Source organism: Manihot esculenta, chromosome 12 (genome assembly GCF_001659605.2).
Source record: "Manihot esculenta cultivar AM560-2 chromosome 12, M.esculenta_v8, whole genome shotgun sequence".
Lineage (NCBI taxonomy): Eukaryota > Viridiplantae > Streptophyta > Magnoliopsida > Malpighiales > Euphorbiaceae > Manihot > Manihot esculenta.
Window position 1 is genome coordinate 18,395,379 of NC_035172.2, and position 66,477 is coordinate 18,461,855.

Genomic DNA, 66,477 nt, shown 5'->3' on the forward strand with positions numbered 1-66,477 from the left:
GATTTGAAGAAAATATGAAGATCACCCAAGGAAGAGCATGGTCTCACCTCTGTCTGTGAAAATGGAAGAAATCTTATCCATTCACCAACCTATGGCCTTTTATAGGTGGCTGGCCAGACCACCTTCGACGGCCTAACGTGATTTCAAACTCATGCATGTTCGGCGGCCGAACCTGGCATTTCTTCCTTGGTGCTTTTCTTTCAAAAACTCATTTCCTTTACACGTAAAACCATTAAAACATGCTAAAACTCATTAGAAAACATCACTAGTACCCTTCTAGAGAATTCCAACATCCGAGATTCCGCCGAACGGCAGGAATTCCGATGCCGAACTCTAGCCGGGTATTACACTCTGGGTCCTCATGCTGTTTCTGAGCCACCTGCTCTAGAGACACGGGTGTCACTCTCATCTGGGCTATCAAAGCACCTGTACCAGACAACTCCAACTGCAAACCTTCATTAATAAGCTTTTGGAACTCTCTCACCACCGGTCTCCTCTCTGATGTGATATGGGATAGACTGCCAAGTGATTTCCGGCTTAAGGCGTTTGCCACAACGTTCGCCTTACCCGGATGGTACTGAATCTTGCAATCATAGTCACTAAGCAGTTCTACCCATCTTCTCTGCCTCAAGTTCAACTCTCTCTGATTCAGGATGTACTGCAGGCTTTTATGATCTGTGAAGATCTCACATTTAACCCCATAAAGGTAATGCCTCCACATCTTGAGTGCAAAGATTACAACTGCCATCTCTAGGTCATATGTAGGATAATTCAACTCATGCTTCTTCAGCTGTCTAGAAGCATAAGCAATTACCCTTTCATTTTGCATCAACACACAACATAGTCCCTCACGGGACGCATCACAAAACACTGTGAAGTCTTCATTGCTGGTAGGCAGAGCTAATACTGGTGCTGACGTTAACCTCTTCTTTAGCTCTTCAAAACTCTCTTCACACTGGTCAGTCCACATAAACTTCTGATTCTTTCTAGTCAATCTGGTCATAGGAGCTGCAATCTTAGAGAAGTCTTGAACGAACCTCCTGTAGTAACCTGCCAAGCCCAAGAAGCTCTTGATCTCTGTCACTGTAGTGGGTCTAGGCCAGTTAGCTACAGCTTCCACCTTCTTGGGGTCCACTTCTATTCCATTTTCTCACATAACATGCCCTAAGAATGAGATGCTCCTCAACCAGAATTCACACTTGGAGAACTTGGCATACAAGCCATGCTCTCTCAGGGTCTGCAGAACTATCCTCAGATGATGGGCATGCTCCTCTGCATTCCTGGAATACACTAAGATATCATCAATGAAGACAATAACAAAGTGATCCAGGTATTGACTAAACACTCTGTTCATGAGATCCATAAATGCTGCAGGGGCATTGGTTAACCCGAACGGCATCACAAGGAACTCATAGTGCCCATATCTGGTCCTGAACGCCGTCTTTGGCACATCTTCTTCTCTTATTCTCAGCTGATGGTACCCGGATCTCAGATCTATCTTGGAGAAACAACCTGCTCCTGCTAGCTGGTCGAATAGATCGTCGATCCTGGGCAATGGATACTTATTCTTGGTAGTGACTTTGTTCAACTGCCTGTAGTCGATACAAAGTCTAAGGGATCCATCCTTCTTTTTCACAAACAGTACTGGAGCACCCCAAGGTGAGGTACTCGGTCGGATGAAGCCCTTATCTACCAGCTCTTGCAACTATTCTTTTAGCTCCTTTAACTCAGCTGGTTCCATCCTGTAAGGAGGGATAGAGATCGGTCTGGTTCTCAGCATCAATTCTATTTCAAACTCTATCTCCCTAGCAGGTGGTAGTCCTGGAAGCTCGTCTGGGAAAACAACTAAAAACTCCCTGACCACGGGCACTGAGGCGGGCTCTCTAACATGACTATCCAGCTCTCTCACATGAGCTAGAAAACCCTGACAACCCCTCCTGTAGGGCTGATATCAGACCTCTAGGCGTACCCCTCCTGTTTCCTCTGAAGACAACCTCTGTCCCATCCTGATCTCTAAACTTGACTACCTTGTCTCTGCAGTCCAAGGTAGCACCATGAGCGAATAGCCAATCCATCCCTAGAATGACGTCAAAATCTGTCAAATCTAGAACCACAAGGTCGGCTGGAAGGCATCTACTCTCCACAAGTACTGGACTAAACTGACAGACTGACTCTGCCACTGACGGGTCACACTTGGGTCCGCTGACCCATAGGGGACACTCTAACCCAGAGACCATCAAACCCAACCTCTCAACGGCTCTCGGAGCAACAAAAGAATGAGATGCACCAGAGTCCATTAAGACATACACATCTGAACAACCAATGATGAGATTACCTGACACCACGGTGTTTGATGCATTAGTCTCCTGCTGTGTCATAGTGAAGATCCGCGCTGGAGCTGATGGACCTTCACCCCTGAAACCCGCTGAAGAAGAGGCTGCCCCTCTCCCTCTGTCTCTGCCACTGGCCTGAGTCGCGGCTGGAGCTACTGGCTGAGCCACACTACCAGAAGCTGTCTGCTGGGACTGTGCCATATAAGCTGCTCTAGGATACTCCCGTGCCATGTGTCCCTCCTGCCCACATCTGAAGCAGGCTGTCGTCCCATACCGACTTACTCCTTTGTGCGGCTTCCCACACCTCATACAAACTGCACTATCTGCACCTAAGCTCGAGCCACTTCCTAATCCCAGACCTGACTTGATCTTATTCCAGAACTTGTTCTTCTTTGACTTCTTGGTGGTATTTGCCCACTTTTTACTGCCTGAAGCTGCTGCACTCAAAGAAGAAGGGTCGAACTTTCCCCCACCTAGGGTCTTGAAACCCAAAGATTGTGCCACAGACTGTTGAACTTTTCCTTCGATTATTGCGCTAGCCTCCATCCTCCGGGCCATATCCACTATGGCATGGAAACTCTCCCTTTCTGCTGATTGGATCAAAGAGGAATACCTGGAATGAAGCCTCATAATATACCTCCTAGCCTTCTTCTGGTCTGTGTCAAAAGTTTGCCCTACAAATGGCAACAGTTCCAAGAACTTATCTGTGTACTCATCTACACTCATATGCTCCGACTGCCTCAACTGTTCAAACTCGATCATCTTCAACTCCCTTGAGCTATCAGGAAAAGCCCATCCTACAAACTCATTAGCAAACTCTTCCCATAATAGACTATCCAACCTCGGGTTCACATAGTTTTTAAACCACTCTCAAGCCTTCTTGCACTTCAGTGTGAACCCAGCCATCTGAATGGCTCTACTGTCATCTGCTCCTAACTCATCTGTTATCATCTTGACCGTCCTGAGGTACTCAAACAGATCATCACCTGTTTCATACTTGGGAGCATCCAACTTCAAGTAGTCTGTCATCTTGACCTTGCTCCCTCCAGATGAGCTAGGTTTAGGTGTTTGGACTTCTGGGACTATAGGTTCTGCTGGTGGTGGAGGAGGTGCAACATCCCCTGGGTTAGGGTTTGCTGTACCTGGATAGAAAGATGGGGGTGGGTACATAGGGTACTGTGGGTATGGTGGATAGAAAGGTGGGTATGGCATGTGTAACGACCCGAAAATCGGACCGCTACCGGCGCTAGGATCCGGGTCGGCTTAAGGCCACCAAGACCCATAGCAAGCCTGACATACAACCTGAAAACCTGTTTAATCCCATACATGATCACAACATACATAAAAATTTAAAACTTTTCTTTCACTCATAAGCCAAGCTCAACCTGTGCATGCACTGAACATACTCATAATCATAATCATGACCCCTCTGTGGGATCTCATCAATGCCCCAAAGGCGATACATCATAAGATGAGTTGGCTTACATAAACATCATACAAAGATTTAAGATCATGTATCAAAAGGGGTACCTCATACATAAAGTCAAGCACAATCTCTAATCCTCAATATCATTACATGACTGAAACTGTACTTTTACATAACATTAATACATTTATCATGTCCACACTATCTATTACATATACCAGACTTCATTACTCTTGTAAACCTCCTGGTCTACCCTGTACCTGCAATTCTGGGGAAATTGGGAGAGGGGTGAGCTACTAGAGCCCAGTGAGCAGAATAATAAAACATTTAAAACATATGATAACATGGAATGCATCACATCACAGCTAATCACATCAAGGATGAACTTGTCACCAATAGCCCTCTACATGGTCCAACTGTGCCAGAACGTAGAATGGGTCCTGGTCTTTCCCTTACATATCATAACATAACAGTGTCCAACTGTGCCAGAACGTAGAATGGGTCCTGGTCTTTCCCTTACATAGTGCCAGCGAACGTAGAATGGGTCCCACTGGTCTTACATTCCGTACCGTACACATCACATCATCATATCATAGATCGAGGGTTATGGATCATCCAACATTCATCCACATCAACATTTAAAATATGCAATGCAACATATTCGTGAGTTCTAATGCAAGCAACCTAATACATCACATGGCATTCATGATGCATGAACATGCTCAAAACTATACGATTAATTTGCTTAAAAACATAAAGGGTTATTCCACTCACCTCTGGATAGCTCTGACCAGACACTGGGACAACAGACTCACTGCTGGGGTCCTCGGTTCCTCGGGTCCGAACCTACACAGGTGGACTCAAATGAGGGACCAAACATACATGAACATAACTCTAAACTATTCCCCAAAAACCCCCTAAAACATCATAGAATAATCATAGAAAAACATGCAAGAAAGGGCTGGACAGGGCACTTTCGGCGGCAGGTTCGGCGGCCGAAAGTCCCTCCAGAGCCGAAAGTCAGGCAGGTTCGGCGGCACCTTCGACGGCCGAAACTCCCAGACAGAGGCGAAACTCATGCATGTTCGGCGGCACTTTCGGCGGCCGAAAGTCCCAGACAGAGACGAAAGTCTCCTTTCGGGGGCAAGCTTCGGCAGTCGAAGGCTGCCTCCACAAGCACGTTCGGCGGCCGAAAGTTCCTTCGGCTGCCGAACCTGGTTTCTCCCAGAATGGCAGAAACTCAGCTCCCCTAAGCATTTATGCCTACAATCTCAACCAAACATGCAAAAACCTATTCTACAACACTCATACACAAGCATACAAGTTCCTAGGGGCATCAAACCAACAAAAACCCCATCTATAACACATCCAACATACATTTGCAAGCCACATTGTTCAAAATCACATCAAAAAACCATAAGCTCATCATAAGCTACACATGCATTTTCTACCCCATGAACTTGCATAAAACTTGCTTAAAACATAAAGAAAGCTAGAGATCGACTCTTACCTCTTGAAGATCGAGGGTGGAGGCGATCTAACTTGGAGTTGGAAGAGATTTGAGTTCTTGAACCTGAAAGCTCCAAAACTTGCCCAAAACTCGGAAATCTTCAAAACAAGATGAAAACTAGTGAAAAACTTGAAAGATCTGAAGGAAAAGACTCAAGATCGGTGAGGGGTGGCGGAGAACTCACCTTGGCTGGAAATGGGGAAAAAAGCTCGCCCGTTTTCGGCTAAGGGACCCTTTTATAGTGGCTGGCCAGGCCACGTTCGGGGGCCGAACGTGCCTCCGCATGCATGCCATGTTCGGCGGCCGAACTTGAGGTTCGGCGGCCGAACCTGGACTTTCCTCACTTATGCTTTTGGGGGCCTTAAGGCGCTCCCGAAGGCATGCATGTTCGGCGGCCGAACTTGAGGTTCGGCGGCCGAACCTGAGTTTTCCTCCAAGGTTGTTTTTATGCAAAAACTCATTTCCATTTTACTTAAAACCATGAAATACCTTAAAACATTTTATGAAAACATGATTCTACCCTACTAGAGGCTTCCGACATCCGAGATTCCACCGGACGGTAGGAATTCCGATACCGGAGTCTAGCCGGGTATTACAGCATGTAAGAAGGATAAGGGTTAAAACTGGGATAATCCGATGTACCTCCCATCGAATACCCTCGATTCTGTGAAAAGGGTGGGTATTGGGGTGGTTGAACAAACCCAGAGGCCTGAGTGCCTCCTTGAGACTCTCCCATACCCTCTTCAGACATGCTCACACCAAGACTGTCATCCCTCCTCTGATCCACATCCATGTCATCCCCCACATCATCTGACACTCCTCCCTGAACTGTTCCTCTTCTACTCACATCAAAAGACCTTCTAGGGTCCCTTGACACTCTCTCCCTACTAGACCTGTAGGACATTGCCCTAGGCAAAGCAGGGGGGCGGGCATCCGTGCCCTCACTTTCCGGTGGGACTCCAGTCAATCGTGCAAATCAACGAGTTCCTCTCATCTTGCTTACTGAAAAACAGCACACATCACATAAAACATTAGCATCAAATGGTTCATGTGGAAACACATGAACCCGCATCACATACATCATATACATAGCATATCATCAATGCACATGCATAAAATCATGACATTTCACATCATTATATAAGACAGGACTCTATATCTTATCCTAGTGGACATGATTTTCCTATTGTGCTTGCCCTTCTATAACCTCTATGAGCCCGACACACTTTAGGTCTGACCATATGAACCTAGGGCTCTGATACCAATCTGTAACGACTCGGAAATCGGACCACTACCGGCGTTAGGATCCAGATCGACTTAAGGTCGTCGGGACCCGTAGCAAGCCTGACATACATCCCGTATACCTGATAAATCCCATACATGATCATACATTTGCATAAAAATTTTAAACTTTTTCTTTCATTCACCAAGCTTAACCTGCATACTCATACTCATGAACATAAACCCCACACTGGAGCCCTCATCAAATGCTCCAATGGGTAACATAGCATCTATTAAACTTGGTTTACATAACATCATAAAACATTACATAGATCATGAACAAAAGGGATTTACTATAACTCTAGGGTCAAGCACAATTCTAATCCTCATAAACATAACTGAACAATATCTTACATCACAATATTACAATACATTGTCTTTCATGTCCACTTCTCACTATTACATAAAACATGACTCCTTTACTCTTGCTGATTTCCTGGTCTAACTTGTACCTACAAACCTAGGGGTTAAGAGAAAGGGGTGAGCTACTAGAGCCCAGTGAGCAGAATAGTAAAACATTACATTAAAATTCATGCTTTCATGAAATGCATCACATCACAAACAAATCACCTTAAGGATGAACTTGTCACCAATAGCCCTCTACATATCCAATAGTGCCAGGACGTAGAATGGGTCTCTGGTCTTTCCCTTACATAACATATCATAACATTCCAATGTGCCAGGGATGTAGAATGGGTCTTCCTGGACTTTCTCTTACATTGTGCCAGAGACGTAGAATGGGTCTTCCTGGACTTTCATACCGTATCATCATCATATCATATCATTCCATACGAGCGCTTAATGGATCATCCAATGTTCATCCACATCAACATCATATTATGCAATGCAACATATTCGTGAATTCTAATGCAAACAACCTAATATATCTTATGGCATTCGTGATGCATGAACATGCTCAAAATTTCATTATTTACTTTGCAACATAAAGAGTCATTCTACTCACCTCAGGCTAGCTCTGAAAAGACTCTGAAGCAGCTATCTCACTGCTGGGGTCCTCGGTTCCTCGGGTCCGAACCTACACAGGTGGACTCAAATGAGGGACCAAACATACATAAACTTGACTCTAAATATCTCCCCAAAAACCCCCTAAAACACCTTAAAACAATCATAGAAAACATGCAAAGGAAGGCTGAACAGGTGATGCACCTTCGGCAGCACCTTCGGCGGCCGAAAGTGCCTTCCAGATCCGAAACTCATGCATGTTCGGCGGCAGGTTCGGCTGCCGAAACTCCCATCCAGAGCCGAAAGTCCAACTTTCAGAGGCAGGATTCGGCAGCCAAAACATGCCACCACAGGTAGATTCGGTGGCCGAACATGGCTTTGGCTGCCAAACCTGAGTTCTTCCAGAAATGGCAAAACTCAGCCTTCTATGCATAAATGCCTCCCAACTTTCCAAACTCACATCCAACACTTCCAAAACATGTATACACACATACATAAGCATATAGGGGTCTCAAACTATCCTAAACCCCAACAACAACACAAAGCATATACACATACAACATACATTATCCATAAACTCAACATTAACCCTAATAACAATCAACTAACCTAAACATGCATTTCTACTCCATAACCCCTTATAAAACTTGTTTAAAATATGGAATAAGCTAAAGATCTACCCTTACCTCTTGAAGATCGAGAGAGGAGGTGACCTAAACTTGGAGAAATGGAGGAAGAAAGCTCCAGGGTCTCCAAGCTTCAAATCTTGATCTTAGCTCCAAAAATCTTCAAAACCAAGTTAAATAACTCATAAAAATATGAGAGACTTGAAGGAAGAATACAAGATCGACAAGGGAGGAAGGAGACTCACCTTGGCCGGAAATGGGGAGAGAAAACTCGCCCATTTCAGACAAGGGACCCCTTTATAGGTGGCTGGCCAGGCCACTTTCGGGGGCTTAACGTGCCTCCGCATGCATCCCATGTTCGGCGGCCGAACATGAGGTTCGGCGGCCGAACCTGGGCCCTTCCTTCATTCTCTTTCTTTCTTTTCTTTAAAACTTTGATTCAATTCCTTTCTTCATAAAAACCATAAAATACATGAAAACATTTTATAAAAACATGATTTTACCCTTCTAGAGGGTTCTGACATCCGAGATTCTACCGGACGGTAGGAATTCCGATACTGGAGTCTAGCCTGGTATTACAGTTTTAGATCAATTAAATCAATCTCAAACCCCCTCCCCCCATTTTACTTTTAGTTTAGTTGGTTTCAGTTTTATCTCGTTTCAATTTATTTCGCTTTCAGTTTATTTTACTTTCAGTTTATTCTGCTTTCAGTTTATTTTGCTTTCAGTTTGTTCCGCTTTCAGTTTATTTTGCTTTCAGTTTATTTCGCTTTCAGTTTGTTTCGCTTTCAATTTATTTCGATTTCAGTTTATTTTACTTTCAGTTTGTTTCGCTTTCAGTTTATTTCGCTGAGTTTATTTTGCTTTTCGTTTATTTCGCTTTCAGATTACTTCTCCTTCAGTTTATTTTTGGTTCAGTTAATTCTCTTGGTCTTGATAAGGAAAATAGGTAAGTTTTCAATTCCCTGTGGATTCGATCCTTTCACCACTATCTACAGTTGTAAAATTGTTGATAACCAGAAATGTTATTTTTGACCGGCTTCGACAACCGCGAGTCAAAAATTAGCGCCGTTGCTGGGGAATCGATTTAACTTATTTGTTTTTCTTTCATGACCAGATCCGCACTCAAGAACATTTTTCCTTAAGATCCAAAAATAAAAATTAAAAAAAAAAATTTGAAGCGCACAGTCAAAAAGCCTGCCATCGCAGAATTGATCATGGATGAGGTAAGCACATATACTCTCTCTTCTCAACTTTCTGAACTAACCTCTGCTATAACAAATTTCTTCACAGGTCGAGCTCAACAATTTCAGCCACCAAGGCTATGCAGGATCTGTGCATATGTGGGACACCCAACTGATTAATGTCCTACACTTTATGAGTATGACCAACCAGTGCATGTATTTGGAGGATTCAATAGTCAGCCTAGACATACATTTGGAGGATTCTATGAACAGCCAAGACAAGATCCCTACCATGACACATACAATCTAGGTTGGGGAGACTATTCAGACTTCAGTTATGCAGGGGCTAATGACTACCAGGACTATCAAGGATATCAAGCCCAAGAAGCACCTCCAAGTTCCAATATGCACTTTGAAGAAATGGTAGAGACATTGGCAATTTCTGTGCAAAGTCTCCAACAATAGATAGGACAAATGGCCACCTCATTAAATGCAATCATGTTAAGAAGAGAGGAAAAGCTTCAAGATGATGAGATAAATGATGAAAGCTCATAAGTACAAGAACAAGCTGCTGAAGAGAAATAACCAGAATACTGTTTGTCCAAACAAACCAGTCAAATAGAACTTGTTGATAGTTTAGATATCATTGATTGTTTGAGCAAAGATGTTTTTGATATAAATCAAGATGATATTCTGAACAATGATCTTTGCAGGGAAGAGAGCCAGGAAGAACCAGAACTGAAGGACACTGTCTATTGCATCCAACAGGTGGACTGCAACCATGCGCAGAACAAGGGAGAGCCAATCTCACCTCTTCAAATTAGCCTTGTGCAGACAGAGGGAAATCCAATCGAACCACCTCAGCTTGGATCGCAGGACAGTCCTACAACACTTCCAGTCGCACCTCTTCAGCTTCCATCACATGAAACTCCTTCCAGCCTTCCATTGCAGACCAATCTTGCGCAGAAAAAGGCACCTGAAAGCCTTTCAGGCGCGTCCTTTCAGCCTCAATCGCAGATCAGTCCTCTTCAGCTCCCCTTTCAGTCAGATCTTGCACAGAAGGAGCAAACTGAAACCAATTCAGCCATAGATCCAACGCAAACAGCCCATGCTCATAAGGAACAAATGGTATTCCAAGCACCTAAACCAAAGGACCATACGGATCAATGCCTTCCCAAACCTCCGGATAAGGTAGAGTTTGTTTTGCCTGAATTTAGTACTAAATTGCAGCTAGCTATGGAGAAATATGAATTGAAGTTGGAAGTGCTAAAAAATGCAAACATAAGAGCTAAAGACACACCTCATCTGAAAGAGGAGAAGCTAATCATGTTACTTCATAAGTACATGGAAAAAATAGGATGGGTAATGACCATATCAAAAGGAGTGCTACACTTTCTACTCAATTTAGTTGTGACTCTTTTTCCTTCCCCAATTACTTGAGCCTTGATCAAGTGGATCGCACCATGCACAACACACCCAAGGGAGTACTCAGTTTTCTTTTGCATTTTAATATTTCCTATACATTGAGGACAATGCATGATTTAGGTGTGGGGGTGCATATCTCTGAATCTTTTCCTTTCAGCCTTTCAGTTTTTGCAAAATTTTTTCTTTTTTTCCTTTCAGTTTTTTACGATTTTTCTTTCCTTTTCTTTCAGTTTATGCGATTTCTTTCAGTTTTTCTTTCATTTGTTTTAGTTTATGCTTTCAATAACACACACAACCACAATCTTCTTCTTTTTTATTTGCTCTACTCAAACTTATGAACTATGTTGGATGAGCTTTTCTTTCCATAACCCCATTGATGTGATGACTCTTTAAACTTATGTTGAATCAATTGCAGTGAGTTATATTCATGTTTGAGAATTGCCTTTTGAATTGAATCTTTGAGCTTGCCATGGTAAAAAATGTATTGATGACACTCATTAGAGAGAATGAATTGAAATTTGTGTGAATGAACTTAACATGACTTGTTTTAGCAATTAGTGTTGATTTGCCCAATGCATTGATTAAAGAAATTCAACAAAGGCCTAGACTTCATGAGCACAAATTGAAAACTGTTCCAATGGTTGAAAGACTATGAACAGAGCTAGTAGCCACTTGGACAGGTGACCAACTGAGTAACTGGGGGTGGGTATTACCAATATGTACCTTCACGTCAAAAGGTTGGTGACTTTTTCAAGCAAAACTTAAGTGCAAAAGGCTGAATATAATACTTCAAGGTAAAGGCAAATCACTCTAAAAGCTAGAAAAAGTCTTAACTGAACAGAACATGCGCATGTATAATCTCTCTCTTGAGTAAAATAAATCCTAGCCATGGTAAGTAAAGGGAAACAAGGAAAGAAGGTGAGTAATCTTCATACATATATTCTTCACTGCAATGATTCAAAATAGGTGTCTTGAGTAAGAGCTTAAGTGGAAATAAGATCAAGTAGCAAATAAAGCTTGTTTGACTAAGTTTATTTGCTTGAGGACAAGCAAAAGGCTAGGTGTGGGGGTATTTGATAGAGCATATTTTAGTCCATTTTATCATTATGTTATTGATGTTTATTTGCATCTTTTCTGCCTAATTTTGTGGTTTTTATCATGTTTTGCAGATATTAGATGTAAAAGGACAATCTGGAGAAAATGCTCTTAAAACTGCCAAAAAGTGCCAAATATGGAAAGTGCCAAAAAAGGAAAGTTTTTAAATAAGGAAAGTTTTCAAATAAGGAAAGTTTTCAGAAAAGGAAAGTGCAGAAGCAAAAGCAAATAAGGAAAGCTCAGTTAGAAGATTATTTGAAATTCAAAATGCAAACCTTTCTTTCCTTGTTCAAAAATGTGCACACACTGCAACAGTCATATCTTCCTATTTAGGCAGCAAGATCTCATGGAGACACACTTGCCTCTTCTACATTCAGCATTCAAAATTCAAACGAAGGCTCCACCTAAAAAGGAAAGACTGGACATATATCTTTCCTCTTCTGCAGAGCATCCGCGCATGCCCCACCTTCCCTCTGAAGAGCATCCGTGCGCGCCTCTTACCTTCTGAAGAGCTTGCAACACAATTCTTTCCTTTTCAGACACAACTTGGGCAGCAAGCACCTCTTGGGCAGCAAGGGCAGCATGTAAGGACCTAGGGCAACACTTTCAACTATAAAATGACACATAAGGATCCTCCCCACAACTTTTCCACTCTCCCTTAGACACACCTACGGGATTGCAAATGACACCATCTCTTTTTCTTCCTTTCTTTATTTTTTGGTTTTTGATTTAGCCATGAGTGGCTGAAACCTTTTTTTCTAGTTGAAGATTGGTTGAAACTTTGGTTGTTTTATGGATTGTGAGATCTGAACATAAGTTGTTCATCTTTTGGTTATTCAATATTTGTGCAATTTCATGCTTGATTCCATTATTGCTTTGTTATTTTGATCAATGTGGCCAATTGATTATTGATTGCAAGGTAATATATTGTTAGTTTGAATGATTTTAAGTCCGTAATTGCTTGGATTGTTCAAACATAAGAACACTTGCTGTAAAAACTAAGGAAATTGTATGATCTAGCAACATCTCCATGCGTTTGGGTAGCTAGGATTGGATCTCTCTATTTCTTCATGCAATTAACAATTGTTTTGATGCCTAAGGCCCAAGGACGTTCCTTGGCAATTTGTTAATTAGTAATTAATTAGAGGACGTTCCCTAATTGGTTTAATCATAAGGAGAGACATTGTGGTGAGAAGCGTTTTCCATCTCCATAACTAATCTATTGAATCAATCAAAAGAAGTTGTCAGAGAGTTTCAGATGTCTTTCCAGACGAGCTTCTAGGTTTACCACCTGCTAGGGAGATAGAGTTCGAGATAGAGTTGGTGCCTGGAACTAGACCTATCTCTATCCCTCCCTACAGGATGGCCCCAGCCGAATTAAAGGAGTTGAAAGAGCAATTGCAGGAGCTGGTAGAAAGGGGCTTCATCCGACAGAGTACCTCACCTTGGGGTGCTCCGGTCTTGTTTGTGAGGAAGAAAGATGGATTCCTTAGACTTTGTATCGACTACAGGCAGTTGAACAAAGTCACTACCAAAAATAGGTACCCTCTGCCAAGGATTGATGATCTATTCGACCAGCTAGCAGGAGCGGGTTGTTTCTCCAAAATAGATCTAAGATCGGGGTACCATCAGCTAAGGATAAGGGATGAAGATGTGCCGAAGACAGCTTTCAGGACCAGATATGGGCATTTTGAGTTCCTTGTGATGCCGTTCGGGTTAACCAACGCCCCTGCAGCATTCATGGATCTCATGAACAGAGTATTTAGCCAATACCTGGATCACTTTGTTATTGTCTTCATAGATGATATCTTAGTGTATTCCAGGAATGCAGAGGAGCATGCCCATCATCTGCGGTTGGTCTTGCAGACTTTGAGGGAACATGGCTTGTATGCCAAGTTCTCAAAATGTGAATTCTGGCTGAGGAGCATTTCGTTCTTGGGGCATGTAGTGTCAGAGAATGGGATAGAGGTAGACCCCAAGAAGACAGAAACTGTGGCTAACTGGCCTAGACCCACTTCAGTGACGGAGATCAGGAGTTTCTTGGGTTTGGCAGGTTACTACAGGAGGTTCGTTCAGGACTTCTCGAAGATAGCAGCTCCTCTGACCAGGTTAACCAGGAAGAATCAGAAGTTTCTGTGGACCGACCAGTGCGAGGAGAGTTTTGAAGAGCTTAAGAAGAGGTTGACTTCAGCACCAGTGTTAGCTCTGCCATCTAGTGATGAGGACTTTACGGTCTTTTGTGATGCATCCCGTGTGGGACTGGGTTGTGTACTAGAAGGAGAGGGTGATCGTTTATGCTTCTAGGCAGCTGAAGAAGCACGAGTTGAATTACCCCACACATGACCTGGAGATGGCAGCAGTAATCTTTGCACTCAAGATGTGGAGGCACTACCTCTACGGGGTAAAATGTGAGATCTTCACAGATCATAAAAGCCTGCAGTACATCCTGAGTCAAAGAGATCTGAATTTGAGACAGAGGAGATGGGTGCAGCTACTGAGTGACTATGATTGCAAGATTCAGTACCATCCGGGTAAGGCGAATGTTGTGGCAGACGCCTTAAGCTGGAAATCACTCGGTAGTTTATCCCACATATCGGCAGAGAGGAGGCCAGTGGTGAAGGAGTTCTACAAGCTTATTGAGGAAGGTCTACAGATGGAGTTGTCTGGTACAGGTGCCTTGGTGGCCCAGATGAGAGTAGCACCCGTGTTTCTGGAGCAGGTGGCTCAGAAACAGCATGAGGACCCGGAGTTAGTGAAGATTGCCAGGACTGTTCAGTCAGGCAATGATAGTGAGTTCAGATTCGACAGCAAGGGGATCCTCCGCTATGGGAGCAGACTATGTGTACCAGATGACATAGGGCTAAAAGGAGACATTATGAGGGAGGCTCATAATGCAAGATACAGCATTCACCCCGGAGCCACCAAGATGTATCAAGATCTAAAGAAGGTTTATTGGTGGCCAGCTATGAAGAAAGAAGTGGCACAGTTCGTGTCAGCCTGCAAAGTGTGTCAGAGGGTGAAGCTGGAACATCAGAAGCCGGCTGAAATGCTTAACCCGCTACCTATTCCAGAGTGGAAATGGGAAAATATAGCTATGGACTTCGTAGTGGGGTTACCGGCGGCGTCCAACCGAGTGAACTCCATATGGGTGATTGTGGACAGACTCACCAAATCTGCTCACTTCATTCCTGTCAGGAGTAGCTACTCTGTGGACAAGTTGGCGCAGGTATATGTGGATGAGATCGTCAGGCTGCATGGGGTTCCTGTTTCGATAGTGTCAGATAGAGGGCCCCAGTTCACCTCCAGGTTTTGGCAGAGTCTGCAGAATGCCATGGGTACTAGGTTGGATTTCAGTACTGCCTTCCACCCCCAGACTGATGGACAGTCAGAAAGGACCATCCAGACTATCGAGGATATGCTCAGAATGTGTGTGCTGGACTTTGGCGGTTCTTGGAGGCAGCATCTACCTTTGGTGGAGTTTGCCTACAACAACAGCCATCATGCTAGCATCGGGATGGCTCCATACGAAGCTTTGTACGGAAGGAAGTGCAGATCACCTGTTTGCTGGGAGGAAGTTGGAGAAAAGGCCTTGGCAGGGCCTGAGCTAGTAGAGATCACCAGCAGGGTGGTACCCATAATCAGAGAGAGAATCAAGACTGCTGCCAGCAGACAGAAGAGCTATGCAGACGTCCGCAGAAGACAGTTAGAGTTTCAGGAGGGGGATCTGGTATTGCTCAAGGTGTCTCCAATGAAGGGAGTGGTTCGCTTCGGGAAGAAAGGTAAACTAGCCCCACGATACATCGGACCCTTTGAAATCTTGCAAAAGATCGGGAATGTGTCGTACAAGCTGGACTTACCTGCTTCAATGGAAAGAATCCATCCAATTTTCCATGTTTCAATGTTGAGGAAGTTTGTGTCAGATTCGAGCAAGGTTCTTAGTGAGCCTGATGTGGAGGTCCAAGAGGATCTCACCTATGTTGAACAGCCAGTACGGATCATAGACACCCAGATCAGAAAGTTAAGAAACAAGGAAATCCCGATGGTGAAAGTCCTGTGGAACCACCACAATTTGGAGGAATGCACTTGGGAGACACGGGAGTCTATGCTCCAGCAGTACCCTAATCTCTTTTAAGGTTAGATCTCTATGTGTTTATGTGCTATGTATGTATGTTATGTTTTATGCCATGCTATGTGTGCTAGTTGAGGTACATTCGGGGATGAATGTTCTTAAGGGGGGGGAGAATGTAATACCCGGCTAGACTCCGGTATCGGAATTCCTACCGTCCGGTGGAATCTCGGATGTCGGAAGCCTCTAGTAGGGTAAAAACATGTTTTCATAAAATGTTTTAAGATATTTCATGGTTTTAAGTATGAAAATTTAATGAGTTTTTGCATGAAAAGTCTTTGGAGGAAAACCCAGGTTCGGCCGCCGAAAGTCAAGTTCGGCCGCCGAACATGCATGCGTTTTGGAGGCACGTTAGGCCCCCGAAAGCGTGAGTGAGGGAAGTCTAGGTTCGGCTGCCGAAACCCAAGTTCGGCCGCCGAACACGGCATGCATGCAGAGGCACTTTCAGCCCCCGAACGTGGCCTGGCCAGCCACCTATAAAAGGGTCACTTAGCCGAAATGGGCGAGCTTTCTCCTATTTTCGGCCACAGCAAGCTTCCGACCTCCCTCTCCCCAGATCTTGTGTTCTTTCTCCAAATCTCCTCCATCTTTCTTGAGTTTTCACCTCTCATTGCAAGTTTTGAGCATTTAAGACAAGTTTTGGAGCTTTGGGAACTCAGGAGCTCATTTGCTTGGATCTCCGAGTTTAGGTCGTCTCTCTCTCGATCTTCAAGAGGTAAGAGCCGATCTTAAGCTCATTGTATGTTTTAAGTAAGTTTTAAGTTGTTTTATGGGGTAGAATGGCATGTATAGGGTTGTATGAGTTTTTAAGCAAATGTTATGTTTTTTAGCAATATGGCATGTTTGAAGTGTTGTAGTTGGGGTATTTGATAGTTTGAGACCCCTAGGTGTGATGTATGATGTGTATGCATGTTGTAGAATAGGTTTATGCATGATTGGTGAGTTTGGAGGCAAAAATGCATAAGGGAGCCAAGTTTCTGCCCTTTGGCAGAAACCAGGTTCGGTAGCCGAAGGAACTTTCGGCCGCCGAACATGGCTAAGGAGGCAGGCCTTTCGGCTGCCGAAGTTGGCCCCGAAAAGAGACTTTCGTCTCTGTCTGGGACTTTCGGCCGCCGAAAGTGCCGTCGAACATGCATGAGTTTCGCCTCTGTCTGGGAGTTTCGGCCGCCGAAGGTGCCGCCGAACCTGCCTGACTTTCGGCTCTGGAGGGACTTTCGGCCGCCGAACCTGCCGCCGAAAGTGCCCTGTCCAGCCATTTCTTGCATGTTTTTATGTAGTTGTTTTATGATGTTTTAGGGGGTCTTTGGGGAGTATATTAGAGTTATGTTTATGTATGTTTGGTCCCTCATTGGAGTCCACCTATGTAGGTTCGGACCCGAGGAACCGAGGACCCCAGCAGTGAGCCAGCTGCTACAGAGTTTGTCAGAGCTAGCCAGAGGTGAGTGGAATAAACCTTAAGTTTTAAAATAAATGAAATATGAATTTTGAAGCATAATCCATGCATCATGAATGCCATGAGATATAGTAGGTTGTTTGCATTAGTATTCACGAATATGTTGCATTGCATTTATGATGTTGATGTGGATTGGTTATTGGATGATCCTTTAGTCCTCATATGGTATGATGATGTTATGGCATGATATGGTATGGAAGTCCAGGTTGTACCCATTCTACGTCCCTGGCACATTGGTATGTATGATATGTTATGTTAAGAGAAAGACCGGTTGTACCCATTCTACGTCCCGGCACTTTGGAATGGAGAGGACTATAGGTGACAATACCATCCGAGATGTGATTTGTTGTGATGTGTTGCATTTCATGAAAGCATGAAATTTTAATATATGATTTCACTATTCTGCTCACTGGGCTTTGTAGCTCACCCCTCTCCCCTAACCCCAGATGTGCAGGTACAGGGTAGACCAGGAGGTTAGCCAGAGTTTTGAAGTATGTTTATGTAATAGTTAGATTGTGGACATGACAATTGTACTATGATGTAATGTAAGAGATTACAGTATGTTATGTAATGAGGTATATTGAGGTTATAGATGTGCTTGACCCTATGAGTATTGTTATCCCTTTGATACATGATCTATAGATATGTTTATGATTCAACCAAGCTTATGTATGATGAGATACCCCATTGGAGCATTTGATGAGGACTCCAGTGGAGGTTTATGTTCACGTTTATGTTTATGTACAGGTTATGCTTGGTTGATGTATGAGAGAGACTACAGGTTTATGTTATGTATGATCATGTATGGGATTGAACAGGTTTACAGGTTATATGTCAGGCTTGCTACGGTTCCCGGCGGCCTTATGCCGATCTGGATCTTAGCGCCGGTAGCGGTCCGATTTTCGGGTCGTTACAATATATATACAACACACATTGTTCATATACTCAACATTAACCAAAAACTCAATATTAACCTAAACATGCATTTCTACCCCATAAACTTTCATAAAACTTGTTTAAAACATTAAATGAGCTAAGGATCTACTCTTACCTCTTGGAGATCGAGAGAAGAGACGATCCAACTTGAAGATGGGAGAGATCGAGCTCCTGGGGTCTCCAAGTTACCAACTTCACTCTTTTTGCTCAAATATCTTCAAACCAAGATAAAACTTGTTAAAACTCGAAAGATTGGAGGAAAATCAACAAAACCAACCATGGGAGAGCATGGACTCACCGTTGGCCGAAAATAGGGGAGAAAGCTCGCCCATTTTCGACCATGGGTCCTTTTATAGGTGGCCAGCCAAGCCACCTTCGGAAGCCGAAGGTGACTCCAAAACGCATGCATGTGAGCCGAAGGCGACTCCAAAACGCATGCATGTTCGGCGGCCGAACATGAGTCTCATTCGGAAGCCTAACATGCCCCCCCTAAACTATCCCACGTTCGGCGGCCGAACTTGAAGTTCGACGGCCGAACCTGGAAATGCCTCCATGATCTTTTTCATTCAAAACTCAATTTCTTTCTTGCTTAAAACCTTAAAATACATTAAAACATTTTATGAAAATATGATTTTACCCTTCTAGAGGGTTCCGACATCCGAGTTTCCACCGGACGGTAGAAATTCTGATATCGGAGTCTAGCCGGGTATTACACAAATGAACAGAGAGAATTCAATAGATTTTCCAGTAACGAACCAAATGATGTTGCAGAAATGAAGTTGTGCCGCAATTGGTCACTCTTAGGGGTGTAATCGAATCGAGTCAAGGCGAGCTTTGTAAAGCTCAAGTTCGTTTATTAAAAAATTTTGGAAGCTTGAGCTCTAATATTTGATTTGAGCTTGGCTCGAGAATTAAATAATATAATCAAGCTCGGTTAGATTTTGACTCGTGAAAGGCTCGTTTAGTATAATAACGAGCCTAATTTAAGCTCGAGCTCGAAAAGCTCGATTAAGAAACTCGTTAATAAAGCTCGAACTCAAACTCGAAAAGTTCGATTAAGAAACTCGTTAAAAAAGCTCGAGATCGAGCTTGGAATTAAAAAACTCAGTTTGAGCTTGAGTTTAGGCTCGAGCTCAAATTAATAATTACACTTTAATTAGTTTTTAATCATCATTAATATAAATAATATAAATTAGCTCCTACTGTATCCATCTTAAGAAAGGGGAGGATGTAGGTAGGAGGGTGTGGCTGTTATCTCATGCCCCCAGTTCAACTAGGAGCTATTTTTTTAACCTTTCCAGCTTTTGGTCTATATCCGTTTCCTCCTGCCTCGGCCTCTTTTCTAGGCGATATCCTCTCTCCAACTCTTCGCTCTCCGACCTCCTCGTTGGCTTAGTGGAATAACTTTCAACTTCATCGTTTTCCATGAGCTCTCTTACCCTCCGGCCTCTTGCTCTATGATAGAGCATAATTTAGACCATTTTATCATGATGATATTGATGTTAATTTACACTTTTTCTTTCTAATTTTGTGATTTTAATCTTATTCTGCAGAAAATGGTATAAAGAGACAATTTGGTGAAAATGCCCCTAAAACTGCCTAAAATGGAGCAAAGGAGAGCAAGCATGCCAAGTGCAACTTGAAAGGAGCTAAATAAGGAAAGTAATTTGAAATTCAAATTTCAAATCCTCAAGAGCATTCAAAATTCAAAATCAAGATTCAGCTCATTAAGGAAAGTGCTAAATAAGAAAAGTGGCAAATAAGGAAAGTGGCAAATAAGGAAAGTGCATTCAACAGAGCAATTTGAAATTCAGGATCTTCAAGAATCCTTTTCCTTATTGAAGAAGCCAAATCTTTAGAAGATGCACATTCAAATTTGAAATTCAAATTCAGCTTGTCAAAGAAGCCAAGAAGACACACATGCCACCTGAAGTCTTGCACATTCAAAATTCAAAATTCAAAAGAGAGGCTCCATCTCATTAATGTGCAAGGTTGGGCGGGATGGATAGCACTTGGGCAGCCAAGAGTTCAACTTGGGCAGCAAGGAAGACCTAGGGCAGCACCTAAATCATATATAAACTCCTCTTCATGTGCCGCACAAGGACACCTCCCCATTCCACACATTCGGTCGCCCATCTCTCCAAGGCTCTCCATCTTCGGTTCTTCTTTCTTTCTCTTCTTCTTTTCTTCTTTATTTGGTTTTGGTTCAGCCATGAGTGGCTAAAACCTTTTATTCTAGTTGAATATTAGGTGAAACTTTGGTTGTTTTATGGATTGTGAGATCTGAACATACATTGTTATCTTTGGTTTATTCAATATTTGTGCAATTTCATGCTTGATTCCATTATTGCTTTGTTATTATGATCAATGTGGCCGCTTGATTCTTGATTGCAAGGTAATATATTGTTAGTTTGAATAATTTTGAGTCCGTAATTGCTTGGATTGTTCAAACGCAAGAACACTTGGTGTAAAAAATAAGGAAGTTGCATAATTTAGCAATATCACCATGCGTTTGGGTAGCTAGAATTAGGTCTCTCTATTTCTTAATGCAATTGACAGTTGTTTTGATGCCTAAGGCCCAAGAATATTCCTTGGCAATTTGTTGATTAGTAATTAATTAGAGGGCGTTCCCTAATTGGTTTATGCTTAATGAGAGATGTGGTGGTGAGAAGCGCTTTCCATCTCCATAACTAATTTATTGAATCAAACAAAGGAACCTAAGTTTCAATGATCAATCCCAACAACTGAAGTGAATCCAATTCTTCAACTAGAGCTTTTCTCATTATTAAATCTCTTTATTTTTATTATTCACCTTCTTTTATTGCTTTCAGTATTAGATCAATTTAATCAATCTCAAAACCCCCCCCCCTTTTTTACTTTTATTGTCAGTTTACTTTGCTTTCAGTTTACTTTCAGTGTGTTCTCTTAGTCTTGGTAAGAAAGATATGTGAGTATCAATTCCCTGTGGATTCGATCCTTTCACCACTATCTATTGTTGTAAGATTGTTGATAACCAGAAAGGTTATTTTTGACCGGCTTCAACAACCGCGAGTCACTCTAGCCGCAAGCTCATTTTCCCTATTGACCTCTTCGCTCCTTTCGCCCATCCTTCGGCTACTTTGTTGAGGGACTTGGTGGTTTAAGGTGGGTTGGGGTTCAGTGGCATTGAAGCGTTCGGTTACAGGGGGTGCATTCAGCGGGGTGTTGAGACCCCTCTGCTGCAGCATTTGCCCTAACCAGTGGATAGTGTTTTGGAACTAGAGAGCCATGTTTTGCAGCACCTGGTCGGATAGGATGGTTCTAGGTGTGTTCCCTATCGAGCTTGACGAGGGGTTAAACAATACGGGTGGTTGGTTTGATGGGACTGTAAGGCTGGAGAATGAAAACTGCTTACCTTCATGAGTAGAACTCAGGTCGTTTGGGGTATTGGTGGTATGGTTTTCATTATGGTTAGCCATGTGGATCTCAGTGGGTGTTACGAGAATATAAACTCCTGTGATACAAAGATATCCTTCGTTCCCATAAATTGTACCAATTGATGATCTGAGATTCAGAAAGAGATAGGGTTTAAGTGTGTATGAGTAAACATAGTCTAAAGAGGTCACGCTCCCCTCTTTTATTCCATTTTTCCTTGTCCTCTAGTGACGTATAACTGTCACTTTGCTACAGTGCCACCTGTCACTATCACACAGATCCGTATGTACGGGTGTACCTGCTTGCCCACCATCGACAGACGACTATTTAATTCTCTTCCGACGCTCGTGCTGATACAGTCGCGTTATAGTTAGGCTTGCTCTCCTACTCTCCGTCACATCAGATGAGCTTGAATCTTTTCTGATGAGTTTAAAAGTACCAATAATAGAGTAACTTTTGGGTAGAAAAGTGAGTTTTTGTGTAGTTGTGTATTTTTATATGGGCTGAGATGAATGATGCTATTTTTCAACTGGTTGAGCCTAATGAATACAGGGTTGTCTAGAAAGTTACTTCATGTGTTAAGCCCAAGTTGATGGGTGATGCCATGTGTCACGGTCTTAGATTTTAGCAATCGCCTGGAACCGTGCGGCACTCGACTTGAACACCTTCAAGCCAAGTCAGCCTTATACCCTGTGAACATGAGTACCCTGATTAGTCAAGGTTATATAAACGAACAACGAAGCCAACAGGCAGCACTCCATCAGAAGCCTCACAGTAGGCACAAAAGATAAGAACTGAACTGAACATGAAAATTCATGAACAGGCTACTTATTTTATTCAAAGGGCAAAATAGTAATTATACATTATCATTGACGCAATCGTTACAATAATTCTCACCTCCCTTGTAGACAAGGGGGACGGTCTACAAGGAGTGAATGCATAACTCAGGATCTCCGTAGGCCTACGGTAGCCAATTGGGCCCAGCCCCAGCTGGTGACCAACTAGTCACTCCCCCCTAAAGAGCCTTAGGAACAACTTGGCTTGTGGCAGGAGGAGACATCAACATGTCTCATATGACACCCTCCAAAATAAATACATGGAAAGAAATTATAACAAATTGTCTCGACCCTTATCTTCCTAATAATTTCTACTAATTTATCCCATTATTATTTCCTGAGAACTCCAATGTTGGAAAATTATAGTTTTGGTCCCTGAAAACTCTATGACCCTAACACTCCCCCACTTAAACGGTCGACGTCCTCGTCGACTGAGTTTTGTTGGGGTTCTTCAATCTTTGAGTCCGACGCTCTTAGGCTTGCTCGCGGTGGGATCTGATCCCAGTCCTGGTTGATTAAATTGTTGGACAGCCTTACTCCTTTTGTATGAAATCATTCAATTCCTGGTATCTCTGTGAACTGCTAGTTCTTTATAATGATGAAACTATGAAAAGCTCTATCTCCTGGTGGTAAATGTTCTGCCCTTGATTCCTTAGTCTACTGCAAATGGTGCGAGAAATTGTTACTTTACTCCTCTGCACGAACTTATTGCTTGAACTCATTGATCACTGGTTCTTTTCTCCTAAACATGTCTCGCCATTACTTGTATGTAATTGTCGACCTTACTCTTCGCCTCAAAAACACGACCCCATCGTGCAACAAATCTATCAACCTGCATACACTCATGCCACACGACATCGTGATTAACCTGTCATAGTCTCAAAAGGAAGATTAATACTACCCACGTCAGATTTCAATACGAATTAGTATAGCAAGTCATCTAGAATACAACCCATTACAAATCAACAAGTGTGTTAACAGCACTTGACCACTAAGACTTGAACTGCCTTTATCCATCCCCTTGACATAACACCACATTTTTCCACTTGTAGCGAAGCTCGGTGAATACTCCTAAGAAATCAGTGTCCCCATTGTCAAAAGAGTTTGCTCAACACTCTTTTTCTCTTTTGTACGTCTTACGGTCCTCCCCTTCATAACTTCTGGTATTATGCTCACTTTATCTCCTTTTCCTCTCTCTAAGAATGTAGTTTATGCAAATGCCTACAAAACGACACATGTTACACATAAAATAACCGTGACCACTGAACCGTATGAGCCGCAGAAATCTACTCAAAATAGCTATTAAGAATGACTATACATAAAGCAATTAATATCATCATTATGATTCGACAATAAGAAATTACTAGAAGATACCCCCTTTATTATACCGCTTTCATCATAGCTCCCAACATCGACTTGCCTCACCAACTTGCCTTAAGCAACTTGTGCTTCTCGACCTTTCTCGATCCTCCTCCATATTGATCCACTTGTGAGAACTTTTGTTTGGCCATGAGGTCTCTTTCCTGCTCAACAACAAGAGTAGGACTAAATTTGTCCTTTTAATTATATATTATTTTCCAATCCCTTTTTAAGGAAGCTATACCCTATATGTTCATAATATCTGTTAGCACCAACTTGTCAAGTCCCACATCCCAAGGAACCTGACTCAATAATACACAAAATATCTCAGAATAAACGAATAACTAAAATGAAGTAAGACAAAGAATGATATCAGGAAACACAAAAGTATTATACTCATCTGATGTGAGAGGGTTCCCTCTCGTTAAATTCCCTTCTCTCGTACTGAATTATCATTAAGGATCTCAATCTCTCCTCATTACCTTGAGCCCCACACTCCTTTGGCTAGTTCAATGATCTTCACTTTTGCCAGTTTACACTTATCCTCCTTCTTTTGTCGTAGGACGAGTGAATTATTTGCTTTCACAACACTGTTGCTCCCAATGGAATGTGATACAACTCTCGCCCAATGTTACCCTATATTTCTCTTGGTTGCCCTATCAAGATGTTCACTTACCTCAAAAAGAATGAACATGTGCTCGGCAATCATAATTGGTTGGCACCTATCATATATTGTTTCATACTCTTGTAATTGTTATTTTCCTTTTTAGGGTATGCTCTTCATATTTTGATGCTCATTTTCTCTATTCTTGTAAAGGATATGTTTTGAGAGATTAGGCAACTACCACCTTTGATTTATCACCATCTCATCCATCCCAGTGTTTCACATGGATCCCTCAAGACTTTTCCTTCTGCACTAACAACGTCACAAATAGACAATCCTTCATCGAATGCTACTTTTTGTCGAGTTTACTCTTGCACCCCCTTGTGCTGGATAACCACTAGTTTCTTCTTCACTACTCTTTATTACCTCTCCTTTATCAAGGAACAATTATTGGTCAAAACAGAGATAACTTGTGTCATTCTGGGAGACGCCACACCTATTAACGTCTCGGGTTCACTACAAGGAGGAATTGTGAAGTCCATCTTGCTTTCTGATGTCCTTGATTAAGCGAGTTTGTCAAAGGATATGCTCACATTAATCCCTGCACTCAAGTTGTTTGCTTTATCTCTTTCCCCATATCATCCACTTCAGTTTTAGTCTTGATTCTAGAAATTGTGTAAACAGTCCACGAATCTTATATTTGTACCCGCTTTGTAGCATCAACTCCAATATACCTGACACTGGGCAAAAATATATTGTTTTATACTAGCTCCGATTCTCATTTATTCTCTTAAAGTCCTCAAGGAGACTTTAAAGATCTCCTCCTCCATCCCATGTCCCTTATTTGACACCACACTCGCAGAATACCTCCACCATGCTTGATCCCTTCACGCGAACAATATTACCTTAGGCGGGGAGGAACAAGAAAGTACAAACAACCTAGAGTTGACAACTCTATGATTTATACCTTATGTTCCCTCCTCCCTTACTCACCAAGTCCTTCAAGATCTTCGAAGCATTTCTGCACAAGCAATTTATAGAATAATATGGCTTTCTTCATAGAGAACACTTCATATTGCTTAGTTATGCCACTTCTATGTCATCTTGTTAATCACATTTCAGATTGCTCCCCCATTTACTGCTTTAGCCCATCTTCTTAGGCGGCTATCAATCAGATACCAGAGTTGAACATCTCTTTAACTCCTTGGTAACAGAATCAACTCACTCTTGGTCACCCTTTGCTCTACACCATATTCCTCCAAGTTTTGACCTTATTCGGAAAGTTTTTAAGCTCAGTCATGTCTCTTGAATTTATTGTCACAATCCACTTACTCTATTAAAATCAAGTGCCACATTCTTTTGTGTCAGCCATAGATGCTGAACAGTTCCTTTATGTACTTTCCTTATGAACACCTTGTTGGAGTTTACCAACTCTCTTGAATAACAAATGTTACATTCTTGTAGTAAAATTGAAGCTTACCATTTCATATCCCTTTTCTCATGTATAGTGTGAACGCTCTCTATCCATAGGACTTTACACTTTCATCCTTCGAATAAATTTAGCTTTATAGTTCGATCACAGAAATGTTGTTCTTTTATATATCTGCACAGTCATAACTCCCAATAATATTAATAAATAAGTTCATATTAAAGAGAAACATTATTTACCTCCATCCCATGACTAGGATTGAGGTTCTGGGATTCCACCCTTGCCTACTTCATAGGCATTAGTTCGTAATTCACACCATTGATAAGTGTTCCTCTGGTCCACTTCTGAAGTATTGCTCATAGTCTCTCCTATGTTATATTTAATATTCTTGCACCATTCCTGCAAGCAAAAAAACAAATACATGAGAGGCTTTTGCCTCAATTTTGTCTTGGGAGGCCTCTTGCCTCAATTCTATCTCAGGAGGCCTCTTGCCTCCATTATGTCTCAGGAGGCCTCTTGCCTCAATTATGTCTTGTGAGGCCTCTTGCCTTAATTTTGAGTAGAATGGTCTCGGGCTTCTCGGATGGCTTCAAGCTCTATTGGCTCATCCTCCCCCTTATCACTATACCCTGAGGTCATTACTCTCTCTCCAAGGGCCACTAAAAGGAAGTATATAGCACCTAGTCATTACCCTCTCTCCAGAAGACATTTCCAATGGAGTGTGCAGTACTAGGTCATTACCTCTCTCCCAATGGTGTCCCTAGTGGAGCATGCAGCACCTCTAGTTAATATGGCCAGTCTAGCCCGAGGGCTCACACTTTTGTTTTCTTTGCCTCACAACATGCTACCACTCCTCGTAGCTTCATAATTGGGAGGTCACTGCCTCCCCCTTTCACCACTTTATGCTCAAGATCACCCCACCGGGTGTCATTCGCATGAAAGAGATTTTGGAAGGCCTCAATCTCCCGCCAATTTGGCTATCATAGCCAGCAACGTTAATTTTTCCCTCTATAGTGCCTCAAGGCACTTCTAACCAGAATCAATCTCCAATGCCTTTCTCTCTTAGGTGGCATAGACAACCAACCAGGCAACGCGATTCTCACCCTTCTCTTAATGGCCTTCCTGCCTGTGCCAAACTTCGTCATTCCTTTATCTTGCTCGCAGATCTTTCTTGCTCTGATACCAATTGTCACGGTCTTAGATTTTAGCAATCGCCTGGAACCGTGAGGCACTCGACTTGAACCTTCAAACCAAGTCAGCCTTAAGAATCACCGGATACCCTGTGAACATGAGTACCCTGATTAGTCAAGGTTATATAAACGAACAACGAAGCCAACAGGCAGCACTCCATCAGAAGCCTCACAGTAGGCACAAAAGATAAGAACTGAACATGGAAATTCATGAACATGCTACTTATTTTATTCCAGGGGCAAAATAGTAATTATACATTATCATTGACGCAATCGTTATAATAATTCTCACCTCCCTTGTAGACAGGGGGGATGGTCTACAAGGAGTGAATGCATAACTCAGGATCTCCGTAGGCCTACGGTAGCCAACTGGGCCCAGCCCCAGCTGGTGGCCAACTAGTCACTCCTCCTAAAGAGAGTTAGGAACAACTTGGCTTGTGGCAGGAGGAGACATCAACATGTCTCATATGACACCCCCCAAAAATAAATACATGGAAAGAAATTACAACAAATTGTCTCGGCCCTTATCTTCCTAATAATTTCTACTAATTTATCCGATTATTGTTTCTTAGAAACTCCTATGTTGAAAAATTACAGTTTTGATCCCTGAAAACTATGACTCTGACACCATGCCTAGCCTAATCAATTTGTGGTTGATTGGAACTTATTATAGATGCTCGTATAGTTCTGAGTTTGCAGGTATAGTTTTGTGATGTTGGTATGTGCTGTAAGTAGAGTTATAGGTTTCTTTTTTGTAAGGATTTGTTGACAATTTTGGTCTGAATGAAATAAATTGCTTATTCCCACAAAAGAAAATAATAGTGACAATAACAACAGATTTAATTTTTATCGGTAATTTAGAATGATTTCAAACAAATTCAAAATAATTTGAATAGAACAAAACTAAGAATAAACTTGATGATTGTAACGACCCGAAAATCAGACCGCTACCGGCGCTAGGATCCAGATCGGCTTAAGGCCGCCGGGACCCGTAGCAAGCCTGACATATAACCTGTAAACCTGTATAATCCCATACATGATCAACAACATGCATAAAAATTTAAACTTTTCTTTCATTCATTTCTCATACACCAAACTCAACCTGTGCATGCACTAAAACATAATCATGAACTTGACCCCTCTGTGGGATCTCATCAATGCCCCAATGGGCGATATACATGTGTTGAGTTGGCTAACATCTGAATCATCAAATATCTAAGATCATGCATCAACAAGGGATTACAATACTCATAGGGTCAAGCACATCTATAACCTCAATATACCTCATTACATAACATACTGTAATCTCTTACATTACATCATAGTACAATTGTCATGTCCACAATCTAACTATTACATCAACATACTTCAAAACTCTGGCTAACCTCCTGGTCTACCCTGTACCTGCACATCTGGGGTTAGGGGAGAGGGGTGAGCTACAAAGCCCAGTGAGCAGAATAGTGAAATCATATATTTAAAATTTCATGCCATTATGTAATGCAACACATCACAACTAATCACATCTCGGATGGTATCGTCACCAATAGTCCTCTACATAGTCCAACTATGCCGGGATGTAGAATGGGTACAACCGGTCTTTCTCTTAACATAACATATCATACATACCAATGTGCCAGGGACGTAGAATGGGTACAACCTGGACTTTCTCTTACATCGTGCCAGGGACGTAGAATGGGTACAACCTGGACTTCCATACCATATCATGCCGTAACATCATCATACCATATGAGGACTAAAGGATCATCCAATAACCAATCCACATCAACATCATAAATGCAATGCAACATATTCGTGAATACTAATGCAAACAACCTACTATATCTCATGGCATTCATAATGCATGGAACATGCTCAAAATTCATATTTCATTTATTTTAAAACTTAAAGTTTATTCCACTCACCTCTGGCTAGCTTTGTCAAACTCTGTAGCAGCTGGCTCACTGCTAGGGTCCTCGGTTCCTCGGGTCCGAACCTACACAGGTGGACTCCAATGAGGGACCAAACATACATAAACATAACTCAAATATACTCCCCAAAAACCCCCTAAAACATCATAAAACAATTACATAAAAACATGCAAGAAATGGCTGGACAGGGCACTTTCGGCGGCAGGTTCGGCGGCCGAAAGTCCCTCCAGAGCCGAAAGTCAGGCAGGTTCGGCGGCACCTTCGGCGGCCGAAACTCCCAGACAGAGGCGAAACTCATGCATGTTCGGCGGCACCTTCGGCGGCCGAAAGTCCCAGACAGAGACGAAAGTCTCTTTTCGGGGGCAAGCTTCGGCAGCCGAATGCTGCCTCCACAAGGGGGTTCGGCGGCCGAAAGTTCCTTCGGCTGCCGAACCTGGTTTCTCCCAAATGGGCAGAAACTTGGCTCAAATGAACCTCTTGCCTCCCAAAGCCTCAAATCATGCATAAACCTGTTCTAAAACATGCATACACATCATACATCACACCTAGGGGTCTCAAACTATCAAACACCCCAACTACAACACTTCAAACATGCCACATTGCTCAAAAACATAACATTTGCTCAAAAACTCATACAACCCTAAACATGCCATTCTACCCCATAAAACAACTTAAAACTTACTTAAAACATACAATGAGCTTAAGATCGGCTCTTACCTCTTGATGATAGAGAGAGACGACCTAAACTCGGAGATCCAAGCAAATGAGCTCCTGAGTTCCCAAAGCTCCAAAACTTGTCTTAAATGCTCAAAACTTGCAATGAGAGGTGAAAACTCAAGAAAGATGGAGGAGATTTGGAGAAAGAACACAAGATCTGGGGAGAGGGAGGTCGGAAGCTAGCTATGGCCGAAAATGGGAGAAAGCACGCCCATTTCGGCTAAGTGACCCTTTTATAGGTGGCTGGCCAGGCCACGTTCGGGGGCCGAAAATGCCTCCGCATGCATGCCATGTTCGGCGGCCGAACTTGGATTTCGGCGGCCGAACCTGGACTTCCCTCACTCACGCTTTCGGGGGCCTAACGTGCCTCAAAAACGCATGCATGTTCGGCGGCCGAACTTGACTTTCGGCGGCCGAACCTGAGTTTTCCTCCAAAGACTTTTCATGCAAAAACTCATTAAATTTTCATACTTAAAACCATGAAATATCTTAAAACATTTTATGAAAACATGTTTCTACCCTACTAGAGGCTTCCGACATCCGAGATTCCACCGGACGGTAGGAATTCCGATACCGGAGTCTAGCCGGGTATTACATTCTCCCCCCCTTAAGAACATTCGTCCCCGAATGTACCTCAACTAGCACACATAGCATGGCATAAAACATAACATACATACATAGCACATAAACACATAGAGATCTAACCTTAAAAGAGATGAGGGTACTGCTGGAGCATAGACTCCCGTGTCTCCCAAGTGCATTCCTCCAAATTGTGGTGGTTCCACAGGACTTTCACCATCGGGATTTCCTTGTTCCTTAACTTTCTGATCTGGGTGTCGAGGATCCGTATTGGCTGTTCAACATAGGTGAGATCCCCTTGGACCTCCACATCAGGCTCACTAAGAACCTTGCTCAGATCTGACACAAACTTCCTCAACATTGAAACATGGAAAACCGGATGGATTCTTTCCATTGAAGCAGGTAAATCCAGCTTGTACGACACATTCCCGATCTTTTGCAAGATTTCAAAGGGTCCGATGTATCGTGGGGCTAGTTTACCTTTCTTCCCAAAGCGAACCACTCCTTTCATTGGAGACACCTTAAGCAATACCAAATCCCCCTCCTGAAACTCTAACTGTCTTCTACGGACGTCTGCATAGCTCTTCTGTCTGCTGGCAGCAGTCTTGATTCTCTCTCTGATTATGGGTACCACCCTGCTGGTGATCTCTACTAGCTCAGGCCCTGCCAAGGCCTTTTCTCCAACTTCCTCCCAGCAAACAGGTGATCTGCACTTCCTTCCGTACAAAGCTTCATATGGAGCCATCCCGATGCTAGCATGATGGCTGTTGTTGTAGGCAAACTCCACCAAAGGTAGATGCTGCCTCCAAGAACCGCCAAAGTCCAGCACACACATTCTGAGCATATCCTCTATAGTCTGGATGGTCCTTTCTGACTGTCCATCAGTCTGGGGGTGGAAGGCAGTACTGAAATCCAACCTAGTACCCATGGCATTCTGCAGACTCCGCCAAAACCTGGAGGTGAACTGGGGCCCTCTATCTGACACTATCGAAACAGGAACCCCATGCAGCCTGACGATCTCATCCACATATACCTGCGCCAACTTGTCCACAGAGTAGCCACTCCTGACAGGAATGAAGTGAGCAGATTTGGTGAGTCTGTCCACAATCACCCATATGGAGTCCACTCTGTTGGACGCCACCGGTAACCCCACTACGAAGTCCATAGCTATATTCTCCCATTTCCACTCTGGAATATGTAGCGGGTTAAGCATTCCAGCAGGCTTCTGATGTTCCAGCTTCACCCTCTGACACACTTCGCAGGCTGACACGAACTGTGCCACTTCTTTCTTCATAGCTGGCCACCAAAAAACCTTCTTCAGATCTTGATATATCTTGGTGGCTCCGGGGTGAACGCTGTATCTTGCATTATGAGCCTCCCTCATAATGTCTCCTTTTAGCCCTATGTCATCTGGTACACATAGTCTGCTCCCATAGCGGAGGATCCCCTTGCTGTCGAATCTGAACTCACTATCATTGCCTGACTGAATAGTCCTGGCAATCTTCACTAACTCTGGGTCCTCATGTTGTTTCTGAGCCACCTGCTCCAGAAACACAGGTGTCACTTTCATCTGGGCCACTAAAGCACCGGTACCAGACAACTCCATCTGTAGACCTTCCTCAATAAGCTTGTAGAACTCCTTCACCACTGGCCTCCTTTCTGCCGATATGTGGGATAGACTACCGAGTGATTTCCGGCTTAAGGCGTCTGCCACAACATTCGCCTTACTCAGATGGTACTGAATCTTGCAATCATAGTCACTCAGCAGCTCCACCCATCTCCTCTGCCTCAGATTCAGATCCCTCTGACTCAAGATGTACTGCAGGCTTTTATGATCTGTGAAGATCTCACATTTCACCCCATAGAGGTAATGCCTCCACATCTTGAGTGCAAAGATTACTGCTGCCATCTCAAGATCATGTGTGGGGTAATTCAACTCATGCTTCTTCAACTGCCTAGAAGCATAAGCAATCACCCTCTCATTCTGCATCAGTACACAACCCAGTCCCACACGGGATGCATCACAAAAGACCGTAAAGTCCTCATCACTAGATGGCAGAGCTAAAACTGGTGCTGAAGTCAACCTCTTCTTAAACTCTTCAAAACTCTCCTCGCACTGGTCGGTCCACAGAAACTTCTGATTCTTCCTGGTTAACCTGGTCAGAGGAGCTGCTATCTTCGAGAAGTCCTGAACGAACCTCCTGTAGTAACCTGCCAAACCCAAGAAACTCCTGATCTCCGTCACTGAAGTGGGTCTAGGCCAGTTAGCCACAGTTTCTGTCTTCTTGGGGTCTACCTCTATCCCATTCTCTGACACTACATGCCCCAAGAACGAAATGCTCCTCAGCCAGAACTCACATTTAGAGAACTTAGAATACAAGCCATGTTCCCTCAAGGTCTGCAAGACCAACCGCAGATGATGGGCATGCTCCTCTGCATTCCTGGAATACACCAAGATATCATCTATGAAGACAATAACGAAGTGATCCAGGTACTGGCTAAACACTCTGTTCATGAGATCCATGAATGCTGCAGGGGCGTTGGTTAACCCGAACGGCATCACAAGGAACTCAAAATGCCCATATCTGGTCCTGAAAGCTGTCTTCGGCACATCTTCATCCCTTATCCTCAGCTGATGGTACCCCGATCTCAGATCTATTTTGGAGAAACAACCTGCTCCAGCTAGCTGGTCGAATAGATCGTCGATCCTTGGCAATGGGTACTTATTCTTGGTAGTGACTTTGTTCAACTGCCTGTAGTCGATACAAAGTCTAAGGGATCCATCCTTCTTTCTGACGAACAAGACTGGTGCACCCCAAGGTGAGGTACTCTGTCGGATGAAACCCTTTTCTACCAGCTCTTGCAACTGTTCCTTCAATTCTTTCAACTCGGCTGGAGCCATCCTGTAGGGAGGGATAGAGATCGGTCTAGTTCCAGGCACCAACTCTATCTCGAACTCTATCTCCCTAGCAGGTGGTAAACCTGGAAGTTCGTCTGGAAAGACATCTTGAAACTCTCTAACAACTGGCACCGAGGCCGGCTCCCTGACCTGACTGTCTAGCTCTCTCACATGAGCTAAGTACCCCTGACATCCCTTCCTGAGCAACCTACGAGCCTGAAGAGCTGATATCAGACCTCTAGGTGTGCCCCTCATGTCTCCTCTGAAGACGACCTCTGACCCGTTCTGATCTCTGAACCTGACTACCTTGTCCCTGCAGTCCAAGGTAGCACCATGGGTAGATAACCAATCCATCCCTAGAATGACGTCAAAGTCTGTCAAATCTAGAACCACAAGGTCGGCGGAGAGGCATCTTCCCTCAACAAAAACTGGACTATACTGGCAGACTGACACTGCCATTGACGGGTCACACTTGGGTCCACTGACCCATAGGGGACACTCTAACCCAGAGACTATCAGACCCAACCTCTCAACGGCTCTCGGAGCAATAAATGAATGAGATGCACCCGGGTCCATTAATGCATACACATCAGAACACCCAATGACGAGATTACCTGACACCACGGTGTTGGATGTGTTAGCCTCCTGTTGTGTCATGGTGAAGATCCTGGCTGGAGCTGATGGACCTTCACCTCGGGAACCAGAAGAAGAGGCTGCCCCTCTCCCTCTACCTCTGCCACTGCCCTGAGTTGTGGCTGGAACTGCTGGCTGTGCCACACTACCAGAAGCTGTCTGCTGGGGCTGGCCCATAAAAGGCGCTCTAGGACACTCCCGAGCTATGTGTCCCTCCTGTCCACATCTGAAACATGTATTAGTCCCAGCTCGACACACTCCCCTGTGCGGTCTTCCACATCTCTGGCATTCTGTACCATCTGAGCCTGAGCTCGAGCCATCGCCAAATCCCAGACCGGATTTCAACTTGTTCCAAAACTTATTCTTCTTCGGCTTCCTGGTGGTGTTATCCCACCTCTTCTTACCTGAGCTCTGAGAAGAGAAACCTGGTCCTCCTCTGCCTGGGGTCTTAACCCCTGAAGACTGGGTCACTGACTGCTTCACTGACCCCTCAACTATAGCACTTGCTTCCATTCTTCGAGCCATATCCACCACAGTGTGGAAACTTTCTCTCTCAGCTGACTGAATCAACGAGGAGTACCTGGAATGCAGCTTCATAACATACCTCTTGGCTTTCTTCGTATCTGTATCTAGAGCTTGCCCTGAAAAAGGCAATAGCTCCAAGAATTTATCTGTGAACTCCTCTACACCCATGTGCTCGGACTGCCTCAGTTGCTCAAACTCAATCATCTTCAGTTCTCTGGAACTGTCTGGAAAAGCCCATCCAGCGAACTCATTCGCAAATTCTTCCCATGTCATACCGTCTAGTCTCGGGTCCACATAACACTTGAACCATTCCCGTGCCTTCTTGCACTTTAAAGTGAACCCTGCCATCTGAATGGCCCTGCTGTCACTTGCCCCTAGCTCATCAGTTATTGTCTTCACCACTCTCAGATACTCAAAGGGGTCATCCCCTGACTTGTATTTGGGAGCATCTAGCTTGAGGTAATCTGTCATCTTTACCTTGCTCCCATCAGCTGAGCTAGGTCTAGGAGGTTGAGTAACTGGGGCTGCTGGTTCTGTAGGTGGTGGAGGTCGGGGTGCAGCATTCCCCGAGGTGGGGTTTGCCGGGTTTGGATAGAAGGGTGAGGGTGGATAAGCTGGGTACTGTGTGTGAGGTGGATAGAAAGGCGGATAAGGCATGTAGGTAGGGTAGGGGTTAAAGCTGGAGTAATCCGATGTACCTCCCATCGGATACCCTGAACCCTGTGGGAAGGGTGGATAATGGGGTGGAAAACCATACCCCGAGGCCTGAACGCCTCCCTGAGACTCCCCTGTCCCTTCTTCCTCCATGCTCACATCCAGGTTCCCATCCCTCCTCTGATCCTCTTCCATAACCTCCCTCACATCTGAAGAACTTCCTCCTCTATCTGTCCCCCTTCTGCTAGCGTCAAAAGACCTTCTAGGGTCCCTTGACACTCTTTCTCTGTTGGCTCTACAAGACATTGCCCTAGGCAATGTGGGAGGACGGGCGCTCGTGCCCTCATCCTCAGGTGGTACTCCAGTCAATCGTGCAAATCGACGAGTTCCTCTCATCCTGTTTTCTGAAAAACAGTACACATCATACAAACATTAGCATCATATGGTTCATGTGGGCACACATGAACCCTCATCACATACATCACATAGCATAGCACATCATTAATGCACATGCACAAAGTCATGGCAATTCACATCATCATACAAGACAGGACTCCACATCTTATCCTAGTGGACATGATCTTTCCTATTGTGCTTGACCTTCTATAACATCTATGAGCCCGACACTCTAGGTCCGATCCTATGAACCTAGGGCTCTGATACCATTCTGTAACGACCCAAAAATCAGACCGCTACCGGCGCTAGGATCCAGATCGGCTTAAGGCCACCGGGACCCGTAGCAAGCCTGACATATAACCTGTAAACCTGTATAATCCCATACATGATCAACAACATGCATAAAAATTTAAACTTTTCTTTCATTCATTTCTCATACACCAAACTCAACCTGTGCATGCACTAAAACATAATCATGAACTTGACCCCTCTGTGGGATCTCATCAATGCCCCAATGGGCGATATACATGTGTTGAGTTGGCTAACATCTGAATCATCAAATATCTAAGATCATGCATCAACAAGGGATTACAATACTCATAGGGCCAAGCACATCTATAACCTCAATATACCTCATTACATAACATACTGTAATCTCTTACATTACATCATAGTACAATTGTCATGTCCACAATCTAAATATTACATCAACATGCTTCAAAACTCTGGCTAACCTCCTGGTCTACCCTATACCTGCACATCTGGGGTTAGGGGAGAGGGGTGAGCTACAAAGCCCAGTGAGCAGAATAGTGAAATCATATATTTAAAATTTCATGCCATTATGTAATGCAACACATCACAACTAATCACATCTCGGATGGTATCGTCACCAATAGTCCTCTACATAGTCCAACTGTGCCGGGACGTAGAATGGGTACAACCGGTCTTTCTCTTAACATAACATATCATACATACCAATGTGCCAGGGACGTAGAATGGGTACAACCTGGACTTTCTCTTACATCGTGCCAGGGACGTAGAATGGGTACAACCTGGACTTCCATACCATATCATGCCGTAACATCATCATACCATATGAGGACTAAAGGATCATCCAATAACCAATCCACATCAACATCATAAATGCAATGCAACATATTCATGAATACTAATGCAAACAACCTACTATATCTCATGGCATTCATGATGCATGGAACATGCTCAAAATTTATATTTCATTTATTTTAAAACTTAAAGTTTATTCCACTCACCTCTGGCTAGCTCTGACAAACTCTGTAGCAGCTGGCTCACTGCTGGGGTCCTCGGTTCCTCGGGTTCGAACCTACACAGGTGGACTCCAATGAGGGACCAAACATACATAAACATAACTCAAATATACTCCCCAAAAACCCCCTAAAACATCATAAAACAATTACATAAAAACATGCAAGAAATGGCTGGACAGGGCACTTTCGGCGGCAGGTTCGGCGGCCGAAAGTCCCTCCAGAGCCGAAAGTCAGGCAGGTTCAGCGGCACCTTCGGCGGCCGAAACTCCCAGACAGAGGCGAAACTCATGCATGTTCGGCGGCACCTTCGGCGGCCGAAAGTCCCAGACAGAGACGAAAGTCTCTTTTCGGGGGCAAGCTTCGGCAGCCGAATGCTGCCTCCACAAGGGGGTTCGGCGGCCGAAAGTTCCTTCGGCTGCCGAACCTGGTTTCTCCCAAATGGGCAGAAACTTGGCTCAAATGAACCTCTTGCCTCCCAAAACCTCAAATCATGCATAAACCTGTTCTAAAACATGCATACACATCATACATCACACCTAGGGGTCTCAAACTATCAAACACCCCAACTACAACACTTCAAACATGCCACATTGCTCAAAAACATAACATTTGCTCAAAAACTCATACAACCCTAAACATGCCATTCTACCCCATAAAACAACTTAAAACTTACTTAAAACATACAATGAGCTTAAGATCGGCTCTTACCTCTTGATGATAGAGAGAGAGACGACCTAAACTCGGAGATCCAAGCAAATGAGCTCCTGAGTTCCCAAAGCTCCAAAACTTGTCTTAAATGCTCAAAACTTGCAATGAGAGGTGAAAACTCAAGAAAGATGGAGGAGATTTGGAGAAAGAACACAAGATCTGGGGAGAGGGAGGTCGGAAGCTAGCTATGGCCGAAAATGGGAGAAAGCTCGCCCATTTCGGCTAAGTGACCCTTTTATAGGTGGCTGGCCAGGCCACGTTCGGGGGCCGAAAATGCCTCCGCATGCATGCCATGTTCGCCGGCCGAACTTGGGTTTCGGCTGCCGAACCTGGGCTTCCCTCACTTATGCTTTCGGGGGCCTAACGTGCCTCCAAAACGCATGCATGTTCGGCGGCCGAACTTGACTTTCAGCGGCAGAACCTGGGTTTTCCTCCAAAGACTTTTCATGCAAAAACTCATTTAATTTTCATACTTAAAACCATGAAATACCTTAAAACATTTTATGAAAACATGTTTCTACCCTACTAGAGGCTTCCGACATCCGAGATTCCACCGGACGGTAGGAATTCCGATACCGGAGTCTAGCCGGGTATTACAATGATCATCGAGTTAAATATTTATATCTTATATGTTTATTATGTACAGGTACAAATTTCAATATAAATATTTAATTTATCAATTTTTATAATAAGTTAATTATATTAGATGCATTCATTTGAATATCAGAATTATCAATCGAGTTCAAGCATATACGTATGTCCTATGTTTTGCCATTCCCACTTATTTGTATCTCAACCTTTTTGTCTAAAGAGGAGCAGCATCCGGAGGCTTCAAAGGCCAAACTCAATTTCATTGAATTGGATTCGTTGCATGCTGATCGACCAACAGGTTTGACCATGCAACTTTCGATCGATTCTCATGATCCACGTCCGGTTAACGTTAAATTTCAGCAATTTTCTTCCTACAAGTTCACATGGTCAACGCTCAAGCCAAGGTGTAAGACCCCGCTCGTTCAGGCATCGGAATTCTTACCGTCCGGTGGAGTTTCAGATGTATGATCCTTTTTGAGGGGTATAGCAAGAGTTAAGGAAAGGTTTTCTAAAATGGTTTTAAGTGTTTTATAGTTGTAAAAGAAATGTTTTGAGTTTTGAAGAGAAAAGACCAAGGAGGCTTTTGCCAGTTTCGGCCGCCGAAGGTGGAGTTCGGCCGCCGAACATGGAAAGGCTTCGGGAGCACCTTTGGCCTCCGAAAGTCTTGTTTGAACGAGCCAAGGTTCGGCCGCCGAAAGTCAAGTTCAGCCGCCGAACATGCATGAGTTTAGGGGGCACGTTAGGCTGCCGAAGGTCTTTGACCAGGCCACCTATAAAGGGCCCTCAGATCGGAAATGGGCGAGTTTCTCCCCATTCTCGAGCTCAGGTGAGTTTTTGCGTTTCTTTGGTCGTTTTCATGCTTTCTCTACCCATCCCTCAAGTTTTCATGAGTTTTACGTTTGTTTTGAAGAGTTTTAAGCTTAAATCAAGTTTTGGGAGCTTGGAGGCTTTTGGAGCTTGGATCCTCCACACCCCCGAGTTAAGGATTGCACCAACCCTCGATCTTCAAGAGGTAAGTGTAGATCTTGGTTTTCCCTTATGGTTTAATGAAGTTTTAAATAAGTTTTATGAAGTTTTAATGTTTATGTATGGGTAGTTATGCATGTTTAGGCTTTTGTGGGTTTATGTCCAATGTATGTTATGTGGTGTTGTGTTGGTAGGTTTAAGCTAGTTTCTTTGCTCTTTTATGCTTGTGGGAGTGTGTATGCATGTTTGGGAGAGAGTATGTGAGGTTGAGGTTGGTTTTGGGGGGTTGGGAGGCTGGTATGCTCGAGAGACTGAGTTCTGATGAACTCAGGTTCGGCCGCCGAAGGTAGTTTCGGCCGCCGAACCTGCCTTTGGATGCAGGGATTGGCCGCCTAACCTTGCCCCCGAAAGTTGAGTGTTGGCTTGAAAGCAGACTTTCGGCCGCCGAAGGTAATGTTCGGCCGCCGAAAGTGCCTGACTTTCGTCCCTGGAGAGAGGGTTCGGCCGCCGAAGGTGCCGCCGAACCTGCCTGACTTTCGTCTCTGTCTGGGACTTTCGGCCGCCGAAGGTGCTGCCGAAAGTGCCCTGTCCAGCCTTTTCATGAGTATGTTCTATACATGTTTTGAGGATGTTTTAGGGGGGTTTTTGGGGAGATGTTTATGTCTATGTTAGAGTTGTTTGGTACCTCATGTGAGTCCATCTGTGTAGGATCGGACCTGAGACATCGAGGTGTCTAGCTTCAGTGCTAGTTGGCCCAGTAGAGTTAGCTGAGCAGTGGCTTCAGGTGAGTAGAACTAACTTTGCATGTTTTAAATTGATGTTTAAAGGTAATGACAGTACGAGCATAAGACACGCATCATGAATACCATGTTATGTAATAGGATGATTGCATTAGACTCACGAATATGGTGCATTGCATTATTTACTGATAGTGGGGATTGGACCAAGGCGACATCAATAGCCCACGATCTGGCATGGCAGTGAAAATCCTGTGTGAGTTCCTATGGGAATCGGGTGCCGACAGAGGGAGTTTTGAGGTCATGTCTAATCCGAGATGTGGAATGTTTGTGCTGTGACACATATCATGAAAGCATGTAATGAATGAATGAACTGTTTTATCTGTTTCTACTCACTGGGCTCTTGTAGCTCATCCCTTTCCCTTAACCCCAGTTTTGCAGGGCCAGAGCTAAGTTAAGCCAGAGTATGTCAGAGTAAGCCATGGGGGAAGGCAGAGTTTAAACATGGGTTGCCGTGTTTTGATGTAATAGTATAGCTTAGTTTATGTACAGGAAAAAGCATGTATATGTTAAGTAAGCTGGATATAAAGAGATGTTATGTTTTGTATGCTTGAATAGTATAGTAGTGGACATGATGTATATAAAGGATATGATATGTTGATGTATGGAAAGAGTAAATGAAAAGCTAGAGGATGGAAAGTATAGTATGTCATGTGATGTATAGAGTTGTGCTTGACCCTAGAGTTGGTTGATCCCTTGGTTTACATGATCTTAAGAAAATGTCTTGATGTTAAAGAGTTAAAGGTTTTCATGATGTGAAATGTTTTAATGTTATGAGATTTGAATGGCCCGTGAGGGAAGAAAGGGTTTCAATCCCTTGACCCAAAGCGGACATGGTTTTAAAGCTAGCTTGATGACCCATCTGGTATGAGGTTCTATGTTTTCATGTATAGGTCAAGCGGAGGTAAGAAAAACAAGTTTAAAGATTTTTCTGAACAAAAGCTTAAGTTTTAAGAAAAGTTTGATCATGTATGGGATTAGACCAGAAGTTTAGCATGTCTAGTGGCTTGCTACGGGTCCCGGCGGCCTTAAGCCGATCTGGATCCTAGCGCCGGTGGCGGTCCGGAGATGCAGGCTGTTACAGTTGGTATCAGAGCATAGGGCCTCAAGAGTACGGTGTTTTGAGCAAGGATGCTCAGGGATGAAGGTATCCCACGTCGGAAAGAGGTTGCTTTAGATGGGCAAGCACAATAAGAAAGATTCAGAGTAAGATCATGTCCACTAGGATAGGATGAGGAGTCCTGTCTTGCTTGATGATGTGTAATGCCATGTATGATGCATGTGCATTTGTGTTTGTATTATGGATGTTGATGGTCCCTTAGCTGCGAGATGGCATGATATGTATGAGATGAGCCGAGCGACCAGGAGTGGCCCTTGGCACAGTTAGTCATGGCATGTTCTGCTATGTTGTAGGCTGTAGGTGACAAGCTCATCCATGATATGTGTTGCATGAGGGGTCATGTGTTTGTCACATGAACCATATGATACGATGCACGCTATGTGTTGTGAGTTCATGTGTTTCTACATGGACTGTATGATGTGATGCGATGTTGATGTTTGCTTGTGTGCCTGTTGTGTTTTCAGAAGAGAGAAGATACAAGGTGCTAGTCGATCTGTGGAGTCAGATCCGTCTGAGTGGGAAGGTACGGAGACCTTTCCTCCCGTTCTGCCAGGAGTACAGTCAGGTAGAGTTGGCAGTGGGGAAACATCAAGAGACCCTGGAAGGTCTGTTGATGCCAGCAGAGAAGAGGAGATGGAGGTGCAGAGGAGGGATGTAGGTCTGCAAGTGGATATGGATGAAGAAAATATGGAAAAGTCTAAGGATTCTAAGAGTTCAAGTTCAGGGGAAGTTGATCCCTCCATGCTGAGTACAGCCGCCAAGAGAGGTAGAAGGGGGAGAAGAACCCTTAGGCAATGGGGCAGGACTAGGAAAGGTAGGTTGTGGAAGAGGGTTAGGCTAGAGGCTGAAGATGGTTCGAGTTCTGGTCGAGGCACTACGGGATGCATGAGGTGTGGGAGGCCACACAAAGGAGTTTGTCTGGCGAGGACTACGGCATGTTTTAGGTGCGGACAAGAAGGGCACTTCGCACGTGAGTGTCCTACTGCGCCCAGGATGGTACGGTCCCAGCGGTTGACTCCAAGTAATGTGGCTCAGACCAGTGATCATAGAAGGGGAGCAGACACATCGAACACGGTGATGCCAGGTATGCTCACTTTTAACCGTTCTGATGTGTGTTGTTGTGAACCCTGGTGTATTTCTTTTTCTGTTGTTGCTCTAGGAGCCTTTGAAAGGTTAGTAGGCAGGTCAGGGAACCAGCCTTAGTGCCGTAGATAGAGCGAGTTTAGAGATTCCAGGCTAGTGTCAGGTTTACCATCGGTCAGGGAGGTAGAGTTTGGTTTAGAAGTGGTATTTAGTACCAGAACCGTTTCTCTCTTTCCCCAGGATGGTACCTGTAGAGTTATAGGAGGAGTGTAGGAGTAGTGGAGTGCTTGGTAGACAAGGGTTTTATTCGACCTAGTACCTCACCCTGGAACGCTCCAGTATTGTGCGGGAAAGGAAGGATGGATTCTTGAGCCTTTGTAGCGACTGTAAGCAGTTGTGCAGGGTTACTACCGGGAGTAGGTAATCTCTACCTTGGATCGATGATCTATGGATCAGCTAGCAAGAGTCGGTCGTTTTCCTAAATCTGAGATTCGGGTTCAGGTTGTTGAGCTTAGAGAAGAGGTTAGTATAAGAGCAGCGAAGGAGGAAGAAGAGAAGGATCAGAGTAGCGCAGCGGAAGCTGGTGGCGTTCTGTCGCAAGTTTGTGGTTTTATGTGTTTTGTTTGAACATTCGGGGACGAATGTTCTGTAAGGGGGGAAGAATGTAAGACCCCGCTCGTTCAGGCATCGAAATTCTTACCGTCCGGTGGAGTTTCAGATGTATGATCCTTTTTGAGGGGTATAGCAAGAGTTAAGGAAAGGTTTTCTAAAATGGTTTTAAGTGTTTTATAGTTGTAAAAGAAATGTTTTGAGTTTTGAAGAGAAAAGACCAAGGAGGCTTTTGCCAGGTTCGGCGGCCGAAGGTGGAGTTCGGCCGCCGAACATGGAAAGGCTTCGGGAGCGCCTTTGGCCTCCGAAAGTCTTGTTTGAACGAGCCAAGGTTCGGCCGCCGAAAGTCAAGTTCGGCCGCCGAACATGCATGAGTTTAGGGGGCACGTTAGGCTGCCGAAGGTCTTTGACCAGGCCACCTATAAAGGGCCCTCAGATCGGAAATGGGCGAGTTTCTCCCCATTCTCGAGCTCAGGTGAGTTTTTGCGTTTCTTTGGTCGTTTTCATGCTTTCTCTACCCATCCCTCAAGTTTTCATGAGTTTTACGTTTGTTTTGAAGAGTTTTAAGCTTAAATCAAGTTTTGGGAGCTTGGAGGCTTTTGGAGCTTGGATCCTCCACACCCCCGAGTTAAGGATTGCACCAACCCTCGATCTTCAAGAGGTAAGTGTAGATCTTGGTTTTCCCTTATGGTTTAATGAAGTTTTAAATAAGTTTTATGAAGTTTTAATGTTTATGTATGGGTAGTTATGCATGTTTAGGCTTTTGTGGGTTTATGTCCAATGTATGTTATGTGGTGTTGTGTTGGTAGGTTTAAGCTAGTTTCTTTGCTCTTTTATGCTTGTGGGAGTGTGTATGCATGTTTGGGAGAGAGTATGTGAGGTTGAGGTTGGTTTTGGGGGGTTGGGAGGCTGGTATGCTCGAGAGACTGAGTTTTGATGAACTCAGGTTCGGCCGCCGAAGGTAGTTTAAACCGCCGAACCTGCCTTTGGATGCAGGGATTGGCCGCCTAACCTTGCCCCCGAAAGTTGAGTGTTGGCTTGAAAGCAGACTTTCGGCCGCCGAAGGTAATGTTCGGCCGCCGAAAGTGCCTGACTTTCGTCCCTGGAGAGAGGGTTCGGCCGCCGAAGGTGCCGCCGAACCTGCCTGACTTTCATCTCTGTCTGGGACTTTCGGCCGCCGAAGGTGCCGCCGAAAGTGCCCTGTCCAGCCTTTTCATGAGTATGTTCTATACATGTTTTGAGGATGTTTTAGGGGGGTTTTTGGGGAGATGTTTATGTCTATGTTAGAGTTGTTTGGTACCTCATGTGAGTCCATCTGTGTAGGATCGGACCTGAGACATCGAGGTGTCTAGCTTCAGTGCTAGTTGGCCCAGTAGAGTTAGCTGAGCAGTGGCTTCAGGTGAGTAGAACTAACTTTGCATGTTTTAAATTGATGTTTAAAGGTAATGACAGTACGAGCATAAGACACGCATCATGAATACCATGTTATGTAATAGGATGATTGCATTAGACTCACGAATATGGTGCATTGCATTATTTACTGATAGTGGGGATTGGACCAAGGCGACATCAATAGCCCACGATCTGGCATGGCAGTGAAAATCCTGTGTGAGTTCCTATGGGAATCGGGTGCCGACAGAGGGAGTTTTGAGGTCATGTCTAATCCGAGATGTGGAATGTTTGTGCTGTGACACATATCATGAAAGCATGTAATGAATGAATGAACTGTTTTATCTGTTTCTACTCACTGGGCTCTTGTAGCTCATCCCTTTCCCTTAACCCCAGTTTTGCAGGGCCAGAGCTAAGTTAAGCCAGAGTATGTCAGAGTAAGCCATGGGGGAAGGCAGAGTTTAAACATGGGTTGCCGTGTTTTGATGTAATAGTATAGCTTAGTTTATGTACAGGAAAAAGCATGTATATGTTAAGTAAGCTGGATATAAAGAGATGTTATGTTTTGTATGCTTGAATAGTATAGTAGTGGACATGATGTATATAAAGGATATGATATGTTGATGTATGGAAAGAGTAAATGAAAAGCTAGAGGATGGAAAGTATAGTATGTCATGTGATGTATAGAGTTGTGCTTGACCCTAGAGTTGGTTGATCCCTTGGTTTACATGATCTTAAGAAAATGTCTTGATGTTAAAGAGTTAAAGGTTTTCATGATGTGAAATGTTTTAATGTTATGAGATTTGAATGGCCCGTGAGGGAAGAAAGGGTTTCAATCCCTTGACCCAAAGCGAACATGGTTTTAAAGCTAGCTTGATGACCCATCTGGTATGAGGTTCTATGTTTTCATGCATAGGTCAAGCGGAGGTAAGGAAAACAAGTTTAAAGATTTTTCTGAACAAAAGCTTAAGTTTTAAGAAAAGTTTGATCATGTATGGGATTAGACCAGAAGTGTAGCATGTCTAGTGGCTTGCTACGGGTCCGGCCTTAAGCCGATCTGGATCCTAGCGCCGGTGGCGGTCCGGAGATGCGGGCTGTTACACAAGGCCAAAGCCATCAGACCAAGACTCGCAATGAAAGGAATTGATAGATGAAAGTAGACTGGAAATTTACCCAGAAATTAAAGCAGGAATATGAAAGATAAGTTTCTAGATCAAAACACAATTTTACAAAATACAAATTGAATTTTCCATATGCTTCAAGGGACAATCAACACAAGGTGAACAGACATCTCAATTTCGTATGTTTCATTAACCACATAGGATCATTTCATAGCGGCCTATTTTCTTGTCTTACAATTGTCTGAAAAAGATGAACTCAAAGCATGGTCACAACTAGTTCATGCTGTTCATGCATGTCGAAGCATGCTCTAAATATTAATGTCCTTCACCGATTCAGGAAATCCCGAAGCACTACATCTGGCCATAACTGAGCAAAAAGTAATATTTTTATTCTGTTTATGCTTCCCCTTCCAAGAATAACTAAATCTGCAGAGGCAATCAACATGAATTCCAGTGGTTATACTTGCACCGGTTCTGGGTTTTCAGATTTTATTGCCACAATCTTACAAATTGGCAATTCCTCATTCTTACTTAGAAGCTTCAGTGAAGGATGAAACTCGATATCACGCATTAAGACTCTCCCTCCAATATCTATATTGCTCACATCCACCTCGATGTTCGCAGGAATCTGATCGGCTGGACAAAGAAATTTCAGAGAATTTCTTACCCTCTTGAAATGTCCCCCTGTGTTGGCATAAAAAGCACACTGAGAAATATATTTGACAAATGAAAATGTAAATCAAGCATCTAGAGGAGAAAAAAGCTATAGCAACTCTACCCTGTACTATTAATGATGATTTTTGCACATTAATCTCAATAAAGATTTGAACTAAGACCTTCAGAGTTAACTCAGAAAATATTATAGACATCAATAGAAGAAATCTGTGAAACCACGAATGGTAAAACTGAACAATATCTCTAGCACTTCTATTTTGAGGGAGCAATATTTTATCTAAAATATGAGTCACTAATCAATATGAAAGAAGAATGAAACTAGGTACTAGATAATATATGATCTTGTAAAGTTAATGAAATATTGAATCCATGATGCTTGTATCCTTCAGAGCATATTTGTTGCTATCAATAAAAGACACAAGGAAAACCATTAAGGAGAGAGGACCCAAGATAAGATATTAGTCTATGAAAGAGAACACGGGTTGAAAGGAATATTCAGGTCCACCACATGCAAAGCATGAAGAAGAAGGCACAACAAGAACAATGGCCTGGTCTTGTGGCAAAGAGACCCATTTACTTGTGTGTATGCTAATAATCCTAGTTTCAAAGGGATACCAAGAGCCCAGTGGATGTAAAGTATAAACATTAATGTAATAGCAATACAACCTAAAGAATTTATCATGAACAGTTTGAATTGAAGCCTTGAAGTCTGAAATATTAAGTGACCAAGTTTGGATTGCATTATATTTCCATTGTTGCTTCCTTCTTCACTAAAAGGCTGCCAATTACTGACCATGACACTGCTCACATAACAAGGACCAACCAGCCCATGAACTAAATTCAAGCCACCAATGTATAGATGCAAACCCTAAAATTTCAATGTATCCTACATGTCTCACTAAGTTCTATATGAAAATGTCTCATACAACTCTAAATACTTCATGGCAGAAAAATTCAGCAAGCTAAATCTCCTATTCTAGTGGAAAAGACAGCACTACCTTGTCCTAAAACCTGAGTAGATAGCTTTGTTTCAATTAACAATAGATATCACTCCTTTTTTCTCAAAGCTCATATTTACTCTATGCGATAAAGCAACATGAATGATGATATCCAATAGTTCTTCAGAAACTTTCTTTCACAAACTAGAAGTAAAATTATCAATATCCATAATAACCAATTTGGATATTGCTGATGATGACAGATTCAGCAGTCCGTAGTGTACTGTACACACAACTAACTTTACACCCATAAAGCTCGGAAAAGCATAATGACATACCCCCCAAACAACATTATGGTAGATTTGTAACTTATTGAAATTCAACCCAAAAGTAAGTCATTCTCAAGGAAGCTATAGCATAGCTTGAATCAAGCCACCATTTAGTATCATGATTTTTCAGAAAGAGTTGGCAAGTCCTAGAACTCACACATCAACTTAGAAACTTTCGTTATAAATATAGTAGGAATGGAGAAGCTTCTTCTACATCAGTGGGAATCTGGATTGGAAATAGTATAAACAACACTTTCTAACTCCAAAATAAAGAAGCATAGATTAAAAACATCCATTTTATAATATAATATCAAAACCTCAACAAAAACAACACATCAACTAGAAAAATGGAAAGAAAACAGAAAAACTATAAATACCTTTCTTGAGACCAGGACAATCCTCTTCTCCTTTGAAAACAATTGGGACATCAACTTTCAACTCCGTTCCCTCATCAGCCCAAACAAACACCAAATTCAGTATCTTTCCGGTCTCTTCATCCCTATGTATCTATATCACAACCCCATTTCAAATTAAAAGGAAGCTATAATCTTAAATTAATCCAAAATTGGAAGTAAAGTTATAGCCTTGCCTTGATGGGTAGAACTCTTCTGGAATCAAGGAGGACCGAAGACCCGGCACCGGCGCGGATCTGAAGCTGGAAAGTGGTGGAGCAAAAGAAGGGAAGTTCTACGGACTTGAGAATGGAGTGAATCTGCTTCCTCTCAGTGGTCAACAGCTGCTTTCTCGAGATTGATGGAGAGCTGGGATTTTTATCGAACAGGGGCTGGGAGAAAACCACTGCTGGGATTCTGCCCTGGGCTCTGTCACGAGCCGCAACTCGGCTTCCAGTGTACTCTCGAGGAATTGCTTGGATCGTATGGTAAAGAGAAGACAGTGAATATAATGACTGTTGTCGTTGTGGAGGTGGAGATGGAGATTGACCAACCACCGTTCTGAGACAGCGCCACCACTGGGCCATGGCGTCTCTGGGAGCGTGAAATGGCTGGCAATTGTTGTTAGGGTTTATGAATTTCGATTTTGGGGTTTAAGGGTATTGGATATTTCATACTTTGGGGCTTTTTTTTTTTTTTTTTTTTTTTTTTCTTTTGAGAAATGGGCTTCTTTCTTTAAAGTTGAGAACAGAACAATGAAGTTGAGATCGACCTACTTCACATTGAATAATCAACCTCTACACCGTCTATACAATAACTAAATTGAATAATTTGCCCAAAAATTGAAGATTCCAAAATGGAAATGGACCCGCTTCACATAATTTGATCTCGATTTGTAATTATTGGGAAACTAAAAATTTATAGTTTTGGAGTGCAAAACAAGGCCAAGTCCCAAAGGCTGAATAAGCCTAACAACATAAAAACTATTTAACTCCTTACCTATTAACCCTAAAAAACAAAAACTTAAATGGGTAATGGCAATAGGTAGCTCACAGTATCACCCAAATGTTATTACATTCAGTAGACTTAGAGGACTTTGGAGACATGACACAAATGACCTCCAAAACATTGGCAAGATGGAATCACATATTTGAGTACAAGAGAGGAAACAAATGTGGCTATGTAGATCTCAAAAAACGACTTGTCAATCATTTATAGCTAAACTGAGTGACCACTAAAGAAGATATCGTCCATTCTTTTTAAAGTTTTAGAATAACCTCCATCACTTTTATAACAACATGACTTATATTCCAATAAAGTTAAATCATCTCTTAATATGCCAAAGAAGTGAGGAGAAACCTACAAACAAGTAGAAGACATGCATATCAACATATTACACTCTCTCTATAGCTTATATTTTTCAAAAGTATACAAACACAAATGTTATATACACACTCGATGGTGGATAAGTAAATCCAAGAATTAGACCTGAGAAGATTAATCTCTTCCTTCTCGTGTTAAAAAACAAAGACAAATTCATTCTATTAGAAGAAGAAAAAGAGAAAAAAAAATGGAACTGATGACTTTTATTGGATTTGAAGTGACAAATACAAAATAAATTCAAAAAGAAATGTTTATATAGACTTCTTGATAGCTATTAGTTGCAAATGAATGCACTACCCTTAATATTTCTAAACAAACTTATTAACACGTTTCAACAAATACTTAGAAAATAGTAACAAAACTTGAATCTCTCATCTTAAACTTTAAAACTAAAAATCTAATAAATAGGAATTACAATCAAAGTAACTCTCAGAGACTTGAATTACTATAGCATTCCCTCCCTTACTTTAAAGAGGTTTTCCATACCTATCATGGGCAAAATTACTTGAACTTGTGCTCAAATAAAACTTTTATAAATACATCTGTTGATTGGTCATCTGTGCTGATGTGTTGTAGTTCCATAACTTCTTTATCGACATGTTCTCGAATAAAATGGTGCTTTGTTTCAACATGCTTTGTTGTTACTTACTATATTGGATTCTTAGATGACGCAATTGCTAATTTGTTATCGCAGAAGATAATTATTGTTGCACTTAGCTTTTGCTTTAAATCCTCCAAAATTCTTCTTAGCCAAACCACATGACAAGTTGTAGTATTAGCAGCTACATACTCTGCTTTTGTGCATGAAAGAGTTCTGCTTTGATGCTTCTTCAAAGATCAGGAAATAGCCCTTGAACTAAGCTAACAACATAGGCCATTGTGCTCTTTCTATCATCTGAACAAGATGCACAATCACTATCAGTATAAGCAATAAGACTATTGGTTTTTCCTTTTGTATACTTGATGCCAAAATTGAAAATACCTTGAACATAGCGAAGAATTCTTTTTGTTGCACCCATGTGATTCATGCTTGGACTATGCATATATTTAGAGATAAGACTTACAGTAAACATAATATCTAGTTTTATGTGTGTGAGATACATAAGACTACCCACAATGCTTCTAATTGCTTCTCATCTACATTTTCAACTCCATCATCCAATGATAACTTCTCATTTGTATTCAATGGAGTCCTAACTAACTTGCATTTCTCCATATATACTCTTTTTAATAAATTAGTTGCATACTTTCTTTGATAAATAAAAATATCATAAGAATCTTACACAACTTGAATTCCTAGGAAATAATGCAATGAACCTAAGTCAGAAATCTCAAATGTTTACATTATGGACTGCTTGATGCCTCAACCATTTTAGGTGAATTACCTGTATAAAACAGGTTATCAACTAAGAAATCATGATTCTAACTTTATTAACATAAAGTGTAGGTTCATTAGCACTTTTAATAATTATTTTGGATAGAATAAAAATCAATTTGCTATATTAGGCTCTAGGTGCCTGTTTAAGTCCATAGAGTGATACTTTGTACTCTTGCTCTTTAATAATAAAACTTTAAGGTTACATAACATACACATCTTTCACTAAGTCACCATTCAAAAAGGTAGATTTAATATGTAGTTGGTAAATTTCCTAACTATTATGAGCTGCCAATGATAAAAGAGTTCGAACAATATCAAAAGGAGCCATTGGAGTATAAGTTTTTATGAAATCAAAACCTAGAATTTATGCATATCCCTTCACAATCAATCGAGCTTTATGTCTTTGTAAAGAACTCTCCAAATTGAATTTGGATTTATAGACCCATTTTATGCTAATTGGCTACTTCCTTTTAGGTAAGTCTAGTAATGTCCATGTCGGTTCTTTTCAATTGCTTTAATTCTTCATTCATGGCAGCACAACATTGTTCTTTTTTTCTTTAATGCATCTTCAAAACTAGTAGGTTCCAAGACAAGACCAATGTACTAATATGACTCATATATAAGCATGACTTCTTTCTCTTATTAGCATTAATAATGAAGTTGAGTCTGAAGATGACATATTGTTTTCATCCAAATTGCATGAATTAAGATCAACGGTCTCCAATAGTTGAACATATTGCAAATCAATTTCTTTCCAAAACCAAGCATCATTTTCATTAAAAATAACATTATGACTAATAAGTAATTTTCCCGAAATGAGATCAATTAGCCTATAGCTTTTGTTCTCATTATTATAGCCAACAAAACTAAATTTTAAACTTTTATCATCCAAATTTTTCTTCAATTCAACAAGTACAAGTACATAAGCTAAGCAACCAAATATTTTTAAATAATTTACAATGTGTTTTTGCTTATTCCAAGATTCATAAGGAGTCATTCCTTGCACAACTTATGTTGAAAATTTATTAAGTAAACAGTAGCCCCTAAAACTTCAACCCAAAACTTTATAGGTAAGTTCTTACCTTTTATCATATTTCTTGTTGATTCGACAATTGTTCTATTCTTCCATTCAGCGACCTCGCCTTATTGAGGGGTATAGCTAGTTGTCAATTGCTTTTGATGCCGATGCAAAATGCATTTAATTATGTGGAAGTAAATTCTCTACCATGATCAGTTTAGAGTGTTAAAATTAAACTACCACTTTCTTTTCCTGCTATAGCCTTTAATTGCTTAAACTAGGCAAAATCTTTTGAATCCTTCTTTAGAAAATATACCTAATCCATCCTTGAAAAATCGTCAACAAAGAGTAAGAAATACTTACTTCCATTTAGTGGTGGCATTTGCATTGGTTCATAAACATCAATGTGCACCAATATTAATGGTTTACCAACTCTGCATGAATTTCCTTTAAAAAAAACTTTCAAAATATTATTTTCCGCAAATGCAAGCTTCACAAAGTTGCTTTTTAGATTTAATTAAGGGTAGGCCTCTTGCTAACATCTCATTTGGTAACAAAGTTAGTCCAATAACATTCAAATATCCATATCTTTGATGCCAATGCATGAAATTATTACAAATAGTATTGATAGCTTTAACTAATATTTTTGCAAATACAAGTCGAAACATCTAATCACTTGTCATTTTGATTGAATAAACTAGCTTCATGTTCTTTCTAATCATAAATTACGCATTCATCAATATCAAAAATCATATAGTACCCTTTATTTAATAACTAACTCATAATAAATAAGTTTTGAGCCAACTCAGGGAAATACATCATATCATCAACATATTTTCATCCACTATCTAATGACAATAAAACCATAGTACCAATTCAACATACATTAATAATATCATTATTTTCCATCCGTAATACTCATTTCACAAATTCATCAATTTTCATAAAGTATTCCTTATTGCCCGTCATATGGTTACTACAACCACTATCAAGATACCAAATAACTTGAGAATTATCAATACGAGCAGAAAAGCAAGCAATAAAAATATTTTCTATGGATTTTTCTACTTCATCATGTGAATTGGTGTGATTTTTCTTTTTAAGGCAATTTTCTCAATATGGCCATATCCTTTACTCCTGTAACATTGAATAGTTTTATCTTTGCTTGACTTCTCTTTCTACTAACAGTCTTTTTCATCATGATTTATGCTTCCACATTGTGAACAAAGAGGAAAGTTGGCTTTGTCACTTTGTCCTCTACTTCTTCCTCTTCCTCTGCCTTTGCCACTGCTATGGCCACGTGACTATCTACTATGAGTTTGATTTGAGTTTCCATGCCCCGAGTCAAATGATTTTCCTTTAACAACCAACTTTAATTAAAAAGAAGCTCATGTTGTCTTATTTATCCAATGCTCATATTGTAATACCCGGCTAGACTCCGGTATCGGAATTCCTACCGTCCGGTGGAATCTCGGATGTCGAAAACCTCTAGAAGGGTAAAATCATATTTTTATAAAATGTTTTCATGTATTTTATGGTTTTAAGTAAGAAAGAAATTGAGTTTTGAATGAAAAAGACCATAGAGGGAAATCCAGGTTCGGCCGCCGAACCTCATGTTCGGCCGCCGAATATGCATGAGTTTTGGAGTCACCTTTGGCTTCTGAATGTGGCCTGGCCAGCCACCTATAAAAGGCCCCATGGCAGAAAATGGGCGAGTTTTCTCCCCTATTTTCGGTCAACGGTGAGTCCATGCCCTTCCATGGTTGGTTTTGATGATTTTCCTCAAATCTTTCAAGTTTTAACAAGTGTTTACTTGGTTTTTGAAGTTTTTGGAGCTAAGATCAAGTTGTGGAGCTTGGAGACCCAAGGAGCTAGATTTCTCCTATCTCCAAGTTAAGGATCGTTTCTCCTCTCGATCTTCAAGAGGTAAGCTTAGATCCTACCCTTCTTGTATATTTTAAACAAGTTCTATGAAGGTTTATGGGGTAGAAATGCATGTTTAAGTTAGTTGTTTAGTGTTAGGGTTTATGTTGAGTTTATGTATAATGTGGGTATGCTTTGTGTTGTTGCTGGGGGTTTAGGATAGTTTGAGACCCCTATATGCTTGGTTGTATGTGTATGCATGTTGTAGAATAGTTAAATGCATGTTTGGAAAGTTTGGGAGGCATAAATGCATTGTGGAGGCAGAGTTCTGCCACTTTGGAAGAACTCAGGTTTGGCAGCCGAAGGCATTTTCGGCCGCCGAACCTGCCTGTGGTGGCATGTTTGGCCGCCTAAGCTTGCCCCCGAAAGTTTGGACTTTCGGCTCTGGAGGGCAGTTTCGGCCGCCGAACCTGCCGCCGAACATGCATGAGTTTCGGATCTGGAGAGAACTTTTGGCCGCCGAAGGTGCCGCTGAAAGTGCATGACTTTCGGATCTGGAGGAGGGTTCGGCCGCCGAAGGTGCCCTGTTCAGCCTTCCTTTGCCTGTTTTGCATGAATGTTTTGAGGTATTTTAGGGGGTTTTTGGGGAGTTGCTTAGAGTCATGTTCGTCTATGTTTAGTCTCTCATTTGAGTCCACCTGTGTAGGTTCGGACCCGAGGAACCGAGGACCCTAGCAGTGAGTCAGCTGCTACAGAGCAGATCAGAGTCAGCCAGAGGTGAGTAGAACTAAACTATGTTTAAAATAATGAAAGTTTTTAGCATGTTTCGTGCATCATGAATACCACGTTTATATTAGGTTGTATTGCATTAGAATTCACGAAGATGATGCATTGTATCCTTTGTTGTTGATGTGGATAGATGTTGAATGACCCATTAGCCCTCAATATGTATGATGATTAATGAAAGTCCAAGGCTGCCCATGTCCACGCATCCTGGCATTTATTTATGTATGATGATTACTGAAAGTTCAGAGCTGCCCATGTCCACGCGTCTTGGCATTGTGTCATACAACATTATCCATATCTTGTCACAAAATAAATTGTAGCTAAAAATAGAATTTTGGTGGCTAGATGCTTTTGCCACAACATATTTTTCCCGTGACATGCCGTAACTAGAAGTGGCGTAACTAAAGTTTAGTTACAGGATTTACCTGTGTTGTGGCTAAAATAAATATTTATAGTCACACTTTTTATTTAAATGAAGCAAAAATATTGCCATTAAAAATAAATATTGTGTCTAGTTATTAGCCACGAGAATGGAATATTTGTAACCACATTTTCTTTTTGCCACAACAACTTTTTTTTGTAAGTGATTTTGCTATGATTATGTTACAAAAATAATAATGTGGCAATTTAAACTTATGTATAGTTACAAATTTAATTTTATGGCTAACATATCTAAATTTAGCCATAAACTTAATTGTATGACAAAAAATATTTACTATTAGTCACATTTAAATAATTATAAGGCAAGAATAAAATTTATAGCCACAAAAATAAGAAAGTGACAAGTTCTAGTATAATTGTTACACTTAATTTTATTTTATAACTATTGAATAAAGCCACAAAATTATTAAATTAGAAGCTATTCTAAATATAGTACATACAGCTACTATTAATTATTTGTAGCTAAAATGTAATATTTATTTAATTTATTATTATTTAATGGGATTATATTATAATTTACTATTACATATGTTATTTATCTATTAATAATTTTGGTAAAATTTATAATAGAATATAAAATTTATATAAAAAATTTAGCTAAAATTTAAATTTATAAAATAATTATATATTAATATTAAGACTCAATCAGAATGACAATTATAAAATAACAATAAATTTAATCCAAAATAACTAATATCCAAAATAAACTAATTTAAGTCATAAAGCAATCATACTAAAAATACTTGAAATTATAATATTATACTAACACTAATATTAATATCTAAATTTTCTAAAAGTAGTATTATAAGACTGCTGGCTGCTTCAAAATCCAAAACTTCAAATATACTGCAAATCATCCTCCAATTTCATCATCTTGGGAATCCTCCATAGGCTGTATAAAATTTTATTTGAAAATATTAATAACAAAATTATATAAAATAAATAAGGTTCATACTAGTTATATAGCTTACAAAAATTCTTATATTAGAAAAAAAATGAAACTTAGTTTTTAATCACTTACTGATGCAATATTATTGTTTTTTTCTAAAAGCATCTTGAATTTCTGCTCCCATATTCTATTCATCTCTGCAAGTTTCTCATCCATTTGCTTCTTAACATCATTTACTTGCTCACTTGCTTCTTTTTGAATTTGTTGGACATGCTCGTTTGCTTCTCTTCTTGAAGTATCAAGTTATCTAAGTAGTTCTATCTTTGTAGGTCTAACACCAAAATATTCCGTGACATTTTTTCCAGGACCATAAGTACGTACATAACCATTTTTTTCTGGCCCAAGTACATCAGCAAACATAGCATCATCATCCAATGAAATTTGTCATTCTTCTCGTTGTTTCTTTAGTTGCTGAAACTTTTCCTATAGAGATATTTATATTTATTGATATTAAAAAAATCAAAATATAGCATAAAATACATAATAAATAAATAAAACATATGTAAAAAGTATTACAATGGCTTCTTATGATATTGGATCAATTTCTTTGCCTTGCTTTCTCTTTCTGGATTCAAGAAAAAGCTCTAAGCGGGTGTTTTTCCATTTTTTTTCTTCTGTTCAAATAAATATAACAATTAGTATTAGTTTATCATAGATCTATATCAATAAAAATTTGAGTTCAAGCAAAACCAAACTTTCTGTAAAAGAGTCAATTGACTTAACTACAAATATGCTGCAGATAAACAAAACTTGTATAAAAGAGCTAACATTTTTACAGCTAATGATATCAATTCAAGCGTTAAAATTCATAATATTGTTGATTATTATTTACTCTACAAGTTTGGATGCTCATAGGGTTGACCAATCATAATTCATTCCTATATTTAGAATATTAAACATGGTCAAATTCCACCATTAAATGAGTGAGTTATTAATGGTGTTTGCTGTCTAATCTAATAGTACTAAAAAATTGCCATGTTTAACTTTAATGAGCATAAAGAAAAAGGGGATTTGTTTTGATGTGGGAAATGAAGGTTAATAACGGCAATCTGAGTCTAATTAGGCATTTATAGAAAAAATAGTAAATGCCATATCAAAAAGTTCTAACAATCATATGAACTTCAAAAGGCATTATTATTTTTTTTTTTTTGATAAAAATAGCTTTTATTAGAACTTTGAGAGTTATAGCAGAATACAAAGAATAACAACAAGCAGCTAGCTTATACCATTATAGGTTGACCAGTTCTTGATTGTTGAGCTACTAAAAAGAATTTGGATTAAGGAATAAGGAAAGCTAGGCACATCTTAAACCAAACAAAAGATCCATAAAAGATCAAATCATAAACTTTCTCAAGCTCTAAACTAGAATTATCAAATACTATTTTGTTTCTTTCTAGCCATAGTCCACAAAACACTATAATACTAATAAAATAAAAATAAACTCATACCATATGATCTCTCAGCCGAGTAAAGCTTTTTGTCCCTGTGTATGGCTGCATAGAACGCTTGCATCTATTTGTCTTATTTTTGTTGCTTCTCTCCTAAAGAAAAACAATGAAAAATTTTCAGAATTTATGTTAGCTAACAGAAACTGAATTCATATAAAATAAATTATTAAATTTTACACGAATTTTTAATACCTTAAATGCATTTTCTGTCCAAAGATTAACCAAATACTTCCAATCTTTTACATCCATATCCTTAGGCTTGTTTCGGAGATGAAGTGAATAAGTTGCCTTTGAATCAAAGTACTTCCAATCTTTTACATCCATATCCTTTGTTGTTGATGTGGATGGATGTTGGATGACCCATTAGCCCTCAATATGTATGATGATTAATGAAAGTCCAAGGCTGCCCATGTCCATGCGTCCTGGCATTTATTTATGTATGATGATTAATGAAAGTCTAGGGCTGTCCATGTCCACGCGTCTTGGCATTGTGTGATGATTAAGAGGAAGTCCTGCGGAGCTCCGTCGAGGGCCGGGCACATTGGAATTAGAGGGTTATTAGTGACAAGTCCATCCGTGATGTGAATTGTATGTGTTGTGATGCATTCCATGAAAGCATGACTTATGATAATGTTTTATGGTTCTGTTCACTGGACTTTTTAGCTCACCCCATTCCTTTAACCCCCAGGTGTGCAGGTACGGAATAGACCAGGATGTCAGCAAGAGTAAAGTCATGTTTATGTAATAGTTAGATGTGGACATAAAAATGTTGTAATGTAAAGTGTTGAACAGTCATGTAATGTAATGATGATATTGAGGATTAGAATTGTGCTTGACCCTAGTATGTATGGTTAATCCCTTTTGTATACATGATCTATGTAATGTTTTATGTTAACCAAGCTTAATGTATGATATGTTACGCCGTTGGAGCATTTGATGAGGGCTCCAGTGTGAGGTTTATGTTTATGAACATGAGTATGCACAGGTTAAGCTTGGTGAAATGAAAGAAAAAGTTTATGGTTTTATGTATATGTATGATCATGTATGGGATTTAACAGGTATACAGGATGTATGTTAGGCTTGCTACGAGTCTCGACGACCTTAAGTCGATCTGGATCCTAGCGCTGGTAGCGGTTCGGTTTTCGGGTCGTTACACATATGACTGAAAAGATCTATTTAACTCGTGAAGAGAGTAATTATTGAGATCCTTTAATTCTTCAATGGCAGCAATAACGTGATCAAATTTAGAAGGTAGACTTTGCAAAACCTTCTCAACAAATTTTTAGTTAGTCCATTCCTCTCTAATGGATCTAATTTGGTTGACTATGGAGTAAACAACAATAAAAAATCTATCAATAGGATTTGTTAGCTTCATTGGCAGATTCTCAAAATCTAAGTGATTGGTCTGCAACTTTAGAGTAATAACCTTACTGGAGCCTTGATACTTTCCTTCTAGTAGGTCCCATGCTTCCTTTGATGTTATGGCACCATTAATCGAGGAAATATGACATCATATAGTGCTTACTGAATTATATATAATTACTTAGTAACCTTCTTCTACTTTTCTTTTAACTCATTATGTTGAGGTGGGGTTAGTCTTTCTAAATTTGTAAGATCTTGGAAACCAACTTCAACGAGTTCTCATAAATAATAAGATATGAATAGAGTTTTCATCTTGATTTGCCTGATAATTGAGTCTAGTAAAGAGGGGAACATTTTGAAATGAGTTTGTTTAAACACTAGTAGATGCCATCAAAACTTGGTAAACTCATGAACCTACTCTAATACTATAATTGTTAAAAAAAAGAGAGACAGATTCACTGTATTAGAAGAAGAAAAGAGAAGAAAAATAATGGAACTTCACTTTTTTATTGGATTTGAAATGACATATACAATATAAATTCAAAAAAATAATGAATTTCACTTCTTGATGACTGGTAGTTGCAAATAAATCTATTAATGCTAATATTTATAAATAAACTTATTGACACGGTTCAACAAACACTTGTGAAGCAATAACAAAACTTGACTATTTCATCCTAAACTTTAGAACTTAAACCTGACAAATAGGAATGATAATCAAAATAATTCTCAAAGACATGAATTACTCTAACATCCCAAAGGGCTAGATAAAGATGATAAAAATGGTAACGAAAGCAGGACTCAACCCTAAGGTAAAAGAAAAAAAAAAATCAAGAGGAGAGCTTCTCTCATATTCTCTCACTAAAATATTAGAGAGAGAATGAATTATGATTATTAATTATGATGCTACAATGTTGATTTGTTATTCTCTAATTTTTACCAATACACAATAATATATTTTTAGATATCGATGGCTAGTATTTTATTTAACCAATTAGAGAATAAGAAAATATTTAAATTAGAGGTATAGAGTAGGTAATTAAGTTTTAATGGGAAACACTTACCTAGACCGGGTCTACATGGACCCATAGTATAAATGCATAGGGTTTTATATGGATCCCACTCTCATTTTATACCATGTGGATCAAGCAAAAATTTCTTAATTTTCATTGCCAACTTTAACTATAAACTCATTTGAGGCATATAGTAGTATCTATAGCAAGATAGCGATAATAGTTGTAATTGCTCAATAGTGATAGTCATGGCTAGATAGTGATGATAATATCAATGGAAAAATGTTGGTAACGGTGGTTATGGTTTAATGGTGACCATGGAGGCTAATGGTGATAGTGATAGTGGCAATAATTGGTGGTGGTAGTGGTAGTATAGTGGTAATAATAATAGTAGTAGTAATAATAATAGTGGCCAACTAATTGTGACGGTGGTGATGACTAAATGATGGTATTGAAGTAGTCAAGTGATGGGGGTTGTGATGATGTCTAATAGCCAAAGATAGTCACTGAGTGGTGACTACGATAGTTGTTGAGTGATACTAGTAATGATGGTAGCAGTTAAATGGTGGTTACTAAGTAGTGGTAATAATGATAGTGTTGAGTAGTAGCGATAATAGTAATTAAGTAGTGATAGTGTAGTGGCCTAGTGGTGTGGCAATAGTGATAGTGGTCATTAGGTAATAGTGACTAAATGATGGTAGCTAGCTGAGAGTAATAGTGATAGTAATGGTAGCCATAGTGATGGTAATGGCAGCCATATTACTACCCCTTAGGGTTTAAGTAGCAGAATTTTAACAGAAGTTATAAAATTATTATCCTAATACTAAGACAACAATTTAACATAAAAAAATAAATTCTTTTACTATATATAATAATATATTGTAAAAATAATTTTTATGTTTAAAAGGATCATAGTTTTAAAAGCTTTTTTTATTTTGTGTAAGAAAATAAGTAAATTGCTATTTTATGCTACAGTAGAGGCAGATGTAATCATTATTGTTGACTTATGATTGTAATTTAAGTATACAAGATAGAAATTTATAATTGTTACCTTAAATTTATTTTGGTAATAGCACCAAATAGGAAAGGGATGGTGATAATTAACGATGAAATAATTCAAAATATAATTGTGGTTACATTTATTTTTATATGTAATGAACACTACATTAATTATGATTAAACACATTATTTTATTATTATTTCATTACACCTCTTTCTTTGCTCTCCCTTCTTTCTTAATAAATCCTTTTAGTTTTTCGATGTATGCCCAAAAGGGAAGTCTAGTCGTTTGGCTATCGATCTCCTCTTCTCATTTTTCTTGATTTTAGTTTTATTTTTTTTTTTAAGTTTACTTTCTTTCTGTTTCCTTTTGCTGGTTAAGTTTCCCTTGAGGAGTTTAATACCTCTGGCGGTGGGATTTTTGTTTTAAATGGTTGCATGTCATTGATGGTCACCATAGTTAGGAGATATAGAGATTTCCAACAAAGATGGTAATTAACTAAGATTCGTTGGATTCATCAGGACAAGACACTTGAATCAAGGTTTGATCTTAAGAAGAAAATAATGAGTCGAGATTGGTGGTGAGAGAGTAAACAGAGCTAATCGTTGATTCGGGTATATTACGGTTTTAGGAGTCATCCAAGCGTGAGGTTTTTCGGAGAAAAATTAATCGATAGTGAATTAAGATTGGTTCAGGAATAAAAACACAATGATCGCTTTAACATCCCTGCATCACGTCCCATCATATTTGATGGGGAAATCCTTTGACCGGTATGTCAAACAGCTCATTAATGGTGGGTAGTCGGCTAATAAATGCAGAAACAGTAATATTGTTGATAACCGGAAATGTTATTTTTGACCGGCTTCGACAACTGCGAGTCAAAAATTTATGCTACATCAATGAATTTCCTTTCGGATGGTAGCAAACCTCCATAGAAGAATTTTATGAGTGATTTATCTGAAATGTCATGTTGAGGACAGGTTGTGCACAATCTCTTAAATCTTTTTCAATAATCATACAAATCTTCAGTTTCTTTTTGCTTAATGCCTCTTATCTCTCTTCTTATGCCTATGGCTTTAGAAGTTGGGAAATATTTATTCAGAAAAGCTCTAACCATACCATCCCAAGAGGTGATTGAACCAGTTGGTAGGTAAAATAACCAATCTTTGGCATAATAACCAATCTTTGGCATAATAACCAATCTTTGGCATAATCATCAAGTGAGAATGGAAATGCTCTCAGTTTTACATGCTTTTCAGTTATGCCTTGTGGCCTCATGGATGAACATACAATGTGAAATTCTTTCAAGTGCTTATGTGTACTTTCATTCTCCAAACCTCTAAATTTAGGTAGTAGATATATCAAACCTATTTTGAGCTCAAAAGGGACTGCCAATGGTGAATAGGTGATGCAAAGAGGTGCTTGATCGCCTATAGGGGCTGCCAACTCTCTCAGTGTTCTTTCTCTTAGCATTGGTGCCCTCATTGCTGGATTTTCTTGTATGATTTCATCATGGACAGTAGGTTCAACATGTGCAGTAGGTTGTCTATTGATTTCAGCCATCTCTGCGGCTGTTTGGTCAAGTTCAGAAGGTGTTGATTCAGTCTTTACGATTGCAGGTTCCTTGGGGGCATATTCGGCGGTGGCTTGCTCCCAAAGTCGAGTTGCTTGCTTCCCAAGTCGCTTGATTGTACGCTCAATTTCTGGATCGTAAGGCAGAGTTTCCTTGCGTCCAGCCCTGGTCATGAAAGAAAAATAAATTAGTTAAATAAATTCCCAAGCAATGGCGCCAATTTTTGACTGTGCGGTTGTCGAAGCCGGTCAAAAATAACCTTCTTGGTTATCAACAATTTTACAACTGTAGATAGTGGCAAAAGGATCGAATCCACAGGGAATTGATACTTCCATATTTTCCTTATCAAAACCAAGTAAACAAACTGAAAGTAAAATAAAAGGGGGGGGGGTTTGAGATTGATGAATTAAACTAATACTGAAAGCAACAAAGTAAAGCAAATAATTAAAGTAAAGAAATTCAATAATGAGAAAAGCTCTAGTTGAAGAATTAGATCCACTTCAGTTGTTGGGATTGATAATTGACACTTAGATTCTTTTGTTTGATTCAATAAATTAATTATGTAGATGGAAGACGCTTCTCATCACCATATCCCACCTTAAGCATAAATTAATTAGGGAATGTCCTCTAATTAATTACTAATCAACAAGTTGCCAAGGAACATCCTTGGGCCTTTAGCATCTAACAACTGTCAATTGCATTAAGAAATAGAGAAACCTAATTCTAGCTACCCAAACATATGGTGATATTGCTAGATCATGCAATTTCCTTAGTTTTTACACCAAGAGTTACTTGTGTTTGAATAATTCAAGCAATTACGGACTTAAAACTATCCAAACTAACAAATTATTACTTTGCAATCAAGAATCAATGGGCCCCATTGATCTAAACCACAAAGCAACAATGGAATTAAGCATGAAATTTCATAAATATTGAAAAATAAAAGATAAACAATGTATGTTTAGATCTCCCAATCCATAAAACAACCAAAGTTTCACCTAATCTTCAACTAGAAAAAGAGGTTTCAACCACTCATGGCTGAAACAAAACAAAAATAAAAGAAATATGAGAAGGAGAAGAACCAATCGGCGCTTGGAGATGAAGTGAGGCGTGCGGCCGAATGTTGGGGGAGAGGAAGAGTTGGCGTGCAGCTTGGAAGAGATGTATTTATAGGCTGAATGTGTTGCCCTAGGTTGCTTTGATGAGGTGGAGCCTTCTTTTGAATCTTGAATTTTGAATGCTGAATTTTGAGTTTTGAATGCTCTCCTTTGAATTTTGAATTTTGAATTCTTGGGAGGTAAGTGCATCTTCTTGAGATTTGGCTTCCTCAATAAGGGAGAGGCTTCTTGAAGATTTAAAAATTGAATTTCAAATTACTCTGCTGAATGTACTTTCCTTATTTATCTCCTCTTCAGTTGCAACTTGGCTTGTGCAAGCATGCTTGTTCTCCTTTATCATATTTTAGGCAGTTTTAAGAGTATTTTCACCAAATTACCTCTTTACACTATTTTCTACAAAATAAGATCAAAACCACAAAATTAGGCAGAAAAAGTGTAAATTAACATTAATAACAACATAATAAAATGGCCTAAATTTGGTCTGATCAGTAGCCTTTTGGCCGCCTAAACTACCCCTGAAAGTATGGACTTTTGGATTTGTGAAGGGGTTTAGGCCGCTGAACCTACCCCCGAAAGTTGCTGACTTTCGAATCTGTGAAGGGTTTAGGCCACCGAACCTGCCCTCGAAAGTCCCTGACTTTCAGATCTGTGAGGGACCTTCGGCCACTGAACTTTTCGCTGAAAGTTCCCTACTCAGCCCTCTTTTACTTGTTTTATATGCATGTTTTGGTATATTTTAGGAGATTTTTGGAGAGTTGTTTAGAGCCTTATAAAGGTTATGTTTGGTCCCTCATCTGAGTTCATCTGTGTAGGATCGGACTTGGGAGACCGTAGAGGTGTGCAGTAAGATAGCTACGTTAGTCTTAGGCGAGCGTTAGCCAGAGGTGAGTAGAACTGAACTAATCTATTGTTTTAAAGTAATCAAGCCTTTTAAGCATCCTCATACATCACGAATGCCATGTATATGTATTAGATTGTTTGCATTAGAATTCATGAATATGATGCATTGCATAAATTACTGTTGTTATGGATGGATGTTGGATGACCCACTAGCCCTCGAGTATGATATGTTATGATATATACGGAAGTCCAGGTCGAGGCCCATTCTACGCCCCTGGCAATATGTAAGAGAAAGTGCAGGTCGAGACCCATTCTATGCCCCTGGCACTATGGATCTTTTTATGTTATGTTATGTGACTCGCGGTTGTCGAAGCCGGTCAAAAATAACATTTCCGATTATCAACAATATTACTACTGCAGATAGTGGTAAAGGATCGAATCCACAGAGAATTGAAAACTTTTCTATTTTTCTTAACAAGACCAAGAGAATTAATTGAATGAGAGCTGAAGGCAATTAACTGAAAGCAAAATAAAAATAAAGTGCAATAAAAGTAAAAAGGGGGGTTTTGAGATTGATTCAGTTGAACTAATTGAGCAAGCAATAAAAGAAGCGAATAGTAAAAATAAAGAGAAATCAAATATGAGAAAGGTCTAGTTGAAGAGTTGGATCTACTTCAGTTGTTTGGATTGATCATTGAAACTTATGTTCTTTTAATTGATTAAATAGACTAGTTATGGAGATGGAAGTCGCTTCTCACCAACCATGCTGTAGGAGCAGTCTTGGGGCAATGTGTGGGACACTCACCTCACGTCATTCACTATGCCTCTCGCACCTTGGATGCTGCCCAAAGCAATTACTCAACAACAGAAAAGGAGCTCTTGGCTGTTGTATTTGCCTTGGAGAAGTTCAGACCATACCTCCTTGGGACTAAAGTCATTGTCTATTCCGACCACGCAGCCTTGTGATACTTGATCAAGAAAAAGGAGGCAAAAACCAAGGCTCATTAGGTGGATCCTTCTACTACAAGAGTTTGATCTAGAGATAGGAGACAAGAAAGTAAAGGAAAACCTTGTGGCCGACCACCTCGGCCGACTTTCCTCTAGCTCTGTGCCATGTCCAGTCAAAGAAGAGTTCCCAGATGAACATCTGTTCGTCGCCCATTCAGCCTAAGTGGATCACACCATGCACCTTACACCCCAGGGGAGTACTCAGTTTCCTTTGTTCTTTTATGTTTCTTATACATTGAGGACAATGCATGATTTAGGTGTGGGGGTGCATATCTCCTTCTTCTTCTCCCTTTTCTCTTCTTCTTTTTCTTTCAGTATTGCGCAATTTTTTTTCCTTTTCCTTTTAGTTTTGCGATTTTCATTAGTCTGAATAGCCACAGTTGAAATTTTTTTAGTTTTTGCTTTCAATATAACACACACAACCACAACCTTCTTCTTCTTTTTTATTTGCTCTACTCAAACTGATGAACTATGTTGGATGAGTTTTTCTTTCCATGACACCATTGATGTGATGACTCTTTAAACTTATATTGAATCAATTGCAGTGAGTTATATTCATGTTTGAGAATTGCCTTTTGAATTGAATCTTTGAGCTTGCCATGGTGAAAAATATATTGATGACTGTAACGACCCGGAAACCGGTACCCCTCAGTAACGGTCCGAACCATCACTGGCACTAGGATCCAGATCGGCTTAAGGCCGCCGGGACCCGTAGTCAGCCAACTATACTCTCTGTGTACCTGATAAATCCCATACATGATACAAAACGACTCAACAATCCTGTAAAACTCTGTAGGCTTAACTGCTGCTACTTAGATACGTCAATCTGAAATGGCCCTCAGGGCCTATACCAGGGACTACTATCTGCTGTGGGTCAAGGGATAGAAACCCTTTTAATCTGTAACACATCCCATTGGTATCTCATCAAAGCCATACGTTAAGCCCAACTCACACATTTCTCATCAAGAAACGTAAAACAGGATGCATGTACAAAGGGATTAATCATACATCACACTATGGCAAAGACACTAGAGAAAGCACAAGTCTATCCAGTAATTGACAGTACATATCGATACATTACATGACAACTAATCTTTTAATTACATCATGTCCACTATGCTATTACAAACATACATTCATGCATCACTGTTCTCTGTACTCTTGCTGACTTTGACTTCCCATAGCTATCTCAGAACCTGCAAAACTGGGGTTAAGGGAGTGGGATGAGCTACTACAGCCCAGTGAGAAGGAACAGTAAACCGTTCATTAATTACATGCTGTCATGAAATGTATCACATCACAAACATATCACCTCAAGGATGAACTTGTCACCAATAGCCCTTTACTGTATACATATAACAATATGTCCAACTTGCCAGGGGCGATTAGGCCTCACCTGGACTTCTCTTTCCTGACTTTATCACAAGGCCAACTGTGCCAGGGGCGATTAGGCCTCACCTGGACTTCTCTATCTGAGTCAAGTCAAACTGTCTATCTCATAGTACCAGGAGCGACCTGGCCTATCCAGGAGCGACCTGGTATGGCTACCTCATGCCATAACTCTGTATCTGTACTCTGTGCTCTATCAAGGGCTAAGGATCATCCAACATTCATCCATACAAATATCATCTTATGCAATGCATCAAATTCGTGAAACGAATGCAATACAACCTAATATAAAACATGGCATTTTATGATGCATGGAACATGCTAGAGGTATGTCATTTCTGAATTTAAAATTATACAGTGTAGTTCCACTCACCTGTAGCCTC

General features: G+C 40.9%; 1 protein-coding gene across 1 annotated transcript; it reads right to left on the minus strand.

Moving 5' to 3' along the window:
- Positions 1 to 45,262: 45,262 nt before the first annotated feature.
- LOC110627306 (50S ribosomal protein L25) lies at positions 45,263 to 48,164 on the minus strand. Its single transcript, XM_021773568.2, has 3 exons — positions 47,723 to 48,164; positions 47,511 to 47,640; positions 45,263 to 45,875 (listed from the first exon to the last, which is right to left on the minus strand). Exons 1-3 carry the CDS (start codon positions 48,110 to 48,112, stop codon positions 45,649 to 45,651), a joined length of 747 nt encoding a protein of 248 aa, XP_021629260.1. The 5' UTR covers positions 48,113 to 48,164; the 3' UTR covers positions 45,263 to 45,648.
- Between the last annotated feature and the right edge of the window lie 18,313 nt (positions 48,165 to 66,477).

What these genes read in the sequence shown, in the direction of transcription:
- LOC110627306 (XM_021773568.2), bottom strand. Translation starts at nt 48,112, where the DNA reads ATGGCCCAGTGGTGGCGCTGTCTCAGAACGGTGGTTGGTCAATCTCCA. An exon ending in GAAGAGTTCTACCCATCAAG is followed by an intron (nt 47,641 to 47,722) that starts GCAAGGCTATAA and finishes GTTGTGATATAG; the next exon opens with ATACATAGGGATGAAGAGAC. An exon ending in TTGTCCTGGTCTCAAGAAAG is followed by an intron (nt 45,876 to 47,510) that starts GTATTTATAGTT and finishes ATGCCAACACAG; the next exon opens with GGGGACATTTCAAGAGGGTA.